The sequence below is a fragment of the Musa acuminata genome, chromosome BXJ2-6, assembly GCF_036884655.1.
Source record: "Musa acuminata AAA Group cultivar baxijiao chromosome BXJ2-6, Cavendish_Baxijiao_AAA, whole genome shotgun sequence".
In the NCBI taxonomy this organism is placed as follows: domain Eukaryota; kingdom Viridiplantae; phylum Streptophyta; class Magnoliopsida; order Zingiberales; family Musaceae; genus Musa; species Musa acuminata.
In genome coordinates, this window is record NC_088343.1 from 530,991 (window position 1) to 583,568 (window position 52,578).

The 52,578-nt window shown below is 37.4% G+C and overlaps 7 protein-coding genes across 11 annotated transcripts; 4 read left to right on the top strand and 3 right to left on the bottom strand.

Annotated features, from left to right (window-relative positions):
- Positions 1 to 3,638: 3,638 nt before the first annotated feature.
- Positions 3,639 to 8,104, bottom strand: LOC103971075 (uncharacterized). Its single transcript, XM_009385021.3, has 11 exons — positions 7,922 to 8,104; positions 7,707 to 7,760; positions 7,574 to 7,632; positions 7,421 to 7,487; positions 7,297 to 7,342; positions 4,938 to 5,033; positions 4,806 to 4,858; positions 4,659 to 4,722; positions 4,491 to 4,582; positions 4,179 to 4,403; positions 3,639 to 4,090 (listed from the first exon to the last, which is right to left on the bottom strand). The coding sequence occupies exons 2-11, from the start codon at positions 7,749 to 7,751 to the stop codon at positions 3,938 to 3,940; spliced, it is 900 nt and encodes a 299-aa protein (XP_009383296.2). The 5' UTR covers positions 7,752 to 7,760; positions 7,922 to 8,104; the 3' UTR covers positions 3,639 to 3,937.
- Positions 8,091 to 11,575, top strand: LOC103971076 (pentatricopeptide repeat-containing protein At2g38420, mitochondrial). Of its 4 annotated transcripts, XR_010487419.1 has the most exons (3): positions 8,091 to 8,229; positions 8,336 to 10,301; positions 10,743 to 11,575. XR_010487419.1 is itself a non-coding variant. In XM_018820994.2 (2 exons), exon 2 carries the CDS (start codon positions 8,517 to 8,519, stop codon positions 9,792 to 9,794), a length of 1,278 nt encoding a protein of 425 aa, XP_018676539.2. In that variant the 5' UTR covers positions 8,091 to 8,229; positions 8,336 to 8,516; the 3' UTR covers positions 9,795 to 11,575. The 4 variants fall into 4 exon arrangements, 3 of the variants coding, with proteins under 3 accessions (XP_018676539.2, XP_064967151.1, XP_018676540.2); XM_018820994.2 differs by having other exon boundaries at positions 8,336 to 11,575; XM_065111079.1 differs by having other exon boundaries at positions 8,095 to 8,229; positions 8,317 to 11,575.
- Positions 11,576 to 18,595: 7,020 nt separating this feature from the next.
- On the top strand, positions 18,596 to 20,692 carry LOC135614067 (uncharacterized). Its single transcript, XM_065111080.1, has 2 exons — positions 18,596 to 18,804; positions 18,983 to 20,692. The coding sequence occupies exon 2, from the start codon at positions 19,059 to 19,061 to the stop codon at positions 20,643 to 20,645; it is 1,587 nt and encodes a 528-aa protein (XP_064967152.1). The 5' UTR covers positions 18,596 to 18,804; positions 18,983 to 19,058; the 3' UTR covers positions 20,646 to 20,692.
- Positions 20,693 to 23,473: 2,781 nt separating this feature from the next.
- On the top strand, positions 23,474 to 26,129 carry LOC135614068 (WRKY transcription factor WRKY24-like). Its single transcript, XM_065111081.1, has 5 exons — positions 23,474 to 23,907; positions 24,360 to 24,548; positions 24,638 to 25,104; positions 25,191 to 25,352; positions 25,432 to 26,129. The coding sequence occupies exons 1-5, from the start codon at positions 23,602 to 23,604 to the stop codon at positions 25,871 to 25,873; spliced, it is 1,566 nt and encodes a 521-aa protein (XP_064967153.1). The 5' UTR covers positions 23,474 to 23,601; the 3' UTR covers positions 25,874 to 26,129.
- Positions 26,130 to 28,481: 2,352 nt separating this feature from the next.
- Positions 28,482 to 37,690, bottom strand: LOC135582874 (transcription initiation factor TFIID subunit 15b-like). 2 transcript variants are annotated; one of them, XR_010487420.1, is made up of 7 exons: positions 37,447 to 37,690; positions 37,186 to 37,321; positions 36,333 to 37,083; positions 33,005 to 33,155; positions 32,838 to 32,919; positions 28,681 to 28,880; positions 28,482 to 28,568 (listed from the first exon to the last, which is right to left on the bottom strand). XR_010487420.1 is itself a non-coding variant. In XM_065111082.1 (6 exons), the coding sequence occupies exons 1-6, from the start codon at positions 37,577 to 37,579 to the stop codon at positions 28,763 to 28,765; spliced, it is 1,371 nt and encodes a 456-aa protein (XP_064967154.1). In that variant the 5' UTR covers positions 37,580 to 37,690; the 3' UTR covers positions 28,482 to 28,762. The 2 variants fall into 2 exon arrangements, 1 of the variants encoding a protein (XP_064967154.1); XM_065111082.1 differs by having other exon boundaries at positions 28,482 to 28,880.
- A 3,635-nt stretch (positions 37,691 to 41,325) lies between these two features.
- LOC135614070 (ferritin-3, chloroplastic-like) lies at positions 41,326 to 44,553 on the top strand. The gene is made up of 8 exons (XM_065111083.1): positions 41,326 to 41,686; positions 42,588 to 42,671; positions 42,761 to 42,821; positions 42,960 to 43,047; positions 43,533 to 43,594; positions 43,687 to 43,752; positions 44,134 to 44,197; positions 44,290 to 44,553. The coding sequence occupies exons 1-8, from the start codon at positions 41,391 to 41,393 to the stop codon at positions 44,337 to 44,339; spliced, it is 771 nt and encodes a 256-aa protein (XP_064967155.1). The 5' UTR covers positions 41,326 to 41,390; the 3' UTR covers positions 44,340 to 44,553.
- Positions 44,554 to 48,897: 4,344 nt separating this feature from the next.
- Positions 48,898 to 51,024, bottom strand: LOC103971146 (protein G1-like7). The gene has a single exon (XM_009385105.3). The coding sequence runs from the start codon at positions 50,760 to 50,762 to the stop codon at positions 50,160 to 50,162; it is 603 nt and encodes a 200-aa protein (XP_009383380.2). The 5' UTR covers positions 50,763 to 51,024; the 3' UTR covers positions 48,898 to 50,159.
- Positions 51,025 to 52,578: the final 1,554 nt, after the last annotated feature.

Below are 52,578 nucleotides of genomic sequence, written 5' to 3' on the forward strand. Positions count from 1 at the left end.
TCAAATGCTTGTAGGAAATATCTTTCCCAGACAATACATGCCCTGCAATATCACCATCTAGGGCTGCACATGGTGATAATTTGATCACATCAACTGCAGTCCTCAAAGCCTCATCCCAAAACCTTTTAGGTAGCTTGGCCTGTGAAAGCATACATCTGATCTTTTCCATGATGGTGCGATTCATCCTCTCTGCAATTGCATTATGCTTAGGTGTACCAGGAACTGTCATCTCATGTTGGATCCCATGTGACCTGCAATAGTCATTAAACAATCCTGTATACTCACCACCATTATCTGATCTTATGCATTTCATTTTCCTTTATATCTCCCTTTCAACCCTAGCATGAAACTCTTTGAAGATATTAATCACTTGATCTTTAGTCTTCAAAGCATAGGCCCAAACTCTCCTGGAAAGATCATCTATAAAAGTGATAAAATAAAGTGCACCACTTATACCAAGAACATCAACAGATCCACTAGGAGTTTTTGTTTTTAAAGGACCACATACATCTGTATAGACACGGTCTAAGGCATGCATTTTTCTAAACAAAGCAGGACTAGCAAATGAAACTCTATGTTGTTTACCTACCAAACAATCAATACAAGGGTTCAGATGTATACCTTTAAGGTCTGGTAATACCTCTCTCTTGGAAAGAGCTTTTAGCCCCTTCTCGCTCATGTGTCATAGTCGCCTACGCCACAACTCCATGCTGAAGTCTTTTTCTGTAGCATTTAACTACTCACCATAAGCTTTAGCCTGCAACCTGTACAAAGTATGACATTTCTTTCCATTAGCTATAACAAGAGAACCCTTACTAAGCTTCCCCTCTGTGAAATCTGCTTTCATCGTCTTCATCATCTAGCCTTCAAACTGAAATTAGATTTAGCCTTAAGTCAACCACATGCCTCACATCCTTAAGCACCAACTTGCTGCCTAGTTTGGTCTTTAAATGAATATCACCAATGTTTATGATGTCTATTGTGTCATAGTTGCCCATCTTGACAACACCAAAATTTCCAGACCTGTATGTAGCAAAAAACTCCCTTCGTGGTGTAGCATGATAAGATGCACCTGTGTCAATCACCCACTCAAGATCCTGACACACATAAGAAAAAATATCATCAGAAGGAGACAAAATCAAATAATCACCACTCTGCACTATAGTTGTAGTATTATCCTTTGACTCTGTAGACTCCACTTCTTTTCCCTTTTTCTTGCTCTTCTTAGGTTGCTTACATTGGTTCTTGTAATGTCCCTTCTCACCACAATTATAGCAAACAATATCTTTTTTTGATCTTGACTTGCTTCTACCCATGCGTGAACTGCTTCTAGACTTTGACCTTCCTCTGTTCTCTGAGATAAGTGCTTGTGAATCATTCTGAGATGTTGCCGAACTCTTTCTTCTCAACTCCTCATTCAACAAACTACTTGTTACTTGACTCATAGTGACAACATCATCTGGCGCAGAGTTACTGAGGGAAACCACCAGTGTCTCCCAACTTTCTGGTAATGAACTAAGAAGTAATAATGCTTGCAACTCATCATCAAGAGACATTTTCATAGAGGATAACTGGTTAGTAATACTTTGCATTTCATTCAAATGTTCAGCAATAGAAGCACCCTCTCTATATTTTAGGTTCACAAGTTTTCTGATCAAAAAAGCTTTGTTGCTTGCTATTTTTCTTTCATAGAGACTTTCCAACTTTTTCCAAAGAGAATACGTAGAAATTTCAGTAGAAACATGGTGAAAGACACTATTATCAAGCCACTGTCGAATAAATCCAATTGTTTTTCGATCTAACATCTTCCACTCATTATCTGTCATAGTTGTGGGTTTTGCATTATCCCCCTGCAAAGGTCCATACAAATCTTTACAATACAAGAGATCTTCCATTCTTGGTTTCCATATCATCCAATTGTTTCCATTTAAACTAATCATGCGAGAAACATTACTGGCCTCCATGTTCAAATACAAAATTTAAATCACCATAACCTTTTTGCTCTGATACCAGTTGATGGGGATATAAACCAAGAATAACCTTTGTATATGAACAAATACTAGAAGACCATGATATGCAGCGGAATTAAATGGAATCACAATCAAATAGAACACCAAGATATACGTGGAAAACCCCTTCAATGTGAAAGGTAAAAACCACGAGGCAAACTAGAGATAATCCACTATGAGAATAATGAATATATAAATCTCAATCTCTTGCCCTAAACCCTAGCAACAATCACAAGAGAAAAACTGGGATACAAGGATCACGTCACTGCCCACAATATCTAAAACCTCCCCACAGCAAGAGTCTACTGTAGATTTAATCTAACCTGAGATGAGAACACTGCTAGATGATTGAGAACAGCATCTCTACGTTGTCCTTGTCTTCTTTCCTTTCTTTCTCTTCCTTTTCTGCCTTGTTTTCTTCATTTTCTTTGGAATCCCGTGGCTCTCTACTTCTCCCACGTTGCTGCCCTATTTAAACCTTTTTCTGACTCCAAAACGTAGCCACCACACCCCTATAATGTTAATTAGGGTTAGGTTAAGAGGGAGTATAGGCTGTGGGTTGTCAAGCCCACTATGGGCTGTCCAAGCCCACTATAGGCTGAATATGTGGGCTGCCAACCGAACAGATACATGAGACTCACGTATCGAGATTAAAAGTTTAAGATGATAAATTTTTTACACATAAAATATTAATTTGGTTGTGTTGAATTGAATCCAAGAAATCTTATTTAATAAATTTTAAATATATCAGTTGACTTAATCAATAATAATCTAATAAGGTCTGGACTCAAATCTCATCTTTACGACTTCATTTAGCTTTTCATCAAAAAAATTCTCAGTTAGAATAAAGCCATAAGGTGACATCATATTGCTTGATAAAGCTTTCTAGGTTTAATCCACTTAAAGAGATATTGACTTTCATGGGTTGCCAAATTTGTTGTAGGTTAGTTAAAAGTGTTGAATGAATATGAAAGATCTTATGAGTGTATTATTATTAATTTTAATTTAAATATTTTGATCAGTGATTTAGATCAAAAAAAGTTAATAGACCAATTAACTTATTATATTCGGATCGTGACATTTGGTATAACAAAAATAACTAGAATATAAGATCTTATAGAATCTTTTACTGTTTGCTTGTGCCATTTCATGTCTTAAATATATAGAAATTGGTGAATCTATTACATGCTTGTTTTATGTTTTTGGGTGCACAGACTTCGGCCAACTTAATCACAAATGCTATAGGTTTCAGTTTCATTAATTCAAATACCTGTGTGGTACCTAAAGGAGAGAGCAGACCACGTTCATCCTTAAATGGAGTTTCTTTGCATGCAATTAGAAATGCTTGCAAGTAGTAAATGCATAATAACGACACATGCAACATATTCTTCAAGCAAGAGATGACAATTATGTAGAAAGATTATTGAGTTTATTAAACTGATTATGAATGTTTTGTAAGTTAATTGATTATTCTTTCAAATATGCAATCAGAAATAGGCATCCAAACCATTTACAGATACTGAAAATGACTTGCAAACAGTGAAACACTTGTAGTCGAGTTAATTGGTACGAAAAAGATGATGAATTCTATCACCATGATTGCCAAATGATTTTGTGCAACACCAGAGATTGATTCCAAATAGCATTCAATTAGATCAGGTAGTTACTATTGGCACACCTTCTTGCCATACTCCAACTGAGCATTGTCTTGTTTCAAGGATCTTATCGACAGTAAGAGTAGCTTTAAAGCTAATACAGACTACACTACTTGCCATGATTCACGTGAGCATCATCTTGTTTCAAGATTCTTACTTATCTACAGGAAGAGTAGCTTTAGAGCTAACACAAACTACACAACAACTTGCCATGATTCATCTAACCATCATCTTGTTTCAAGATTCTTATCTACGGTAAGAGTAGTTTTAAAGCTAATATGAATTATCTATAGAAGCCAAAAGAGAATCTATATCTGGAGTTAGGACGGCACGCTTGTTGAGATTCCCAAGAATGCAGCAGTGTTTCTCTTTGGTGTTAATTGCAGCAATATCTTGCACAAACTCGCACTTCACTCCAGGAGAAATCTGCACAAACAAAAAGTTTGTCTTATCAGAAAGATGGCTAATATTAGCCGATCGAAGGCATGGAAGAACATTGAGTTTGCGCACTGACATCAAAGAGCACATCTCCCAGCTTCATCTTCACTTTCCCACTCTTGTACACCATTATTTTCCCCATATATCCTGCAGAAAGATCTTCCAACTTGCAGCCCTTCATAGCTCCATGCTCTTTCTTACCGACAGTACTCGAGGAACCCACAGATGAAGCAGATCTATTAACCAATGGAAGGTTTGTGGGGAACTGAAGAAATAGCATCTGCGCTTCTTCCATCTTTTCCTGCCATCATTAGCAAAGAAATTAGATGTTAAAGTTTATGATAAAAGTGATCTTCTGCTACGGGAAAGAAAAAACAGAAGCACAAACCATCAATCCAAGCTCCTCTGCCGGATTAATCTGAGTCACATCTAGTGCAGCACTTGCTGAGGCTTCCCCAAATTCCTTTTCATTGAGAATTTCTACAACAAAGTCGATGCTGCTTACAAGTGATGACAAGCATTCACGTTGCCTTAAGGAAACAGTATCAAAGTATACCTGGGTTTCCTGAGTTGGGCTTTCTCCAAGGAAGGGTCATTGGATAATATGAATGGTCACAATCCTGTGAACCCAATGTGAAAGGAACTCTTAGATGGAGTAGAGATTATAGTCTAGATGAAAGTTGTATATTTTTTCATTACTCACCCAGGGTTCAACATATTCCTTTTCTACTTTTGGGCTCGGTTCATCAGACATATCTGCAGGATAAGATGGAATACTTAGAACTGCAGCTCATAGCTGATCATGGAGAAAGTAGATGCTGGTTAAAAATGATACCTTGAGTCTGAGTCTGGTTTCCTTTATCCCCAACTCTTGGGAATGATCTTGCTAATGTGGAATTTCCAAGTCCAAATGCAACTTCCGTTGGAGCAACTGCAGTCATAAAGTAGGGATGATGAGCCAAACTTAAATGTCAACTAAGTTAAAGAACTCGGGACAAATAACTACATAAGCTTTCTACAAGGAACTGCAGTTCTTTTCTTTTAGCAACAGAGGAAACTCCAGAAAGGTCCAGCAACAGAGTAAACTCATATAAACAATTTCAATGGATTTTCCTCTAATAAAACGAAAGGATAAAGAATTTTAATCAAGTCTCCTTCTAATAGATGGTCCAAAACCGAAAGAAAAGAGATCTCTCTAATTGACAACATGCAACGTCAAACTTTTCTCTATACTTATCCCTGTCCTTACAGTGTCTACATAGTATCAGACTTAATTTTTTATACCAACAGCCTTGGAAATTGGAATCACATCAACAGTGCCAAAAGCAGTAACAGAAAGCTACAAATTTCTTCTCAACATAAAGACAAATAAAGAAAACTCATGTTACATACAAAACTTTGACAGCCTTTCACAGAAAGAAACCTAGTAAATATTACGGCGAAGTCCAAGTTGTGTCCAATAAAAAAATCTATCACTAGCATAAGTTTCAACTCGATGTCCCAAACAAACATTTGCAAGCTTACGCTTGAGATTTCTCACAAACTTGGACATTGAAAATGAAATGAAGCATATGCAGTAATCTTACATATGTTTGGAGGATATTAAGTATAGCCCCCTAGATAGTAGTACCAACTGTTGGGGATGGAAGAGCAAGGAAACGATAAAAACAGAATACTATGATGCAATTAAAAAGAAACATTTCGATCAAGAAAACTGATGTAGTATTTAAACAAGAGGATTGACATAGAACACTTACAAGATATTCTCAAGTGTATTATCCTTCTATCTTGCTTTAAGAACTATGATCCTATTTATAGGACTTAGTGGTAACTACCTCACTCCACCATGTCACCCATGATTGAGGTAGTTTCTTATAGGACTTAGTGGTAACTACCTCACTCCACCATGTCACCCATGACTGAGGTAGTTATAGAAACTACCCTATAACTTCTAGATCATGGGCCACTTCTTGAAACATGCTTAAAACTACTTAGAACATGGTAACTACCTAGATAACTACTATGAATCAATTCTCAACGCCTACATCAATTTATATAGTAACCCACTAACCCTTATAAACATTAAGTTTAGATCATTAACAAGAGTGGCAGCACAGATTGAACTACCTACACCAGTGCAAGTGCAAAAATAGGAGCAAACCTTGTCAGCCAGCTTCAACAAATACATTATCACAATCTTATATGCCCATTTTGTTGGTTATAAACATAGGATACAAGATCGATGGATGCATCAAAGAAAAAAATTCCAAGGATATGAAGTTCAATGCATCGAAATGAAAGAACTTGGAGTTGGTGTAAACTATTATAGTTGAGATGTGCTGCTTGAAAATTTTGAGGTGCAACTGGGAAATGGTTAAAAAAATCAAGCTCTGTTTAAATAACTGATTAAAAGAAAAACATGCATGCCTAGACATTTGAAAAGTTTATAGAAGATACTGAAGTTGAGTCTTGGGGATATGTGGCTGACATTGTTAATGGAAAATGGTAACTACCACTAGCGATCAGGTTAGGAGTTGGAAGCATTTGGAATGAAGTCAGGGTGAATGTTACAACAAAATGTGAAGATCAGCCAGTCTGGACTTTGACAAATTAAAATAACCAGTAAAAAAGCGAACATGGAATTAGACTAGACTCCGAAGGACAATAGTTGAATAGGTTAGGACCATTGGGTTCGAAAAAAACATCTAAACAACAATCAATTTATGGCTAAATGTGATAAGAAAGTTGATGACTTGGACAAGGTAACTATGGGAGTTTAATCAAGAAAACTATAGTTTATTCAGCATAAAAAGGGGACATTGCAAATAGAATGCTAACTAGTTGAAATTTACAACCAATGATGGTTTTAAAATGTTATTAATTGAACATGGTTCCTCATCCATATCAAAGACCGTACCAGATTATTCCATCAAAACTTAAATGGAATCTATAAAATAATATCATTTTTTTCACATATTGTTGTCAACTTGTATGAATGAGACTGTATAAGTTCAAAACTTTATGCCTACTTAAGGAGGTAATAGAACTCAATAGTCGCCAGCACTCATAACATGATTAGAAATATGGCAACAGATAATAGAAGACGATGTAAAACAGACTAATCTTTATGTTCTCTTCAGGAAACAGGAAAATGCATCTTACAAATCAACTAAGTTCAAGCAAATAGTTCATACCATTCCTATCACTCCTTGGGAATCTCCTTCCTAAAGCGGCACCACTCTGCTTAACAGAAGGAAAAGTCAATCAAGCAAAAAAAAAAAAATCCCAAATTTAAAGACAGATCAAAGTGAAATGTACCGTTGTTTTCTGAATCTTCAAAAGCAGCTCCTTGCTGACAACATCATCATTGGCCTCAGATGGCTCCCTAAACACATACTTGACATGAGTTCTAAAGAACAGATTGATGAAGCCATTACATAAAGCATTCCAACACATACAGAATACACTTACGCTTCAGCTATGGAAGGCTTTGGTGCCTTCCGAGCAGGTATTTTTGGCGTAAACTTCAACTATACCAACAAACAACATCGATCAAAATATTCCCAATAATTCACTAAAAATTGATCCGTAAAACAAAGAACACCTTCCGAGCTTTAGTAGTTGGACATCCATCTGGGTCCCGCTTCATTTCTTTCAACTGCAAAATTCCAAGCAAGTCAATTCAGCCATCAGTATTGAGAACATGAGAAGTCGACCCCTTTTTCTCAGCAATTAGGCTGCAAACAAGTGATCAGTAACACAGCAAGTAGAGATCTAATGCGCGGGAAGAGAGAGATGGGGAGGGAAACGGATGCATACCTTCCGGGATTGTCGGCGGAGAACCTGCGAGAGCTCCCAGCTGCGGTGGACGATGGACCTGGTGGGTTCCAGGGCCGGAGGGCGAAGAAGAGGGTTTCGGACAACCCAAAATAGGCTTTATGTTCACATGTCGCGTAACCAATTCTTCTCCCCATAACATTAGAAGCGCGTGTATTTGTATTTCCCATTTTGCCCTTTCTTTCCCTTTGAAATGGCAGCGCCTCATCGTCGTCTGCGACCCTCCACATAGATCGATCCTCGCGCCACCAGCGAATGGCCGTCACCGCCACCGCCACCAGTTATTCTTGGTACGATGCCTGATAAGCTTCAGACTTCTCTTTCCCTTCTCTTCTAGTTGTTCGAATGTGTCGATTTAGGGTTTCAATTCCGAGCAGCTATTTCTTTTTTTGCTAGGGACGTGTTCTTGTGATATCGAGATGAGATTTTGATCAGATCTTATCCCATCTTGGATTGATTGTGGAGCAGATATCACCAATATTGTCTTCAAATCTTTTAGAGAGCTGTTATTTCAGGGAGAGAGAGTTCATGATTAGTGTAACCAAGAAGCATCAGCGCAGCCCTTTGGAAGAGGGCAATGCATAGTTCTAGTGTAAGATATATACCTTGCGGGTGGGCTGCATCCCCACTCAAAGGCAAATGGCAGCAAAGATCTGGTGTGCTTCAAGCAATACAGACCTTCAAGAAGAAAGTTGCTGAAGAACCAAATGATGGAGCCAATTACCTCTCCATTTTGATCGATTGCTTTCGCAGCTACAATGCTGAGCCGACCCCATACGCGTACTCATTCATCATTAGATATCTTTTCCAAAGGCATATGCTCTGCCATCTTCCTGCAGTCCTCGATCATCTTGAGAAAGCCGAGAGATTTGATGTTCCACAGAGAATCTTTGTCAGTGTCATCCGGAGCTTTGGCAGGGCAAACCGTCTCCATGATGCTGTTGACATCTTCCGCAGAATCCCAAATTTTCGATGCACCCCCTCCGTGATCTCTTTAAATGCATTGCTCTCTGTTCTTTGTAAGAGCAAGGAAGGCCTTGTTCTGGTCGGAGATGTGTTGTTGAAGACTCCAGAGATGAACATTCGACTTGAGGCATCTACCTTTCGGATTCTGATAAAAGCTCTTTGCAGGAATGGGAAATTGAATTCTGCGATTGAGATTCTGAGAATGATGTCACTTCATGAATGCACCCCTGATGCTAAATTGTACTCACTAGTTCTTTGTTCACTTTGTAAACAAGCAGGTTCTGATCAGGTAGTAGAATTCTTGGAGGAAATGCGAAATGCTGGTTTTTTGCCGAATGCATTAGAGTATAATAGTGTCATCGACGTCCTAATCAGAGAAGGCAAAGCAAATGATGCTTATTCTTTTATAACTCTGATGAGATTGGAGGGGAAAAGACCTGACATCACCAGCTATAACAGTATTCTAGATGGATTCATCTTGGCAAATGATTTCCAGAAGGCTGATGAATTGTTTGATGAAATGCTTTTAATAGGCCTCTTTCCCAATTCTGCCACTTACAATACCTATATAAATGGCCTATGTAAGCAAGACAATCTTGAACAATCTCGTCGAATGATTACCTGCATGGAAAGAGCAGGTTGCAAACCTGACATAGAGACCTTCAATGCATTGTTGGCTGGATATGCAAAAGTGGGTGACATGGCTAAAGCAAAGGAGCTTATGAATGAGGCTCTTGATAAGGGCCTCCAATGGAATTCACATAGTTATGAAATCCTGATTGATGGTTTCATAAGCAAAGGTGAGAAGGAAGAAGCACGGCAGCTATTAATGGAGATGATAAGCAAGGGGTTTACTCCAGTGTCCTCGACTTCTAATGCTTTGACATGAAGGTTTTGTCGGAAAGAGCTCCCTTTGTGCAGCAACTAAAATGCAAAGAGATGATCCGCCTCGATAATTCCTGATGGTAGTTCATGTCAAGCTTTACTGGTTGGGCTCAAACTGCGCTTTCAGGAACCCTTGTTTGCCTTCGAGGACATTTTTTGAGAAACATCATGCGGATAACTCCTGATGCGAATTCAAACCACCTAGTCTTGCTTGCCATCGTTCAAAATTTGATTGTGCAGTTAAGAAGTTTCCGATGGATTACTGATCATTGCAGTCCAGACACTGTTGCTTGTGTGAAGAATCTAACATGTTATTATTCTTTTAGTTTCATCACGGCATGCGACGCATACACATCTCAAGTTAAACAATTTCTGAAGCTGAACTAGATGTTATTTGAGTCTTCGGGAAGTTACCATGGCTTGATGAGTGGTTCTTTGACAGTCTCCGTCACCTGCTGCCACAAGCCTTGCAACAGATGTGACGATAACATGTCTATAATCTAAATAGCTGGTAATCAGCCGGTTATGTTATGTTGCATGGCCTTGGGCATTGAACAATTACGATGAATAAAATGATGTCTATCATTGTGATTTAGCTTCAGTGTCTTGGCATTACCATTGACATTGAGAACACAGCAATTTTATGATTTATCTCAGGATATCTGGCTGGTCTACTTGGCAATCACTTCCAGCCACATGAAAAGGAAAAAACACTTTCTTCTTCAACACATTCAAAATAATTGGGTGTTCTGCAGCTGTACATGATATTATATTTCTCTTGATCTTTACTGATGATCAGCATACATTTTAATCTATAGATCACGGACTTGACAGAAGAGTCAGTTTTTGTTACCATTAGGGCTTAAGAATAATGATACAGAAAGAAAAAGATATTGTTGAACTGACATGACTCTTCATCTGATCGAGTTTTGTTACTTGTTTGTTCTTCCAGGGAATCTTCAGGTCAATTGAGCATGCAAGGAGTCCGGGAGGTTCAATGTATGCACTGTTACCGCAAGAAACAAAAAGCTTATCTTCATGGTGGTGAGGATCATTATCATCCAAGTCGCAAAGACAAAACCTTTCTTCGAACAGAGGCTCGCTCTCGATGTTCTGCAGGTAATACAATATGCCAACTCTCGGTCCCCTTCTTTTTAGGAGGATTTCCCATATGAGCCATGAACAAAGAAAAAGCAACTCAATGCACGCTCCCGCAAGCGTTGTGCTCCATCCACTAAAACCGACCGACCAGCACAAAACATCCAGTACTCCCCTCCAGAAATGAACCCTCAGAAGGCCGTTTGCTGTAATGTGATGAACTCATCAGATGGAGCAACAGGAATCTAAACACCAAGCTGATGCTTCTGGCCACGGATCTATCCACCTGTGTCTTCATGTTGGATTCCCTGACAGACCAACCGAGACATCTGATTCTCTATGTGGATTCATCTGCTTCGGTGCCATACTGCAGAAAAGTTGCCAGGGCTTTATGCCGTTCCCATTTCTGTTCACTTCATCCCGTAGTCATCTCCCGGCACATGATGAGATTCCTTGCAGGGTGTCCACCGAGCAAAAAGGCTCCGCACTATCCATGTCAGAAACAAGATTGTATGTCTGTCATTTCATCGATCAGTTTAGGTCAAGTTCAAGCAGTGGTCTTCTTCTCCAATTTAAGCACGACAAAGAACAAAAAAAGATAATAGTATTATTGTATTCTTTTATTTGAGTTTTAAATGTATCTATCCTTTCGAAGTTTGGAAATATCAATATTACATGGTATATATATCGACCCATATATTTAAATCTGCCATTAGCAATAGTCCAATAAACTCACAAGTTAACCACAATTAATCTTAAATATCATTGAATTTTATTGGAAGGGGTGTATTAATATCAACTATCATTGTTGCAGCCATGAGATTAATCATAATGTCATACATGGAAGCTTGTATTAATTTAAGAGGAGAATATATGAAAATAACTATGGAATCATATATGTATATTTATCTTTTTTGAAGTTATACAAAGTAATTTAACCACATGAAAAGTGATGCTAGAGGATATTTGATGGACAATTTAACTATATTTAATATACAGGTGTTTGATTGTAATTTATTTTTTTAATCCTAGAATAAGATAACATTCCAAATTTGAGAAAAAAATTCTTTGATTTATTGATTCATAGTCCACAAGTAAAAGGATTATATTTTCAATTATCGATTCGTCGTATAGTGCATTTGTTTGGCACCGAAACTGTAAAAAGATTTTAATTACTTCTTTCTTTCTTTTCCTCCTAATTTATTGTTATTTAGAAGCATCCCATATTATTTTCTTTTTATTGCTAAAAGAATGAGCCATTGCCTCATGTCATTGATGATTGAATATTATAGGCATAAAAAGAGAGCAAGAAACTACTTCAAAGTCAAGATGATAGAGCAAAGAAACATGGAGAGACTTCACAACAACTCTATCTGCCTTCTGCATCTGATGATACCTTCTACATCTTTTCATGCAAAGCTCAGCTCCAAAAGAAGAAGAGTATGTATCGGTTCTGCAAGCCGGAGCTACACAGTAGTGCTTAAAGAGAAATATAATGTTATTAATAAGCAGTCACATGAATATGAAAAATCTCAAGGGTGCAACCAAAAGCTTCACTCATAGAATCTACAAAATGTAATGCGACCTCGGAGATCATAGTTTGAGTCTCGAACATAATCTCTTTATATACAGATAGATATGTGTATAGATCTTATGTTACGAAAGTTATCATTGAGATAACTTGAGATGAAGAAGAAGAAAAAAAAAAGATACATTAATTTATGCCAAAATTGAGAAAACATAAATAAATAAATAAAAGGAGGGGAAGAGAGAGAGAGAGAGAGAGAGAGAGAGAGATGATCATTTATTTTTATTTAAAAAAATAAAATATTAGTAGACGCTACGAATGCAACAAAAAAAGATTTATAGAAGAAAATCAATACAAATTGAGGGTTTGTATATATTCATTAATTGACGAGCATGAACACATGAAGATATTTATACAATCGAAGAATAATCGATAGAAAAAGAGAAACGGATAGAGTATCAAGCTGCTTCTTCTTCTTCTTCTTATGTTATGGTATGGCTGCATTAGTGAGCGTGTCAAGAAGGGATAGAGTTGCAGAACTAAGAAGCCTGACGAAAGCTTACCAATGTGGAAGCCATGACTGCTGCCTGAGATATGTATAACAGGAGGGTTGGGCATGGTGGAGAAGATGAGCACATGAGGAACTATCTATCTCTCAGCTGTCAGATAGCAATGCACGTGCCCTGCTTCTCCACCCTGCACAGCCCACCTTCCACTGCTCCAAAGAACATAAGCAAACATTGGTTGAGCAAGAGATGAGGATGACAATCCCCTCAATTTATACTGTGTTTTCTATCTCTCTCTCTCTCTCTCTCTCTCTCTTTTCTTTGGGGGTGGGGTAGATCTTTTTCTTTAGTGTTGTCCAAGTGAAAGTTGATACCCCAAAACTAGAACTACAGGATCCAAGTCAGCACACTTTTGCAAAGTTAGTGTGTCAAATAATTGGTTTCTGTCTTCTTCCTTAGAAAGGAAAACCAAAAAAAGATTGGTGTTCTATTAATCCTCTTCTCGTGACTGAATAATAAACATCGACATACTTTTAAAATGCTTGTTCTAATTTTGATTTCAATTCGTAGAATGAATAAAGTGATCGACTAGAACAAATATATGTCAGTCATCCAACCACACAGAGCTAACATACATACATATATGAGATCGAATGTAAGATATTAAATTTCGAACCGAATTTAGTATACATTACCTGAGAGAATTATTCTTCTTTTATTATCTTCTAAAATATTTTGCTGATAATCATTATATCTATCTATATATATAGTATATTATCGACATTATTATGCCTTTAGACTTATATGCTTGTGATGGATGATTCATGTTTGTATCCGATACTCTTTTGTGTGTGTTTTGATAGATGAGGATTGGTAGTGACAAAGGACAACATGATGATCGTGCATGCTTAATCGGTGAACTGTAGAGATGCTTGTGGATCAGCAATGCTTACTGTTTGACAGCTGAGTGCATGTTGATTGTGCATGCTCAATCAACATGTATATTTTTTCTCAGGTCAACCAAGTGTGAAGACTAGTGTGCTGTCCTGAAGCCGAAGGAGCACCAAGTGAACATGAACATTGGAAAGGTTTGTGGTCACTGTGGTCGGTGGTGTCAACAAGCCATGGATGTTGCTTTCGGAAGAAAATGAGCCATCAATGGTGAACTGGCGATGAAAAGTCACTCGAGCACTGGACACCAGAAAGAGAGCTCAAAGGAGATTCTTCCAAAGAGGCCGCACAGCCATGTTCGTCGTGATGGTCACACCATTTGGCCAAAGGCAGAGGAGGACCACTTGTGGTCCTGCAGTTCCTCTATCTTGCCACAGTAATATGATGCCTTCTTTCATTTCTTCCACAAATTGTACAGCCATCAAGATGAAGGAAGCACTTTGTCATCCTTCCCCCCGTAGTATTTATTATCTTAGTCATTCCGATCATCTTGATGGCTGTACAATTTGTGGAAGAAATGAAAGAAGGCATCATATTACTGTGGCAAGATAGAGGAAGCTCTTTCTATGTCAGTATATTTGTCTCTGATCTTTATCCTTATGTTTATTTATCTATCTATCTATCTCTTCAATATTTTCTGAAACTATTTATTTATTCCATCAAGTTTTAGCAAAATAAAATCTATAAAAATTACCTCATAGTACTATTTTCTTATTGGTTGCCTCATGAATTTACATCAGTAAGAGAAGAAGAAGAAGAAGAAGAAAAAAAGAAGCTCTGAAGAACAGTTTGATTTGGGTATGAGTAGACTCCTATGATTGATTCTTCATCTGACATTGAACCTCAGCATCACAAGAAAGATTCTCACGATTAAGACTGATCATAAGTTGAGATTGGTTGGTAGGTGGAAGAACTCTTATAGTGCTGAAAACAGATATGGAAAACAAGGTCAATGAGTTTATCCTAGGAAGAACTCTCTTTTCTTCGAGTACTCAACCCCCATTGGCACATTCCACAGTACCAACACTCCACTCAGGTTGACTCTCATGAACACTTCATTTAAGGAGTGAGGAGAAACAAGTCTTTTCCTCAGCACAATGTCACTTCTCAAGCTCCAAACACAGATTTAATGGGAGAATTATACTATTCATCTGCCGGTTAGTCATCGTTTATGCTTGCAACTAATGGAACGTAAGGAAAGGAGAATAATTTGACATCCAAAAGTCTTTAGTCAGATGTAATTATACTTTTTTATTAAAAAAATATTCTTTAAATTACTCGGCAGGGATCATGATAAATTTTTAGTAAGAGGAAGCAAAATTGACAACAGCATGATTAAACACTTTAGTGTTAGATTATGTGATCTTTTATGACTAGATAAGATAGATAATATAATTAATTAGATTCTGACGGATAGATATTAGTCAATAGAAAAGAAGTTTCGGAGGAACTCTCCTAATAATTTATTCTAAACTCTTTCTTCTCGTTTATAAATAGACAATACCTCCTAAGAATCTAATATATGATACAATTGAGATATTACTATTTCTTTCTCAATCTTCATAAACCATCAATAGTAGTATGAAAAAAATAAAAAGAAAGGAGAAGTGTCTAATCCTACTTGTAGGTTGAATATGATCTTAATATTATTTGATTTTAATCATGACATGAAAGTTTTCTATGTAACTTATAATATATTATATATTTTATGATTACGCAGAGAGAGAGATAGATATAGATATTGATATTGAATCTGCTCCTCAGTCATGCATGCATCTTATGAGATTTTTTTCTTTCTTTCTTTTATGGGAAGGGGAAGGAAGAAAAGCATCTTAGAATAAGCTGATTAGTATCTTTTCAATATCTTTTATATGTGAAAAATCATAGAATGATTCATATATGGTGGTTATTAATCTATGCATAAGAATTTGCAAGTTCTTTATAGAATCATGGACAGCTAAAAAGCTGCAGTACAGTTCATGTAGAAGAATTCACTCTCCTCCAATCATTGGGGATGAAAGTTTGAAGAGCTATTTGCTCCCATTTTGTACAGAGTAAGTCACAATTGTCTTGTAACATCAAGTTCAGCTACTTTTGTGACCTTCATATCTGAAACTGCTGTGGTATAGTAGAATAGTTACTGGTCAATATATAGAAGAGTTTTAGTGAGCCACTAATACTCCATGTCTTCAGCAAACAAATGCAAAAGCAATCACTACACATGAAAGAAAAGAAAAGAAAAGAAAATCAAGCATCAATGAATGATGTTATAGAGCCATCTTTTTTTATCAGTAAGCATGTTTTAGAACATCTATGTGAAAGCCATGTCACTGAATCTTTGTGAAGAATTGCATTTTACTTGACTTTAGGGTGAATATAATAGCTCTTGAGATTTCATTTCTAAATTTACAAGAATTATATATCAACAACTAAAGACATTAAGTCAAATTATGGATCGAAACCAATATATGTCTTCTAACTCTTTTAATATTTATCATTATGAAACTATTCTTTAATCTTTTTTTTAATTTCTATCTTATATGTATAAATTTTTATTTTTTTTAAATCTTTATCTCATACATGGTCACTTGATTACAAGTAACAATTTTTTTTCTTTTCTTTCCTCCTTACTCTAACTATTTTTTTTCTTATTTTTCTCCCGTCGATAACTTTTAATTATCAACCTTAGCTCTAATATCATGCTAGATATTAATAAGATAAGTTTTTATCCATGGAATGGATATCATTGAGTCATTGGATCATTGGTGAAACTTAATATATCACCCAATTCAAGTGTTCCTAAGAGAAGAAGAGAGATGAAATCAAATAATTTTTTTTCCTTAAAGATAAGTAATAAAAATAAATGAATAATTAATCAAATTAATATTTTAATTTATTGAATGAAGTTTTAGACTCTCAACCTTACTAAATAATTTTGGTATACCAAAAAATTTATCGGATGAGATTAGATTTTTGGACTCGAAATAGATTGATAAATTCTTTTATACTAAAAGCTTGTGATGGTTGATCCAGGTTTGTCGTACCATATTATATCGACGTTTTGATCCGGGCTCGGTACCAGTACGGTACAGTATATCGCTCGGTATACCCAGGTATACCGAGCACTGCTACAGTGTTACAGTGCATTGCTACAGTGTTGACCGGTACAGGGCGGCCCGCGTACCGTTGGCCTGTCGGATCGGTACGTACTGCCCATACCGGGCGGTACGATCTAGTACGACAGACCTTGGTTGGATCATTACACATCCATTGGATAAATGTCATTGGTGATTTCCCAAGAAATCACCCGTGATGGTGCATAAATCATAAGGGATCAATCATGTGCTTGTGTGGCATGGGCTCATTACAAGCAAAACCTTGGCTTGTAGGAGTTGTTGGGCTCTTGGTGAGCTTAATTGTTTGGTTCTATTCCTTGGCTGGAGAACATTTTTGCTGTTCCACTTTGATGAATTTGGACTTGTTCTCAAAATTATTTTGATTTGTTTTGGTGGGGAACAATTGCCTATTTCATGTTTCTACATTGATATAAAATGAGTTAGTTAGCTCTAAATTATATACATATGATTTAGTCCCATTGTATATCCCACAATCATTTACAAAATTTTTCTCAAAACAATTATTTTATAATTAATTTAGAATATTCACTAAAAAAATCTCAAATGATTAAATCATTTATAACGAATATTAATATAAAAGATGACTCGATCCTAAGAACATCGAATGAGGTTTTGTTATGTTACAAACCTAACTAATTTTATTTAAGTCATGTGATATCCTTATGTGTTAGTTCGTAAAAGGTCAACCTCTTTGTAATTTCACGAGTCTCCTAAAAACCTAAAAAAAATAATTAAAAATAAATTTTACGAGTTAGAAATGAATTAAGATCCTTCGTAGAAACATTTCAAAAAATATCTTATAAGCAATGCAAAATATTAAAATAAATTTTACAAGTTCTAAATGATCATACTACAAATGATCTAAAGAACTCCGTCATGCATAAAAATCCTTACAAACAAATGCTTATGTAACAAGATTGCATAATCATACGATAAATCGACTCAAGATATATTGTCTCGAAGTCTCATCTAACTTATATGAGATTTCAAACGTTTGGTATAATTATCATTTAGGATTGTTCATTGTTGATAAAAATCTTTATGAGTTGAAAGCTTTATTTTTTAATAGTTTTATTTTGCACATAAATTACATTTACAAATTACTAGAAATGAGCATAAAACTCGATCAAAATGAAACTTAAAAAATATAAAACAAAAAGCATATATATTACATCGAACACATTCACTCCAAACAGCACGACGATCCCTCCCTCGTAAACTACTAACTCATCACTTTTGGATATGTATTCAAATCCTTGCAATCCGGTCAATGGTCAACTCAACTACGATACATTCCTTTCCGGTCAAAGTTGACTTTGAAGTGCGCATTTCGTCCCACTTTGGTGGGTCCGCCTGCCGTGTTAAACAATTTCCACTACCCCCAACCATATGCTCTACAAATGAAGCCAGCGGAGGACCCACCCGAAAAAACGAAGACTGTTTCCAAGTCAAGAATGGCAATTATTATTATTATCATGATTATGATGTTTCTTCGGATGGTTACAAGTCCTTCTCGACACAGCTATTACGAAATGACCGTTCCACCTCTCAGCTCTACACTTATGTATTGTTCATCGGGGAGGACAATTTGGTAACTCTACAACAGTTGACTTGACTTCTTCTCTGTGTTCTTTTTTTTTCTCTGCGTTCTGATGACAAGAGGAAGGTTCTCTGACTTTTCTTGCCACCTCCTTCCTTTCCCTTTGCATAAGCTTTGGCTCTTTGCCGGTCTTCAACAGGGAGGAAGACGAGGAGGAGGCAGAGTTAAGCTTCTGATCTGTTCTCATTCTATAGGTAAAAGTCCTTGATCTTTTCATTTTCCATCAGAAATATGGAAATTGAGATCTTTGGCTTATTTTTCTGCCATAAACTTTGGTTTTTTATGAGACTGTTCGTAGAAGCTTCGATCAACGGAATGGATGACTCTCTCGTCTAGCTTTTCTTGAATCTCACGAGCTTCCTCTTCCTGCAGAACGTTTTGTGCATCCGTCACTGGGCATCAGAAGCTGAAAACCTCTGTGCAAAGATCAACATCTTAGTCTGCACCAATGGCTTCTTCCGCCAACACCAGTGGTGATGATGAACTTGAATCTTGCACGGCTCAAACTGCTCCTCAGCTCGGGGAATACCGTATCGGAATCCCACCACTCCAAGAAACACTGTTGGATCCAAGGAAGAGCAGCAGTGCATCCATGGATCACTGGTTGAAGCAGCTCAAGTTGTCTTCCCCACTCGGAATTCTCCGTCGAACACTGGACCAAAGAGAGGAGATCTCGCTCTCAGTCCCTTCTCCGGCTGGAATCCGGCGGCGCTTCCATGTCCGGTTCTTCCACAAGATCGACTGGCGTTCTCTCTTCGCCACTTGCAGAGATTGGATCAGGAACCCCATGAACATCGCGCTTCTTATCTGGCTAATCTGCGTTGGGGTCTCTGCAACCATGCTCGGCCTCCTCCTCCTCGGACTGCTCAACGACGCCTTCCCCACCAAGTCCCTGAGGAACCACTGGATCGAGATCAATAACCAGGTCCTCAACGCGCTCTTCACCCTCATGAGCGTATACCAACACCCCACTCTGTTTCACCAGCTTGTCATGCTGTGTCGATGGAGCTCGGAGGACGTCACCGAGCTCAGGAAGGTGTATTGCAAGGACGGAGGTTACCGTCCTCACGAATGGGCTCACATGGTGGTCGTCCTCCTCCTCCTCCACACCACCTGCTTCGCGCAGTACATCCTCTGTGGCCTCTACTGGGGCTACGCCAGGAGGCAGAGGCCGGAGTGGCTCGAGGATTTCTTCTTCGGTCTCGGGCTCGCGGCGCCGGTCTTCGCCGCTCTGTACACGGTCTACAGTCCTCTCGGAAGCGAATCCAACTCCAACTCCATGTCCGACGAAGAATCACAGTGCAGGAAGCATGGCCTGAAGATGCACGACCAGGGAAGTGTGGTGAGCAAGCCAAAGTGGGTCGGAGGACTGCTCGACGTCTGGGACGACATGGCCGCCTGCTACCTCTCCTTCTTCTGTACCTGCTGCGTCTTCGGGTGGAACATGGAGAGGCTCGGCTTCGGCAACATGTACGTGCACACCGTCACCTTCCTGCTGCTGTGTGCTGCTCCGTTCTGGATCTTCAACATCGCGGCGCTCAACATCCACGACTGCGTGATCGGAGACGTCGTGGGGATTGCCGGAGTGGTGCTCTGTGCGTTCGGGCTGCTCTACGGGGGGTACTGGAGGATTCAGATGAGGAGAAGGTTTAAGCTCCCCGGAGATCGGTTCTGCTTGGGGTCGGCTTCGCTTACCGACTACGTGAAGTGGATGTTGTGCTGGTCGTGCTCGCTGGCGCAGGAGGTGCGCACCGGGAACTTGTACGAGATAGGAGACGACAGTCTTTTCAGCAAACACCATTGTGAAGGTGAGACACAGAACTCAGAGGGGGGATGTGATGGTGCAGCAGTCCCCATCGAGGAAATGACTCCACCAATTCCACCATTGATACAGTTGCAAGATGTGGTTGGTGAAGACGATGACGGTGCTACCGTTCGTCCTCCACCTACTTTGTCATCATCATCGGCTCAAGAAGAAGACGAGGATGAGTTGATGCTGCACACAGAGTTTGCGAGAGATTTCATTGTTGTGTGACTGTATTATTCTTTATCCGCAGCAAAGCATACGACAAATTTGTCTTCCATCAGTTAGCTATGTATGTATCGACCGGAGGAAGTCTCGAGACCACGGAGGAGTGCTCGAAAAGAAAAGAGATTTGAGAGAGAAGGATGAAGGAAAACTATTATTGGATTCTCTTAGAAAAGTATTTTTAGCATTATTTTGAAATAATATATTATTTTTTATATTTTTAATCGAAATAATACTTATAAGATGAGATTTTGAATAATCAATATAGGTTAAATGAGTTAGTCATACACATTAGTACCATATTAATATTTTTAAATTTATTATAATAAATTTTATTATATTAAGTACTATAATCCACTTAGAGAAATGATGAAAAAAATTTATATATCACAATTTTATCATATCAAGTACAAGACTCAACATATTTCAATTCATATTTTATTATGTATTTATAATAGCGACACTAATAAAGTTAATGTAAGGACCCGAGTCTGATGAATCAACTGGCCAATAACTCCATTTTGATCCTTCAACTACGGATCAAAATGTTTAAGCGGGAGTTAACGTAGTACACTCATCTAGCCCTTAAACTAATCAACTGTACCAACTGACCAAGAGTGGACCCAAGCCAAAATGCTTAAGTAGGAGTTAACATAGTACACTCATCAGGCCTTTATAAGCTAATCATACACATTACCAACTTCCGATATGGGACTAATGGGATGTTACAATAGTATGTTTGTTTGAGATCAATTACATGTACCTTTATAATTCATTGTGTATCTAAAAATATTAATTATTTTGATCATATAATATATAATCAATAATGGAAAATAAAAAAGAATTAGGAGATAGATATTAGACCAAAAGTAATAATTTGTTAGATTTATTCTCCAAAATATTTTTTTTCACAAGAAGATTCTTTAAAATGGTAAATACTAGAAGATAACCAAAAGATATTTTGTAGTGGTAGATAAAAGAGTAAAATGTAAAAATTATTATATATATATATAATTTGCTCCAATCACACACCTTATTACATTCAATTATATATATATATATATATATATATATATATATATATATATATATATATATATATATATATATATATATATATATATTGCTTGTCTCTTGAGATATTTGAAATAAATAATAGGATAAAGAGTAACGAAAGTGAAATAGGAATCTATCTAGCATTTGATCATTTGGAATAGGATGATGTTCTTCGAACGAAATCTCCTCATGCAATCACTACCATGAACTTTGCTAATTCAATTCGAGCATATCTGCTTTGTCACCTCTGACTTGTGATGAGCAAGTCCCATCAAATTACATAGCGACCATCAATGTCTTTGATGAATCATTGACACAAGAGTTGAAACTTAAGCTTCTTCCGTGGAATTAAGGAGTTCGTCTTGAATATGTTCTAACTCGAATCGGGCAGGTTAGATATATATATATATATATATATATATATATATATATATATATATATATATATATATATATATATATATATATATATATATATATATATATATATATATATGATACATAATAATTTATTAGAAAATATTTATATGCAAGATGAAGATTGTGAGAGAAAAAAAAAAAGGAACAGTATGAGGAGATGCTAAAAGAAAAAAAATTATGGATAATAGAGAGAAACTTAAGCTTCTCGATTGATTCGATGTCGGATTTAAAGTATGTAAATCCTGTTTAATGTGACTAAGACTCATCTTCTATATTAAAATCTTTTTATTGAAGAATGAAAATAAAATAAGATTCTACTCGTTGTTAAATCTAAAACATGATGAGGTCCACAAGTCAAATGAATCACATCCTTTACTAGGAAACAATAAAAGCCTTTTGTTTCTTGTATCTTATATACGAGTTATAGGACTCCATTGGAGGTGATTCACATCTTAGTCTCTCGTTACATACTTGTCCTGATGTCAAGAACTTCAATCAACGTTAGTTGTGTCCATATTTGGGAGGAGAGAAGCATGAATCCAACCTCGTCTAGTTTTTGCCGGTTGTCTTATTGTGCCTGAACCATATATTAACGTGTGTGTGTGTGTGTGTGTAAGTGTCCACGCACAATCGAAGACCCTTTTTGGCTGTGTGGTAGGAACACAAACAAGACTCCTCTCTCTCTCTCTCTCTCTCTCTCTCTCTCTTATATTCTCTCAGATAAGGTAAGCAATGCCGTACTTGAACTATTCAACCATTTGAGCTGAGGCAAATTGACTATATTAACCTCATCTAATTATATGACTAAAATATTATCATTTTCGAACGGAATGTTGGATCTTGCTAACATTAAATGTGTATGTTAATTTTAGTTTATGGTAATAGATAGAATAACATGAAAGACTCAAAAAGCCATGCAAAATTTTGATCGATGTTAAGCATGGAGAGAAAAAGAAACAAGAGGAGAAAGTTGTCAGTGGAGAAAGGGTGTTTTGGTCATTTCATACATCGTGAAGAAGTCAAAGAGAAATGTCCACGATTGCAGTCGAAAGCATGCACCAAAACCACAGGAGGAAGAGAGCAATACTCCCTCTACCCGTCGATCACTCACCCGATGACCCACGCCTTTTGTGATTGGTAGAACAAGATGGGGCCTACCACTTTGTTCGGAATGGGTGACGTAGTTTGGATTTCGTGCGGAGGGGAAAAGAGGGCATCGTCCGTCGGACTCAGCCTCCAGTCCAACCCACGAGATTTGACCAGTCAACGGTCAAAATTTCCACCCCCCGGCACTCATCTTCTCAGAAGACGCCTCGCCATCTGCCTACATTACCTCAGCCTTCCCTCTCCCTCTCTCTTCTTAACCCCCCCATTCACTGCAACAGCCATCGCCCACCTCCTCCCCTCCCCACTTCGTAACCCGTCACACAGGCCACGAAGAGCTCCTCCTCCTCCTCCTCTTCCTCCTTCTTCCTCCGCCTCCACCATGGCCTCCTCCACCGCGAGCTTAGAGACGTCGGCGAGCTCCCGGCAGCACGCCGACGCCTTCTCCTTCGCGACCGCCTCCTTCTCCGAGCTCCTCTCTGCAGGCGATCCCGGCGAGGACTACTCGTTCCGGGGGTTCTCGGAGAGCTTCGGCAGCGACGGCGTTGGGTTGCCCAAGTTCAAGTCCAGTCCGCCGCCTTCGCTGCCCATCTTTCCTCCGCCGATCTCCCCTTCCTCCTACTTCGCCATTCCAGCCGGGCTCAGCCCCGCCGAGCTCCTCGACTCTCCTGTTCTCCTTTCTTCTTCCGTAAGTCAAATGTTACCGTAACAGTCTCTGATTAGGAATTAGAATGGCTTAAATTTGGTTATAAAAATATTTAGTTACATATAACAAAATTAGGAAAACATTGCTCCAAGTAATTCTGATTCGAAGAATACTAATTATTTTAAGCCATTCAAGAAATATTTTTTAGATCATTTATAATTTAAAGAATTTCTTTATATAATTGTGATTATTCATACTGACATGACAGATCTATCAATAATATATAATTACTGTGATTTTGTTTGCATCATCAGCTTCTCTTTTGGGATCGATATATTAGCTCAATATGTGTTCTCTGTTTTTGTTTCTGATCATTGCCTTCTCCCTTTGGATTTAAGAGTTCCAACACTGTTTTAATTCCTTGTTCATGCAAAGCTTTCGGTAGTAATCAGCAACGATGATGGCCGACTTATATGTTGCTTTGCCTTTAACAGATCTTTCCATCTCCTACAACTGGTTCATTTGCCTCACAAGCTTTCAACTGGAGAGGAACCGCCACTGCTTACCCTCAAGACATCAAGGTTGAAGACAAGTCCTACAGTGACTTCTCCTTCCAGACTCAGGCCATTAATGGAACCACCCAAGCTTCCTCCTTCCTCCCTTCTTCCGCACCCATCCCATCGGTATATCTCCTCCTCCTCCTCCTCCTGTTTTGCTTTCACTGGTATTCAGAAGGCCATTGATGACTGATCCTTTCCGTGTTCTCATGCAGGAGCATCATCGGCAGCCATGGATGCAAGCAAGAGCTGATGGCAGCAGATCACTGGAATCCAATCCAGCTCACTGTGCTCAGCCTGTGCAGACTCTGCAGCGGAGGTCGGACGACGGCTACAACTGGAGGAAGTACGGGCAGAAGCAGGTGAAGGGCAGCGAGAACCCGCGCAGCTACTACAAGTGCACGTACCCCAATTGCCCGACGAAGAAGAAGGTGGAGAGATCGGTGGATGGGCAGATCACAGAGATCGTGTACAAAGGCACGCACAACCACCCGAAGCCGCAGTCCAACAAGAGGAACTCAACAGCTCGGGCTTCTGTTCCCTCCGAAGCAAACGAGCATTCCCTGATCGAATCTGCTGCCACGCCCGAGAATTCCTCCACCTCCTTCGGCGATGATGATCTTGAGATCAGCAAACCGGGAGCGGACGAGTACGATGAAGATGAGCCTGATGCAAAGCGATGGTAAGCTTCGGTCAAGGATGAAGTGATTGCTACAGCTGATGAGGGAGTAGCAGACTAATGCTTTTTTCTTCTTCTTCTTCTCTCAGGAAGGAGTGTGGGGAAGGTGAGGGAGGAGCGGCTGCAGGGAACAGGACGGTGAGGGAGCCGAGAGTGGTGGTGCAGACCATGAGCGACATCGACATCCTCGACGACGGGTACCGGTGGAGGAAGTACGGGCAGAAGGTGGTAAAGGGGAATCCCAATCCGAGGTAAGCTTCGTACCTGATACCACCGTGTTCATCGGAAGACGGCGACTGACGTGATGTTGTCGTCTCTGTGGCATTACAGGAGCTACTACAAGTGCACCACCATGGGGTGCCCGGTGAGGAAGCATGTGGAGAGGGCGTCGCATGATCTCAGGGCGGTGATCACCACCTACGAGGGGAAGCACAACCACGACGTGCCCGCAGCTCGCGGCAGCGGCGCGCAGCTTCTCAACAGGCCGACCTCCGACATCAACAACAACAGCAGCAACAACAACTTCAACATGGCGATAAGACCATCGGCGACGGAGAGCCATCAGTATCAGATGGTCACTGACTCCGTCTACACCGGCAGATCCGATGGCTTCTCTGGCTTCGCCGGCTACGATAACTCAATGAGCTCCTACATGAATCTACAGCAGCAGCAGCAGCAGCAACAGCAGCAGCAGAGACAAACAGATGGTACGCTCATCAAAGCGAAGGAGGAGCAAAGAGATGATACATTCTTCAAGTCTCTGCTGTGCTGAGACTGAGAGGGAAACAGAGGAAGAACTCAAGACTGGAGACTTCAATTGTGTTGTAGGGATTAATTTATAGAGTCATGACACTGCATTTGTCTCATTCGTTTGATTGTTTTGAGGTCTGTTGAACCTCTCTGACAATTGTATCGATTACAACACCAACCAGAATAGTTGGATAGGAAACAACATGAAAACAGAAACAATTATAGGGTTCTTTCTTTCTTTCTTTCTTTATTTTAAATGTAAATGAGGTTGAATGGATTGTATTTTTCTATAAAATATTTACATCTCAATATACATAAAAGCCATGGTACTTAAGTATTCTGAAACAACTTGGATTAAATTTAGAATAAATTGGTTAAACATCTTTAACATTATGATCTCTAGATTTCAAAAATTAATATTAAAATTCTATATAGTTATCAAAGTGAAATCTCTAGCTCTATTTAAATTAACATCATTGATTTTACCTATGAAAGTATAAAAATGATAAGTAAAAAAATAATCTTAATATATCACTTACGTTTCGGTAGTGACAGACAACGATGTCACTAGGATTGCGAGTAACTATTATGGATGAGACGAGAGAGCGATGACGAGATGTGTGGCAAAAGGAGAGAAGGAAAAGAACGATGCAAATGCCGACAATTTGCATTTATGTCAGCGCAACGCATTGGTATTGATGTAGATGTAAAGTAGCGAAAGGGCCACTCGGTATATGTATTAGCATCGATATAGTTGCTGAGCGATGCCAACGCAGATGTAGAACTATGGTGCTCTGCATCTGTATCAGTGCCGATGCAATTGCCAAGCAACGCTCAGCATCTGCATTAGCACCGATGCAAATATCGAGCAACCCTTTTGCCCCTCTATATCTACATCAACACCGACGCAGATGCAAAACGTTGACATATGCATCATCCTTTTCCTCCTCTCCCTTTGTCTCACCTCTCGTTATGTTATTACTCTCCCTCTCTTCTCATCCATAATTTAAATATTAAAATTATCTTTTTACTCATCGTTTTGGTGCTTTCATTGATAAAATCGATAACATTAAGGATAAACGGAGCTATATGTTTCACTTTCATAACTATAAAAATCCCAAGATACTAAAAAAATTTAACTACAAAAGATAATTTATAATTAACCCATTACATTTATTCATTAAATTTATTCGAATGATTCAATGAGATTATGATGTTGATTTTTATCCGATGATGATTTATTAATATATATTTATATATAAAGGAGTTTTTAGGATTGATAAATATTTTTTATTCATTAAAAAATTCAAGGATTTAGAGATTTGATCCATTCATCAATTATAAGGATAAACGGACATTAAAAAAAAACACATCAGACAAAAAAAGATTATGAGAAAAACTTATAATGAGGGGCTTTATTCAATAAATTATCAAAAACCAATAGTTAGAATGTTTCGTTTGAAGATATAAAACCACTATATTCGATAAAGTGTTTGATTCATTCCTTTCAATTTCTTTCACTATATTTTATTTTTTTAACAAACAATTTACCCATCAATTTAAAAATTCAAAACTTGACCAATGCCCAATCCAAGAAAATGGTTTAAATTTAATTTTCAATTTGCTAGAGTCGACGGACGAGGCATATAAATGACAGCAAAATGCCCGACGGAGCATCAGCAAAGCTACATCTGCCGCTGAGAGACATGGCTTTGGAGGTCTAACCATTAATGAACTAAGCAAATGCATTTGCTAAGTCTGAACTTGAAACAGTTTGTTGAAATATCGGCCCTTCGATACAAAAACATTTATTTGCTCCACTATAAAACGACAAAAGAAAAAAAATATTACAACACCGGATTCTAACTTTCAAGTGCTCGAGTCAGAGACCCGCAAACATCAGCAGAAAACCAAAGTTTCCTTCTGCTTTAGCGGCATAATTGTCATGATGATTTTAACAAGAGAAGCATTTCGTCTTCTGGTATAGATGGCATTTGAGAAACAAAAAATAAAAATATCATTGTAGTTGCACAAAGTTCTTTTAACACAAAAAAATAAAAACACACAATTGGACTTGCATAATATTAAAATCCACCAATCACAGGTACAAAATTATGTTGACCACAACTTTTTTTTTTTAACTTTTACTGGGGGTACTTTAATGTTCTAAATACTAAACATTAAAACATCAAGTTCTTTTATTCCAGATGCTCATCTTCTTATAAGATTAAGGCTTAATAAGCAGACGAAACTGGAGACATAATAATTTGATTTTTGTACTAGAGTTCTTTACATAATAAGGAAGACTTGCCCAGAAGACTAATAGATAAAAAAACCAGAAGGGGAGTCACACTCACCTAAAAAAACTTTTTGAAAACAAACAATGCAATTTTCGTAAAAAGATTGTTTATGATGCAACAGGCTAAAATTGAAAGTTTCAAAACAAAAGAGTCATCTGATGATTGGGGAGGTTTGATCTAAGTGTTGTGTAGTGATGTAAAATCCTTGAGTGGTCAAAACCTGTGACCTATCTTTGGTATACTACAAATAAAAGATTGGGCACACTGCTGACAAGGTGATAGTGTGCCCATACATCGACACAGAAAGGCATCAGTACATTATAAAAGCCATAAATAAAATGTAGCACTTTAATGAAGCAGCACTCACCTGAAAATTTTCAAATCTAGCAGCAGTTTGGAGATTAGTTCCACATGCCTCTATAAAAACATTCACACGGTAGAAATAAACTTTAGGGTCAACAACTTTAAAAACCCACCCAATTCTTGAAATAGATGAAAGTTCCCTGTTATGAGGATTGGGATGACCTACCTTAGGCTCCATTTTCGAGTACAACTCATGTCACTATGACAAGAAATAGCTCTCAGATGACATCCTCAACACACACAAGCCTTCAGTATGGCCGTGATCGCTGGCCACCATAATTATGCCTATCAGGTCCAGACCCCCCACCATCATGATAATTGCCTCTGCGCCTATCTCCACCGCCATAACCCCCTCTCCCGCCACCGCTGGTGTATAAGTATAAAAGAACACAGTTATTCCACAAATAATTCAGATGTGTTGGTAGAGATATTACATAAAGATTTTATCAAGAAGTCCAACAACATTAATACATAAATTTCAAAGAATTTGCAATAGAAGAGCTACTGACAAGGTCAAGAAGATGCACAATATACAGTATCATAAAACATGAACATAAGTTAGGCAAGGTTAAGGACATACTCAGGGTTCACCTCAGATTATTTCAAAATAATAAAACTTATGCTGACAGAACCTTCCCATATATAGCATTAGCTGCTTCTCATACAAAATAAAATTTCAACAGAAACTCTAATTTTGTTTGCAAACAAATATACAAAGTACTTTTGCTTTTTGATCAACCCTTTTTATTTTGCAATATTTGCCTATTGTTTGGTGTTTTGCCAGCAAATGAAGTGGAACTTTGTGATGCACAAGAAGTGTCAATTCCACCAAAATATTTTCTTTCTCTGCAGTTATAACAAAGCATGGCGACATCCCATATGCAAAACAATGGAAATCTATATTTGACTTTAAAATACTGCATAATTTAATACATCATTTACCAATGAGCCTCATATCTGCATCCACAAACAGATTAGACTCGATGTTTGAACACTAAAGATAACAAAAACATGAACTTGAAGGTTTCACTATCATTTTTATTTTATGGAAGATAAGAAGTTTAAGAATATGAAATGAATATTTACCACAGATTTTTATCTGGACAATACATCTGTCATGAATATACAGGACAAGCTTGTATCAGCAAGCAGCTTTACATACTACAAGTAGCAGCTTTTGGCAAGATAAAACCCACACCTTGTAATGAAATTAGCACCCAAACTAAATATTGTGGTTACTAGAGATGTTTAAGCTATATCACATCTCCAGTGCTCAAATTTGTGACAAGAGTTAGCATCTCCAATCACAGATATGCTTGATCTATGAAATCTCCGGAGATCTTTTATTCTAGAAGTGAAACAATAACCTTGATCAAATTTTCTATAAGGGCTGGTGCTACAACCACAACTAGTACCAGTGAGATAACTAAAACCCACTCAATTTGGAGAGGCTAGCATACACCTGATCAAAAAGTGATCAACAACCCCAACAGTATTTATGATTGCAAATCAGGTGTGGCCGAATTTGAACTCATACCGATCTGGGGGCAGAGTTAAGTTGGCTATTTACACTACCTGGGTTTAAAAGTTCATACTAGTCCAATCCATATTGGTCTCCGGTTGGGGTCAAGCAACCAAGCCCCATACATCTACATACAATATTTACAAAAAGTACATCACAACAAACAGAGAAACAATTGATCACTTACAAGGCCTACTCCTACAAATTCTATTCATCCTAAAATATCCAAGGATTTGATGCATCAGCTATCTCAATCTCAGTCAAAGCTTAGAGTGTTTATTTTGAGATGCTTTGTTGAAAAGAGAGTTGAAGTATATGAGCTATAGAATAAGCTAGCAAAATTCACATGACATTACAATGTTAGCACTTAGCAAGGCTATCATGAAGCAAATGACAAAATTGTTGGTTGTAGATCTTGAACCCTTATAAAATACTATTTATATAATTTATAATGTTCAATAAACTTGTGCTTTGTATAGTACAACTTAATTCTTAGTGTAATAACAAGTTGGATTCCTACATTCACTATGACCAATTTCAAACATTTCCTCAAAAATTAAAAAAAAAATTCTGAACTAAAAATTCACTCTTCAGAACGGTATTTTAAAACATAAAATTATAAGAAATTTGTTGACATGTATGTCATGTCCATAATTTTAATACATACATATGCACACATACACATGTCCATGGGTATGAACTTGTGGATCAAAATTCTTGTCTCCTAATCAACCAGTGATGGTACCCTTTTTCTCATGTTTGTCCATCCTCAAGTTCACTAATTCCTATTCCTCTCCTGAATCACCCCATACAATTCCTCTTCCTCTACTATCTACCTCATCATCTCTCATATACCCCAATCACCTTTATAGTCTTGCCCCTCTATTTATCAATCTCTTACCTCCCAGATAGTTCTCGCATGCCATCAAACTCGTGGATTTCAGGATCAGTCAATAAGCCAGATTTGTGAATCCTATCTTGGCAGATGCTTATCCAATATTTCCTGAGAAATTCCATCTCCATTAGAAAGCAGCCAAAAGCATCCAGAAATTGATTGGGATAGGCCGGAGTTGACTGATTTATCTCAAAATCAGGCAACCCAACCCAATTTTTGGCCAACACCAGCCAATATGTTTGGTCCTTACCAATAGCAGATTTCAACCAAAAAGTTCAGAAAGAGGTGGAATCTCTGGCTACGGCAACTTTGTGTCACTTCCCTACTTAAGTTGTAAATTGGTACCAGGATGGGCAACCCCTTAGGAAGTACTTATGAGAGGGATTCTCAAAATCAGAGGCCTCCAATATGATATATTCGACCTTACATTTAGAATCCCCAAGTTGCAAGTCAAGCCAGGCATGAAATCAGCTCCGCAACTTTTCCTAACCTGCTGATCTCCAAAACATATAGGTCTTACTTGCACAGCAGCGCTTTTTCATGGTCCAAAGAATACTACTTCCATCTATAACAATCTACTATCAAACTAAAAAGGCTTCCTGTAGCAATCGGGTTTCACTTTAACACAAACTGACATAATACAAGAATACATATCTAGATGGAACAAGGAGTAAAGAGACAAAAGAACAACAGAGTAGAAAAAACACTACAATTGATCCCTAGAAAATAACACAAATGGATCTCAACATATCCATAAGGCTTACAATTTACAAGTTTAATTAATTAAGACAATTATGTTCTCAAAAATAACTTAAAGCTTGCACTCTTAGTGCAAAAAATCTAAAAAATAAAAAATGACTAGCAAAATCCAGCATATCTCATTTCTTTTTCAGACTTGATTAAATTGTTCCATAAAAGGGTTATGAGGTCAACATCAAGAAGGCACCCATTAAGAGAACTTGTTAATAATTTTAAAATTACAATGCAAAAAAAAAAGTTAACTACCAATTATCAGTTCATTATAAAAGATAACAGACTCACACAAAGCAATGCTATAAAACAGTATGCGGCTTCACATTTATCAAAATCATGTCCTGCATTGTCTATCATGAGAGGAACATATGTTAAAAGAGATGAATGCCTATAAATAAGTCCAAGCAACACACTGACTTCTTAAGTCAACAGACACCATTCAAAGATTAAAAAACCAATCTATGTGGACCTACAACAAGGATACGACTTTATCAGGCACTTATGTTAAACAAGACATTTACAAGACAAAGACAACAGAGATTGCACTATATAGACAATGTCATAAAAGTTAATTTATAAATGAAACTGATGAGATTCCAGCTTCTATGACAAGAGGGTCAAACATCAAGGAACACATCTAAAATTATGCATACCAAATCTACACTGTAAAATAAATAAAGCAAGAACACTATCTAAATACAATCAACATCTTTATTGTGCTAAATTTAGTCCCTCCCATAGATAATGCAACTCTTGCCATAAAGGAAAAAAGTTAAACCTCAAGGGATGCCATCAAAAGTGTGAAAGAAATCAACAAGCAAAGGTAGCAACGAAAAAACTAAAAATTAACAGCAATTTTATAATTTCAGCCAGTACAAAAAAATTAGATAAACATGGCTAGTTGGAAGATAACAAGCATGGACTTAACAACTATAATGGAAAATTTTGCATCATGCAATTCACCACCCCTAATATTTGTTTGTTTTATTTTCTTTTCTTTTTTTCACTAGAATAGACAGATATACACATGCTTCAATTGCTTTCCGGGAGTAAACATGACGAGGCAATATGCTAAGAAGCACAAAGACTAATATATGAAGGCAAAATAACCAGCATACACCAGATGTCTAACAACAAAGACGTGGTTTAATACCCGTGACCATATGCAGGTGGAGCTTTAGGTGCAGTCTTCTCTGCCATTGCAACGTTAATCTTGTATCCTCTCATGTCATAGTCTAGAACAGAAGTTTTATAAATATGTAAAATTGAAGTTTGTGGGGAATGACAAACAAGATAATTAGAAGGCATACTACAACTTACTGTTGTAGAAGCCCCCAGCAGAATGTGCAGCAGCTGGATCTTCATATGACAAAACAGCATCCCCTTTGTTGTTTCCAGATTCATCGGTATATATCTTAATATTCCACGGCCATTGGTCCTTGTAACCCCGCTTTTGTTTGATCCTGCCAACCTAGAAATAAAAACAGAGAAGTATTCAGGATTTCTCAAACAATAAAGAAAGGCAGAGAGAGCAGATAGAGGAGGGAAGAAGGGGCAGACAAAAATCTACACCCAGTTTCATACTATGCTAATTTACTATTCCAACATCTGCATGTATTATGTGATCATATGCCCCATGCCAAAAATCTCATGACAAAAGAATACAGTAACAAGGAGAAAATAAGTGTTTCTATGAACAATACCAGTTATTGAAAAATGAGCTTTTGACCAAGAAGGTGAAAGGATTAGGCATGCATATTTAGATAAAACAAAACTAATGCGGCCTCTACTCAAACTTTAGAAATATAAAAGGACATACCTAGTCTACCATCATGTAATAACAGTAAGAAAAATTATAGGGAAAGAAAAGGAGTACAAAAAATTCCTTAACCTCTTAAAGAAATAGGGATGCTTAGATAGAGAAAGAGAGTAAGAAGTTTTAAAGTTACTCTCAAATCCAATCTGTGCCTCTTCAAACATAGCCTTTTCTATTTGTCTTAGCATTACCACATACATCACTTGCATCAGTGAAATCATTGGGCACCCAGGTGAGGAGAGGCCTGAGCGCCCACCTATTGAGCCGAGCAAACACCTGATTCAACTCAGGCCAGTTCAAGCCTGACATGAACCAGACAATTGTATCTGGTTCGATTGAAACAATTAAACCGTGAGTCGATACTAGCAGAGTTCGATTGAAACCTATCCACGCACAAGCCTTGACATAGAAACCCTTTCTCACTTCATTTCTGAACAACAGTGGAGTTCCTCCCATCAGCGAACAATGACAACAGCGGTAGCATCTTCCTCCAGCAACAGCAACAGCGGCAACATCTTCCTCCAACAGCGACGTCATCCTCTGATGACAGCAGCTTCTTTGCCTCCCTCCCGGTATATCTCTCTCTTTCTCATCCTCCCTCCTACCGCTGCCCCGTTCACCACAACACTCCGCAGCCTCTTCCGTCTTCTCTCTTCTCCTTCTTCCCCATTCACCACTGCCTTCTTACACATTCACCGCAGCCTTCCTATGTTCACCGCAGCCTCTTCCCTCTTCACCGTTCATCGCTGCCTTCTTCCCCTTTCACAGCAGCTCTCCTACAGCCTCTTCCCTCTTCCCCGTTTATCGCTGCCTTCTTCCCCATTCACCACAGCCCTCCTACGGCCTCTTCCCTCTTCCCCTCCCTCTTCCCCGTTCATCGCTGCCACTTCATTGCTGTTTGTCAATTTGAACTTAAATAGCTGCCTGCTTTGCTGTTAGTCTTTGTTGTTTGTCTATGTTTGTGAGAACAGTAACTGCCTGCTGTAGTGAATCAGTAGTAACATGTCGGTTGTTATTGCTATTGCTGTGGTGATTAGTGCTGCTTTATAGTGTTTTGGAATGTCATCGTAGCTATCGATAGTGACAAGATTGAAGATGATGAACTGGATTTTAATGATCTTTGATGTTAATCTTGTTTTATTTTGTCATTTTGTTATTGGATATGGACAATGTAGTTTGGCACTTTAAATAAATGCAAGTTTGATGTGTTATTTTTATTTTAGTTTATTTTTATTAATCATGATATATGATTTTTAAATAATAATATTTGAGAGCATCCCGTTTTGCTTGGGGGAGCGCCTAGCACCTCAAGCATTTTGGGACCATAACGCCTAGCGCTTTTGACTACACTGACTTGCATGATAACAAGAGAAGAATTGGGATCACAGTAGGGTTAATCATTATCTTCAAAACTGCAAGTGGATAATCGTTTGCTAATTTATACAAAATATACAAAAATAATTAATCACTACAATAATACATTTGTATTATACAATTTATATTTTTATATTATATTACCATAAAATAGTTATTTTATCATACAGTGTTCCTCATTGGTTTATATATTTCTTTTGAAAACTTAAATATCTATGAAAATATAAAGTTAAAGAATCTTTTAACATATAATATATTTGCATACTTCTTTTTATTTTATACATTTCCAGTGGTCTGTTGCTAAAAACTATATATTACTATTATTATGTTATCTTTGTGGTCAGTCTTACTGATCCAATTAACCTGATTCTACCGACTCAATCGTATAACTCGTAACTAATCCTCATCCCGATATGATCTTGTGGACTATGATACATGAACCAAGACACATACATGCAACATAGCAACAAACATAACTTCAAATCACAATGGATGAGCTTGCAGATGCCAATAATACTCATATAATTCAATCAAAAGTCAAAAGTAATTTAAGGTTACTTAGCCTTTAGAATGTGATAAAGTGGATTTAATCTTTCCATATTCTATAGAAAAACAATTTGAGTTTGTGTATAACTACAATTAAAAAAAAAACAAATATTTTAAGCTAGTTGACTACCTTTCTCTTCCCCTATTTTCACATGCTTACCAAATTACTATACTATTTATGCATCAGAACATGGTGTAATAGGACCACAAACTATAGGAACACCAGGCCAACATATATATATATATATATATATATATATATATATATATATATATATATATATATATATATATATATATATATATATATATATATATATATATATATATATATATATATATATATATATATATATATAGAATGTAACCACAATGAAAACAATTGATAATGTCTTGGCCTTGAATTTCACCAAATAACTAAAAAAAGATTTCTTCTTGAACATGAATTTGCTCAATGTGCAATTCAGTCAGTCAGTTATAGGATGAATGAAGAGATGAGTTCTCAATGATCAAAAAAGTAGTTATATGAATAAAAAAGAAAACATTCCATGGAATGAGCAAAAAGATATATCTTCTTGTCTGAGCTAGATAGAATGATCAACCCCAGGTCATCAAAGGTTGTTTAGAACTTAATTAAAAAAACAGATATATCTGCATATATGATGTCTATTACCAATACAAAGTATGCATGCTATTAATCCTTAAATACCACTGAAATACTTTTAGTTAAATAATTAATGCTTCAATGATGCTTCAATAATTAATCCTTTGTCATTTTACCTCTTTCCATGATATATCTATGATCCTTAAAATCTACAAATATGACTACAACAATAATTTATCTCCAATAAAAGGAACATTGTCCTGTCACATGCTAAGATTAACTACTATAAGAGAGGGAAAAATACAAACCTGTCCGATCCCTCCAAAAAGGTCACGCAGCTCTTCTGTAGTCACATCAGGAGGCAAGTTTGAGATGTAAATCCTCGAGTTATCACACGATTCTCCACAATTTTCATCACACTGTTTAATAGTGGCAGTAGGATCACCAGGAGCAGCACCATATGAACCACCACCATGGCGCGGTGGAGCACCACCATCACGGCCAGGATTCGAACGATCACCATACCCGCCACTATATCCAGATGGCGGAGCACCATAGCTAGATGGTGGACCACCACGAACTGCAGGACCTTCAGTGCCATATGCATTTGGAGGAGCACCATATGAAGGAGGGTAAGAATTGGGGCCCCCGTAGCCACTAGGAGGTGGAACAGAATCACCACCATAAGTATTATTTGCACCAAAGGTATTAGGAGCAGGAGGGTAATTTCCAACAGGACCACCATATGCAGCTGGAGGTGGTGGTGCAACTTGACCATAACCACCATCCTCCCTCTCGTTATTGTAAGATCCACCTCTTCCCCCATAATCAGTGCTCCTACCACCGCGGTTCCCAGCATGTCCCCGACCACCACTATTATAACCACCACGACCACCACCACCTCCACCATTATAATCACCACCACCTCTATTATAACCACCACCTCCATCGCCTCTGTTACTGTCACCAGAGCCTCCACCACGACCAGCACCACCACCAGGGCAAGGAGCACCACACTTGTTGCACTCCACTCTTCTCGCAAAGTTCAGGTTTCCGCAACTGCACAAAAAACTCAACTTTATCTACAGGAAAAGAAAATTAAATGTACTAGAATCATATATCAGAAAGACAAGTGAAACCCCAAAGGGGAAATAAGGGGACCTGGGGTTGGGGCAGCGCCAATCACCCTCCCGGCCAACTCCGCCACCGCGGCCACCACCTCGGTTCCCCCCACCACCTCCACGGTTACCACGATCGCCACCTTGATACCCGCCGCCCCCATATCCACCGCCGCCTCCTACATAAAACGGCAGACAGGTCAGAAACCAAACCCTAGATCTACAGAAAGCCAAAACCAACATCAAGGAGACAAAAAACCAATGACAACTTTCAAGGGCACTTTAGAAAAGAAGGATCAAGAACCTCGATTCCCGGGATTTCCACCATAACCGCCACCGCCTCCGCCTCCGCCACCGCCGCGGCCTCGGCCATACCCACCGCCTCGCGGAGGCGGCGCGGTCTCATCGAGTCCGCCGGAGCCGTACGAACCTGACATCGATTAGGTCTTTTGCTGTCGCTCCCCCGAGGAAGAGAAGAAGGGGAAATCGAACGCAGAGCGCGAGAAAGAGAGACGGGAGGCGACTTGTTAGGGCACGCAGTCTCCTCGATCGATATAGGGTTTAAGTAGGCCGATAGTTTCTTTTCTTCGGATTCGCTTTCCCCATTGTCTTACCTGCCTTGTGATTAGGCGAAGTCTTGGACGCCACGGGTCCGGTCCCACGTGACTTCGAAGAACATGAACGCAAGTACTCGACACTTGGTAAGAGTACTTAAATAGGTTTTATAAAATATCTTTGGAAAATAGCCTATATATATATATATATATCTATATATATATATATATATATATAGATATGTCAGAATATTATGTATCTTATATATCTCATCAAATTTTTTTTACAATATATATATATATATATATATATATCATCAAATATTTAAATCATCTGCACAATCTTATTAGCATCCATTATTAGCAGTGATTATGACTTATACAACAAATATACTAGCTAATCGGATGTATAATGGAGACAACTCACTCACACTAATTATTACTATTCATGTTTGCTAATAAATTTTTAGAAATATCTAAAATATTTATTGTCGCTTCTTTGGATTATTTTGAATGTTTCCAAATTTAGATTTAGAGGGACAAAAATAAAAAAAGTTATTATGAGTTAGCCAAAATGAGTAAGTGACAAGAATTAAACTCTTGTATTCATCCTCCCTAAAGATAATATAAGTTGGAACTTATTTGAAGACTTGATAAGAACAATAAATTGAAACTTGAAATGGCATAAATATATTTAATTTTTTAATATATTTATGAGAATATTAGATTAAGTTAGGTATTTAAATACTCTTTTAACTAATGTTACCATCATCAACCTTGTTTGATGGGAGTTTAATTTTTTATGAATGTTAATAAGAGGGATAATAAAAAAATTAATATGTTATTTTCAAAAATTGAAAGAATAAATATGTGAATTCCCCTTTTATTTAAGATAAAAACTACACTGTTCAGCTGAAAAAAAATTGAACAACTTTTATTTTTTATTTTTATCATTTAAGAAGATAGTTGAAACTAACTATTTTTCCTTGGAAATTGGCTTAACAACTAAACATTTTAATGTTTTAGCCAATATGATTTTTGAGTTATATCTTTTTTTTATTAATGTCGAATAGTCTGATGCTAATCGATCTAATTAATAATTGATTTAAATAAATTTTTTGACTAATTTAACTGATAAAAACTTGGATAGATCATTATTGCAAAATGCTGAGCTCCACTCACATCTTATATACTTACCCTTTATAAAAATAATAATAACAATAAAATTGATTAAAATTTTGGTGTTTAAGACTATAATATTATTAATAACAAAACAACCAACCTAATAGAAACAAGATGAACATACAGGTTAATAACTTATAATAATTAGGTAATGATGTTTTATTCTTCTAAAGCACATATATGAGTGTTTATCATTATAATTAAGAGTGTCGTATGAGGATTAACAATAAATATGTGAGAAGTTGAAGATTGGGGCAGAAATTTTAGTAGCTAAAAATTACACAAATTCTGTGCAAGATTCAGACACCAAAGTTCATTAAAAAAAAAAGATTCATAGTATTAATTAATTAATTAAAACACCTTTTAATTTTTATGTTATTATTAATCACTAACAATATCCTAAGCTTAGCACTAATTGATTGGAATTTTGGACTTGAAGACTATATTATTATAGATAACAAAACAATATGTACTTGTAATTTAATAACTGATTTGTTCTTCTAAAGAATTAAGACAAGAGTATTTATCATTGCAATTAAGAGTGTAGTAGCACAATTAACAATATAAATGTGAGAAATTGAATATTTTATGCATTTCATATGGGCTAGAGATTTTATTGTCTGAAAATAACACAAATATTAAGCAAGATTCAGATCTCAAAGTCCACTCAAAAATAAGATTAACAATATCCATCAATTAAAAACGCACATTGATGTTTATGTTCTTATTAATCAATAACAAGGTCCTAAGTTTAGCACTATTATATGGCATGATCCTTTCAAGTTGTCCCATCTTTCTTGTCCAAGTCATTCTGTACAATGACTAAATCAATGATGATGTCATTGAAGAAAGATATCTTAGACAACTATTCTTATCTCCAAACCTACAATTAAAGTTCCAATAAAGAGGGTTAACCATTCTTTTTTGTTTATCCACAGGTTTAACCATTCCTCCTAGGAGAAGAATCCATGGTAATTGATCAAAATTGATCTTGGAAAACTAACCTAATGATGGGATGGCTTTGGCCTATTATAATTCTTGCCTATATATTCCCAACTCTTGAGCAGGTTGATGATGACTGACAACACTAGCAACTCATTTTCTATTTTGACTAGTGGTTCTCAGTTTGACCTACATGCATTCCAGCTAATCAAAAGTTTAAATTATTCTTAAAAATAGCTATCTATTTTTCTTGAAAATTCTAGCAATAGTAAGAACCAAAGAATATTTTTGAAATACTCAAATGATAGTTCTTGTCCTTAAGCTGAAATCAAAACCATTTAACTTAAAAATAGGAATACTCAAATGATGGAGTTCATTCATTCATATACTACTCAAAGTCCATCCTATAAACTATTTAGGATTCACCTAATATAGGTGGTGAGGACATATTCCATATATTCATAAGTTAATGGTAGTGAAATACATGAATTTTACATATACATATATATATATATATATATATATATATATATATATATATATATATATATATATATATTATGCTATATGCAAAATTTGAAAATGATAGATATGAAGAACAGCCCCATTAGACTTGTGAGTACTTAGACATGAAGGAACTCAACCTTATCTGTCATCCTTATCTGCTGTGTCGCATGACGAGCAAGCCATTTAGACCTGCTTAATGGTCGGCCTTTCTATTTTCTAAAATCTCATATTGCTCTGATCAACGCTTTCCCGTCAACTGCTAAGGCAAGAAAACGAAACATACCTTAGAAAAGTACTCCGCTTCGGCAGAGTGCTTGACGAGCAACATGAGTTTCCGCAAAAGTCGTTGAGGCATATCATCATACACCTTTCGTTCTCGTTCCATCTGTTAGATCGGTGTGGCCGCTTAACTTGTGGAGGCCACATGCCTTGAAACAGACCGCTACCATGAAGGCGGAAAGCAATGACGAGAGACGTGCCCGACGGACTAACGATGACTCTGTGGATTTCTTTTCCTTGTCTTTTAAGCCCTTTTTCTTTTACCGATTCAAACACTAAAAATGTCGTTCAAATTTGTATTGATTTAAGAATAAATAACTCTTTCTTTTTCTTCAGAGTAATGCAATCAATATCCAATATTTATTGCATCAGTATATATTAAAATTAAATCATATGAAAGGATAAATAAACTTGCTTTAATTAATGATAACTCAACTGTCTTTTCTCTCTTAATAACTAATTTAGCCAGTTAATTGAAATCTAATAATTAGAAAAATAACAATAATTAGTTGATTTAAGTCACCTTCTCGGAAACAGGAGAGAAAAAGAGCCAATAAATAAATAAAATAAAATAGAAAGGGATATTTTGTAAAGATTCTTCAATCCAATCCACCAAATCCCGTACGCACCAAGTCGGCCATGAGGCCTCCACGCGCCACCTTCCTCGATCACAGCCGTCTATTTCCTCCCTCCCTCCCCTATAACAACATCAGCCCTCCATCGTCCTCCTCGTCCTCCTCTCAGCCACATCCTTCACTGCTTCTCCGCCTTCTCACTACCAACCATGCTTCTCAAGGCCCCTCCTCGGCTCGCCCTTCTCTCCCCCTCTTCCTCCGATCCCGCGCCGTCGCCCGGAAACCCCTCTCTTCGCTCCTACTTGAAGCTTCCGAATTGGAGGGCTCGGGGCGGGCCCGTCTTCGCCGCTGCCGGTGGGAACCATGCCATCACCGGCGTCATCTTCGAGCCCTTTGAGGAGCTCAAGAGCAACCAGGTGTCGCTCGTGCCCGTCTCCCCCGACCAGTCCCTCGCCCGCCAGAAGTATGCCGACGACTGCGAGGCCACCATCAACCTCCAGATCAAGTATCTTGTTTCTCCAATCCATGGATTCTTCGTTCTTTTTCTTTTCCTTGTCAAGAAAAATTAGTTTCTTGTGGTATTCTGAGATCTTGTACCAAAATATTTGATTTTGTTGAATATATTCTTCCTTCTGAGAGAAAACAAAATGATTTTTTGTTGAAGATACCATTATTCTCTTCTGATTTGTTTTGTCTTATTTTCTTAAAGGAGAGAGATTGGTTGGCTCTGTTTTTATATTCTGAAATCTAGTAACAAAAAGATATGATTTTGTTCTTTGTTGGATGTTTTCTTAATTTGTATCTATAAAATCTTTTGTATTGTTAGGAAAGAGATTAATTTATATCGAACTCTTAGCGTTTCCCCTTAGGTTTAAGCCAGTTAAACCTTGACACGTGTAAATGAACCCAAGTGTATCCATGCAAGCTAATTTGAGAGAAGGATACTGTATAAATATTTTGAGCTGGGTGACTGGTAATCCCAAAAGCTTATAGGAAAAGACTCAAATCTATTATTAAATTCATAATCTTTGCATAGCAGTTCCTAGTTACTATGACTATGAGGTTTTGATGAACAAATTTCTTATGACTTTGCTAAGATGAGGTTTTTTCAAAAAACATGTTGTATTTTCTTAGCTCTTGTGAGAAAACAGATGGAACCTTCTTAAACGTATTGATTTAGGTATTTGAATTCTGGAATCCTGTAGCAAAAATATCTAATGTTTTTCTTATTTTATTGACAATCTTTTATTATTATTATTATTTTATTTTTGTGCAGTTATTTCTAAGCAAAATGTCTTGACTTGGTTTTTTACTTATATATTTGTTCTTCAGAAAATTTGTGATCTTTGTACTAGCTGCAACAATTCTAAGATTTTTCTTGTTGATCCGCGGTGCTTTTATTTCAGTGTGGAATACAATGTGTCATATGTATACCATGCCTTGTTTGCTTACTTTGATCGGGACAACGTTGCGCTAAAAGGCCTAGCCAAGTAAGTCTTTGGGAAATCTGAGTCTGTGCTTGTATTCATCTCTTTTTATTGTTGATAAGAGCAAATCTGTTCTGTTGCCATATATTCAGATTCTTCAAGGAATCCAGCCAGGAGGAAAGGGACCATGCTGAGAAGCTGATGAAGTACCAGGTGTGAACCAAACTTCTCCTCTCAATTCTTTTTTCTTCCTTTTCTATTGTGGTATTCAGATATAGAGTTGGCCCAAGTGTTCCTTTTTGTTTTATGATATTTGAGGCTGGATTTTTCCTTTTCTTTTGCGGTATTCAGAACAAAAGGGGAGGAAGAGTGAAGCTTCTGCCAATAGTTATGCCCTTGACCGAGTTTGATCATCCTGAGAAAGGTGACGCGTTGTATGGTAAGGACTAATATGTGGGTATGTTGTTAATATTAGCTTGTTCAAGATGTGTCTACAAATACCAAGTAATGTGGACCGATCTAAAGCCTTTTTTTTGTTAATTAATCCATATAAACTTTGACATGCTTATTGATATCAACAATTGCATTAATTTGAAATTTTTTCGTGTACTTAAGTGTACTGCATATTTCAAACTGCCATAGAGAAGTGGAAGCACAAGATAACATCAAAACTGCCATAGAGAAGTGGAAGCACATGCTTGCACCGATACACATTTTATTTCTGAAAATAACCGTGATAATTTCCGCAAATTTCTATATTTGACATGTATCACACATTTATTGGAATTGTAAGGGATTTGAGGTTGATTCTTGTTCTTTGGATTGAAGGAGCTAATAGCTCCAGTCACTTATGTTAGTTGTTTCATTATTTTATACTTCCAATCATGTTCCATGAGTCTGACAGGTTTGTGGTATCTGTTTCAGCAATGGAATTGGCTTTGTCTCTTGAGAAGCTGACAAATGAGAAGCTACTAAATCTACACTGTGTAAGTGATTCTGTGTTGAACGCATTGATTAATTGTCCAACACTTCATTTTAGGTTCTGGCCCTCATCAGCTTTTGAATTGTGGATGAACAGGTAGCTCAAAAACACAATGATGCCCAGATGGCAGACTTCATCGAGAGCGAGTTTCTTGGAGAGCAGGTGAAGCCTATTCCATAATTCTGGTTCTTGCTTTGAATTATTCTGTAGTCATCAGAATTTAGTGCTCAACCTATATTTCATTAGAAGATTTGAATATGCATAGTTTTTGGCTTATTGAGTGATCTCGTCTATCCATAGATAGCTGATCTACGATAGTTTTCTATGACAAGATTATATATGGATGAGATAGTATTGATGCAGTTTATGTAACACTGGTTTCGTGATAAGGTAGAGTAGTAGTATATCTGGTAGTCTTCGTCAATGAGAGCTATGGATCTTACAGTGCACAATGTTCATTTACTTATTTAATAAGTTTTATATCATTTAATACATCGAAATAAGGTCTTCATTATAATTGCATTGGGTCACTTCAATTTTCAGGTTGAGGCAATTAAAAAGATATCTGAATACATTTCTCAGTTGCGAAGAGTGGGAAAAGGACATGGTAAGGCTTTATCTAATGACACCTGCATTGCATTCCTTTGTATCGATATCTGTATATCCGAATCACTTATGTTTCTTTGAATTATCTTTCAGGAGTTTGGCATTTCGATCAGATGCTTCTCCATGAAGGAGATGCTGCATGAGCTTTGCAAAGAACATTGTAGTTACTCGTAGTTGTGTCCTGTCCATGAACAGCAGGGTTGTTTCTCCATGACCTTCTCTGTTGTAATGTGAATAAAGACTCGGGAGAAACAAAAGACTGCATCAATGTACTTTGCTTCAATAAATGTCTTAATATACAGTATCTGGATTGGTTGAATAAGAAGCAGATCAAAATTTTGCTTCGAGTTACATCAACATTGATGATTCCAGCTCCACTTCTTAAACCTGACAGGTTATCATAACTTAGAACAGCCTGGTGAGACACATTAAATTGCATGAAGCAAATTGCATCCCATGATCTGTGATTATTATGAGGGCTTATTGCTGCCATGTTGTCTGGCTGGATGCATAAAAAGTTATGTTTGCTAACCACATTCACAGACACATATGCATATGGGTCAATTAACCAATATGCTTAATTTACTTGGTCAATAAAGCCAAGTGATTCTTGATAGAAACAATTACTTAGCCACCCAACACCAACCATAAGAGACATAGGTAGCACTTAGAATATATTCATGCGTGTAATCTATATATTGGAAAAGTCAAATGATGTATTTAAAGTTTGATCCACAACAACAAGACTAGCTTAAACTTTATGTTAGATTATTATTTATAACTCTAAACTAAGTCAATTGATGTCTTTGAGATTATTATTATTAACTCCTCTTAACTATTTACAATCATACTTTAAATTTTTTTAATGTTTGGTGATTATCTTTTTATAAATGGACATAAATATTTGTTTCTTTTTCCTCCTCATCCTCTTTTTTTTCTTCTTCAAAGGACAATGTCCAAGTGGTCGTGAGCGGGGTTAAATAACATCGAGCGACATAGGAGTATAGGCTAGGGGGTGATGATCAATGGTAAGAATTGTAGGCTGGGAGATGATAGGACGCATAAGTTGAGGGAGCATCGATAATGACAAGATGCATAGGCTACTATAGCAAAAGTTATGAAAAAAAAAATAATAAAATCAAAATTAATAAGATCGTAAATAATAATATATTATTTTATTAATTTTTTAAGAGATTATAAATGAATAGTAAGAAGATTGTTAATAGTAAAAAAAAACTAAATAATAAACTCTTGGAGAACAATCTTAATATACCCACCATTTGTTTTCAAGAATTATCCCTATTAAATTTGAATTTGAACCACCCTAGAGGAGGTTTCTTCCATCTAATCTCAATTCCACATATATCTCTTTAATACCTTTATATTGATAATTTTTTACAGTTGAAAAAAACTTATAGAAATAACATCTTCATCATAGAAATAATGCAACCTACACATGAGAGAGGGAGGAGTCCATGCACTCCAACCCCCAATGAATCCATTCACCTTCAGCAGCCTCAAGTCGTCACTGTCAGCCTTTACTGTTGGGTAAAAAACCTCAACAATAAAAATTAAATATAATTTAATGAATAAAATATAAAAAAGAATTTTATGCCATTTCTGCACTCCGGCACGCACGTACAAAGGTGGCCATGGCGGTGGTGGCGCTCCGGAGCTGCCTTCCGTGGGGGCCGACTACAGGCGGCGGCCCCACCGCTGAAGGTGTCCAATCCGGGGTTCAGATTTCCCTGTCGGAGACCGAGTCGACACCGAGTCAAAGGGCGTGGGATCGGGGCCCCAACAAGTCCGCGTGACCTCAATCTCCGGAATCGCTGCCTATCTTCACGACCGCGGCCTCTCCGCCTCCACCCACTCCCCTGGCGGTGGCTGTACGAGCTGCCCGTTGATGCAGCCTGCTCCAACGTTCACAGTACGTACTACCCCCCCTGCAAGAACACAGGATAACTGTAAAGCTCCTTTCCAAAGTATTTCCACTGCAGCACACAGTAATGATTCAAGTGCTTTCGGAAGACCGGACTTTGCAGATGAACAAGCAATGCTACGGATTCAAATAATTATATCACATATGTTAAGGAATATTTTGGGCTTTTTTCTTAATAGCTTGAGTTTTTGGAATTTAATTTCATCCAATCAAATCTTTCTTTTTAGGTCATGAGTTTGACTGACTTAAATAATCATTTTTTATTTAGACTTGGACATACACTTGGAAGTCAAGCTTAAATCGATTTGCTCGAGAATGCTAAATCATATATTAGATTCTTTTCTAGTGACTTTAGACTTTAGGAGTTATGTTTATCTCGATCAAATTTTTTTTAATATATATTAGATATAATCTAAAACTCATATACTTAAACTTTTAAGATGTACTGATGTCGTCCAATCTTTATATATGATAACCCTAACATCAATCCAATAAAATTCAAATTCCGTAAAAGAATAGTAAGAACCTAAGCGGAGCTAACTGAATATAATTTCATTTGTATGCGAGTGTCGTAACAAATTCTTATCGATCGATATACTACTTCAAAACCATCTCATTGAATAGAATTTATTCTTGAATTCATGACATAACAAGAATAGACATTTTGAATTAAATAATATATTCAATTTTCTCTTAGAATATTTTTTATTAGTTTTCTAATATATAACTTATTTTTCCCAACGCATAACTAATAAAGAAAAAAAGTAGTATGTTTCCAATAATTTTTTTTCTAGTTGGTATTTTTTTTGTAGTTGATTTTGTCACCGAATTAACGTATATTTCAAATAGGTATTTATCATGCTAAAGATAAAAGGAATAAAACTCTACAATAGTATTTTTTTTCTTCTCTATAATAAATATTTCATTTGGAGCCAACTCTATATGTATTTAATTCCTAAAATGGTCCTTTCTTTCTCTTCTATTTGGTAACAATCTATTGAACCAAGCAACAACTTTAACCTTCAATAGATCCTCTTTATTGAATCACCATTAACACAAAAGTTTGGAAAATGCAATACTTGTCATATTGCCTCTATCTATCATCTTTATCTTCAAAACCTTTATGCAGTTATATCTACATGGATTTGTCGGTATCAATCAATGTCTTGATTCATGTTGGTGTTAACTTGATCATGAAGAACACTAATTAAGTTCTTGAGTCATCTTCGATTTCGTCATGACCGACAAATGGATCAGGTTAATCCTTGATTTGATACAATAAAAGTAATAAGATAATAGACAACTAAGCTTGGAAAATAGATTTGGAATCAACTATCCAAAAGAAACATTGCCAGGATTATCATTATTGAAGTTCTATTTGTAAGAAAATTGAAGTTACATATATAATAACCTACAACAACCTACCAAATATGCATCCATCAAGGAAGAAAGTATGCATGATATGAAACAATATTTCATATAAAAGAACAATACCGAAACTTTGTAACGATCTTCTCGATTGTTTCTTAATTAATGAGAAAGGGCTTTTAACTTCGAATAACTTTCTTGTAGATTTATTCATGATCTCATCATCTCAAGTTCTTGCAGCATCTTTCCATCAACATAAAATCTAGTTTTGTCAAACCATGTGAGTGAGAGAACTAAGCAACTTCATATGTAGCCATGCACTATGGATAATGAGCATTAAGCTGATGAATACATTACATCTTAGTAGTTCTTTTCTTCAATTTAGTTCAAATTTTCCTACCTTGTGATTTCTATGCTGTCACTGAGAAAAACTTCAATTTGTATTATTAGAGTAACATCAAATTATCCTTGTAAAAGCTAGTCTTCTTCAACAGCTTAAGTACATTTTTCTCCATGTTTTGAGCATGTGTATTAGTGAAGACCATTAACTATGGATCAATTTTACATAATTAATAGTTAGAATTTGGTTTTCCACACTTGCTTTTTTTTAGGTTTGCTGAAATCTTATTAGCGAATTCTAATTGTAATCAAAAGCATTAAACAAAAATGATCTCTGAACTTAAATATTCCTAATGCACTAGTAAAAGCCGTTTTCTCGGTAACTATACACTCTAAAACCATAATTAGTATTTAGTTTCTCTATATAGCACAAACGCTTAATGATCATATGTACTGAAAGATACATGAGTAGTTGCCATCTTCTGATAGATAGGTTTCTTAGTAAGAAAAGTTAATAATGACAAAGAAAATGACCCTATATCACATGATTTTTCACTCATGTAGCTTCCAAAACTGAATCCAATCAATTCTATTAATTGTAATATCGATATCTATGATGACAATAAATTCCATATATAGTCCGAGACATTGACATTATGATAGAGTGTAAGGTCATATCAACATTCTAAACCTTGAGAAGATGTTTCAAAGAAGCCACACCTGTTGTTTATCTGCCAGCGAATATGTTAACCTAAAATGTAGGCATCAAAATCCATGACCAGACAACAGCAGACATCTTTGAGATGTATTAATCTTTGAGAAATATTATCATGCCATTGCATGCAAGCAGACATACAAGCTGGGCCTACATCTGTTCTTCCACAGATGGCAAACTATTTGAGCTGACTCATAACTCATTTCCTGATGGTATCTTCAACTGTTGCTTCTATTCCAACAAGAGATCTGCTGTGCTATGCATCAGCTTCCTAAACCATTCGTTCTTAAGCACAATCCACATAACAAGGTACAAGAAGTAAACCCTAAAAAAACCCTAATTATAAGAAGGCTTCATTACAGCAGGCTTAATTCACAGTTTTAGATAACTGTCATTGTGAAGCACATCAATCAATCATTTCATGCATCATTTAACAGTTCATAGCTAATCAGAAGTGGTTTTAGAACCATTTCCGCTTTGTTCTTCCTTAGCTTACTTGATTAAGTTACAGTGTGAAAAAGGTGCCTGCTATCATGATTAGCTCACGAATGCTTAGGAATATTTCAACTGGAACAGCAGACATATCTTACTCCCCTCCATCATTGAAGGATAAGAAAACCAAATGAAAGGAAAAAAGAAAAATAAAAGAAAACTTCATTCAGGTTTAGAAGCCATCAAGCCCCATTGCAGCACATGCTACTGTTAAAGCTCTGTTCCACTAAGGAGAGAGAGAGAGAGAGAGAGAGGAGTAGATGATGAGCAGTAGTCAAAGTTATGAGGCTGAATAGTTGAAGGTGTAAATAAGGCGGCAATGATCATAGATATCAGTAAAAATGCAGCAGTAACTTGCTCAAGTAAGTAGGCATGACTCAGGTGGTAATGATCACAGATGCTGCTGTAAGAAAAAGGTTCCTTAGCCTGAGAAGGGAGAGAGAAGTTGAGGTGCAGAAGAGAGAGAGAGAGAGAGAGAGAGAGAGAGAGAGAGAGAGAGAGAGAGAGAGAGAGAGAGAGAGGAAGAGGAAGAGAAGGAAGGAGAAGAGCTAAAGAGAGTGAGAGGGAGGGTGAGTCAGATCGAAGACGCACGTGTTGGTTAGGACTAGATTGACACCAGAAGGGGACCATGGAGTTCTCTCTCAGTTCGACCTCGTTGCAGCGGAAATCTGAGTTTCACGAACGCTTAAAGCCGTATAGGAGACAGATAGAGATGCTGTTGCTGCACAACAGATCCAGTAAGATGACTGGTGTATGACTGAAAAGAAGACGAGATGAGAAGGATCTCATGAGCACAGCATGATGAAAGTAGGTGAGGATGGGAGAGAACGAGACATTACAGAGATATTGGAAACCAGGTAGAGGAACATAAGCAGATTGTCAAGGAATTACACCTCTCAGATCTACCAAACAGACTGAATAGAATGAGCATGGCAACGATCTCGATCTTTTCGTGCACATTATGACCAGAATCATGAGTTGAAGTCGCCGATCAGCATATTGAATCCAAACATGTTTTGAGCGGAACAAAAGGAATAGCCATCTCTCAGTGAGTACTAACAAAGAGAAAGCAAGGAGAGAGAGAGAGAGGGGCGGAGGGGAGAGAGATCAGGAAATAGACGAGCCCCACAGCGGAACTGCAGATCCCTCACCGGCACCCGAACCAGAACTGTCGCCACTGAGAGCGGCGGAAGAGGAAGACTCACCTCCGCCATGGACTTGGTCGGAAGCAGTGGGCGCACGCCTCCGCTTCTTCTTCTCGTAGGGGATGCCGCGGGCCTTGGCCTGGCTGTCGCGGACGTCGCGGAGGAAGATGCGGACGGCGCGGGCGGCTAAGGGGTTGGTTTCAGGAGATCCGCCAGACTCCTCGTAGGCGGCGCGGAGGCGGCCGATGAGGGCGTCGAGGGAGCCCCAGGCCTGGCGCAGCGGGCAGGTGCAGGGCGCCGGCGGGCTCGGGTGGCCATAGAAGGCGCACCCGGAGAGGTGCACCTTCGTCTTCCCGAACTGGTCGAGGTAACGTAGGAACTCGATGACATGCGCCCCGCTGCAGCGCGCCAGCACCAGCGGCGGCTTGTGGTTCCGCAGGTACTGCAGGAAGGTGTTCCAGTCGCGCCGCTTCTGCGACTCGTACCTACTCGGCGCCGCCGCCCCCGCCGGTGGACCCGTGTCGCTTCCTCCGGCCCTCGATGGGCCTGCGTCCACCGCGTCCATGCACCGGCTTCCTCTGCTTTTGCTTCCCTTGCACCGCCCTACTCCTTTCACGTCTCTTCGCCTCCCTCCCTCCTTCTCAAAAAGGCAGGGAAGAGAGAGAGAGAGAGAGAGAGAGAGAGGAGAAGTGAAACAGGAGCGCTCGCTTACTGTGAGAAGAGAAGAAGAAGAAGAAGAAGAGAGTTTGGTGTTTCGTCGAACACCTGGCTGGGCAAATCTTGGAGGCAAAAGAAAGAAGAATGGTTGCTTAATGGAAGTCGGGTGATACGTCACATAGTTTGGGTCTTAAATGTCTCGCCCATTTCATTGAAACTTCAATAAATTACGATTAAATATATTTGCTATATTTTCTTTTCCGATATTACCTAATAATTCAACTAAAATTTGCACATATATTTTCATTTTCCCAATTGCACTACTTTACAACAAAAACTAATACACATTTTTCTTGATCTTATAAATGTAATTAGTTTCTCTAAAAAGAAAAAAAAAACATTATCATCGTGTTGAGCCTTTAGGAGCTTCCGTCCATGTAATAGAAGAAGATCATCATCGTGTTCATTTCCCATCTTCGTAAGAAGAGGTAGCAACATATGCGAGGAATCTCCTATTATAACTCAATTTCGAGCTAACGAGATGGTAAGAACGAACTCATGCAAATGACATTATGCAATGAATTAATACTTGTAATTGATGTAGGAAGGTGTCGTCACGGCTAACATGATCGATCGATCATCTCCACTAAAGAAACTACGATTTCTACATTCCCTTTTCTCTCTCTCTCTCTCTCTCTCTCTCTCTCTATGATATTTGTACTATTATTTTGTGGTGTAAAAAATGGGGCTCTTTGTTTATATATTTACAGTACAATTCAGTGACACGTGAAATAGGACTACTCTTTAGTGATGTTTCATTTCGTACTTGCCATCTTTAAGGTTAAGGTTAGTAGTGATATATCTTTTTTTTAATTAAATAGAGTTGTGCTAAGTTAAGAGTCATAATATTAAAGTTTCAGATTAATTATAGACTATTTATTATAATTAATAAACTTTAGTATCTCGATCTCTATAATTTCAAAAGTTACATTTAGATCTCTAACGAAAATAAAATACTTAATTTTATTATTTTAATCATATATAGGGATAAATGGATCGTAATATAGCTCTTGAAAGTGTAGATATTGATATACTTAGAAAAACTAATTATAAGAGATAATCTATAATTAGTTCTAAAATTTGGTACGACAACATTAATATGTTTGAGAAGAAACAAAATATTTAAATAAAATATTAACCCAAAAATTGATCTTAGTGTTTAGTGTTCATGTGAGTATCTTAGACTAGTGCATGTCTCGATTTGAAATCAAAGTATATAGATTCTGATGAGATAATTAGTTTATTAATTTGATAAACTTAAGAAAATGATCAAAATAGTTAAGTCTAAATGAATAAATATGAACTAATAATCATCCTCTCATACTACGCAACTGCGTATGAAATTGAAGTTGGGGCAATGGCAGCGTCTTCTCCGCTGGTACTGTGTGGTTTTGGCACTGCAAACATCCAGAGTACAACTCCACTGAGCCATGACAAGGATATGATCCTTGCATGTACCGGCACAGGGTGTTGCTCTTGTGACAGCAGCCACTGCAAGGCCAAGGCCAAGGCTCCATCGATGTGCACCAACGCATGCGTCTGTGTCGGCCTTACATGGACCGTGAGACAAGTCCTTGTCCCCCGACCCAAACCGATGATGCCATGCTCTTATGATCATGACATGGCCTGAGCTGCTGCTGACAGTAACAGTAGCCATTGTTGGA

What these genes read in the sequence shown, in the direction of transcription:
- LOC135614070 (XM_065111083.1), top strand. Translation starts at nt 41,391, where the DNA reads ATGCTTCTCAAGGCCCCTCCTCGGCTCGCCCTTCTCTCCCCCTCTTCC. An exon ending in ACCATCAACCTCCAGATCAA is followed by an intron (nt 41,687 to 42,587) that starts GTATCTTGTTTC and finishes CTTTTATTTCAG; the next exon opens with TGTGGAATACAATGTGTCAT. An exon ending in GCGAGTTTCTTGGAGAGCAG is followed by an intron (nt 43,753 to 44,133) that starts GTGAAGCCTATT and finishes TTCAATTTTCAG; the next exon opens with GTTGAGGCAATTAAAAAGAT.
- LOC135582874 (XM_065111082.1), bottom strand. Translation starts at nt 37,579, where the DNA reads ATGTCAGGTTCGTACGGCTCCGGCGGACTCGATGAGACCGCGCCGCCT. An exon ending in TTTTTGGAGGGATCGGACAG is followed by an intron (nt 33,156 to 36,332) that starts GTTTGTATTTTT and finishes TTTTATTTCTAG; the next exon opens with GTTGGCAGGATCAAACAAAA. An exon ending in TGCTGGGGGCTTCTACAACA is followed by an intron (nt 32,920 to 33,004) that starts GTAAGTTGTAGT and finishes CTTCTGTTCTAG; the next exon opens with ACTATGACATGAGAGGATAC.
- LOC103971076 (XM_018820994.2), top strand. Translation starts at nt 8,517, where the DNA reads ATGCATAGTTCTAGTGTAAGATATATACCTTGCGGGTGGGCTGCATCC.
- LOC135614067 (XM_065111080.1), top strand. Translation starts at nt 19,059, where the DNA reads ATGGCTTCTTCCGCCAACACCAGTGGTGATGATGAACTTGAATCTTGC.
- LOC135614068 (XM_065111081.1), top strand. Translation starts at nt 23,602, where the DNA reads ATGGCCTCCTCCACCGCGAGCTTAGAGACGTCGGCGAGCTCCCGGCAG. An exon ending in GAGCCTGATGCAAAGCGATG is followed by an intron (nt 25,105 to 25,190) that starts GTAAGCTTCGGT and finishes TTCTTCTCTCAG; the next exon opens with GAAGGAGTGTGGGGAAGGTG. An exon ending in AAGGGGAATCCCAATCCGAG is followed by an intron (nt 25,353 to 25,431) that starts GTAAGCTTCGTA and finishes GTGGCATTACAG; the next exon opens with GAGCTACTACAAGTGCACCA.
- LOC103971075 (XM_009385021.3), bottom strand. Translation starts at nt 7,751, where the DNA reads ATGAAGCGGGACCCAGATGGATGTCCAACTACTAAAGCTCGGAAG. An exon ending in CAACTACTAAAGCTCGGAAG is followed by an intron (nt 7,633 to 7,706) that starts GTGTTCTTTGTT and finishes TTGTTGGTATAG; the next exon opens with TTGAAGTTTACGCCAAAAAT. An exon ending in CAGAGGAGCTTGGATTGATG is followed by an intron (nt 4,404 to 4,490) that starts GTTTGTGCTTCT and finishes TAATGATGGCAG; the next exon opens with GAAAAGATGGAAGAAGCGCA.
- LOC103971146 (XM_009385105.3), bottom strand. Translation starts at nt 50,762, where the DNA reads ATGGACGCGGTGGACGCAGGCCCATCGAGGGCCGGAGGAAGCGACACG.